Below are 72,089 nucleotides of genomic sequence, written 5' to 3'. Positions count from 1 at the left end.
TCAAGCATCAAGCATCAAGCATCAAGCATCAAGCATCAAGCATCAAGCATCAAGCATCAAGCATCAAGCATCAAGCATCAAGCATCAAGCATCAAGCATCAAGCATCAAGCATCAAGCATCAAGCATCAAGCATCAAGCATCAAGCATCAAGCATCAAGCATCAAGCATCAAGCATGTGATCCAATTTATTTTTCATTGTTTATATTCTATTTTTATAATTTAAAGAGAGAATAATGGTGCTTATACCCAATAGTAAACAACATGTGATCCAATTTTGTATTAATGGTATTCATGACGTTTTCTACCACGAAGATGATTTCAGTAGCAGCGAATATGATTTCAGTAGCAGCGACAGTGATTTCAATATAAGCGACGAAGAAGACACAATTAAGACTAATGAAAATAACATTGCTCCCCATTTCAAAGATATGGCTCTAGCAATTAAGAAACGAGATGTTAATGGACTTCAAATTGCCTTAGGTGTGTTGTAAATTTTTTTATATGCTTTTATTATATAATCTTTTGGATTTTAGTTGTGAAAACCCTAACCTATAAAATTTTAATTGAATACATATTTTTTAAATTTTTTAAAATTTATGAAATTTTGAATACTTTTCTTTATTGAAGCGAAAATTTGTTAGTTTCATGTAAAAGTTTATTAATATGAGAATATATAGTTTTAGAGAATAAAGTTTATTAAGATATTAATTTTATAATAAACTTAAATTAATTTTATTGTTATTATTATTTCTTTATTTGTTGTTATAGATAATTTTACTGGAGATATAGATGAATATTCAATAGATGGAGAAACTGCTCTTCACTATGCATGTAAATGTTATAGTCGAAAATCTTTTGAGGTATGTTTTTAATAATTAATAATTAAATATATTCAACAAATTAATATGAATATTAAAAGCTAATGTATTCATTTATAATACAGTTACTAGTTGGAAGGGGTGCTAATATGGAGGCTAAAAATAAAGTTGGAGACATTCCTCTCCATACTGCTTGTGATATTGGTTTGTTTAATATTGTTAAATTTATATTCAATAATATTAGTGATGGAGATATTAGAAAGAGAATGTTAAACTCAATTGATAGCGATGGTTCAACGGTAATTGAATTCATCTTCTAAATTAATTATATTTTTTTAAATTAAATAAATGTTTTTAACCTTCAATTTATTTAATTTTTGTTTTGAATAGCCTATGCATAAAGCAGCTAGTGAAAATATCAAAATTGTTGAACTATTGTTAGATATTATTATTGAGACCGATAATTCAACTGGTATAAGTAAAATGATACAAGCAGTTAATACATACGGTGATACGGTAATTTTTAATATTAAATATTTTCTTTTATATTTAAATTATATTATATTATATTTTTTTTTTGGTATAGCCTTTACATGAAGCAGCATTATATGGAAAAGTTAAAATTGTAAAATTATTACTAGAATTGGGTGCTTCTACTCAAACACGTAATAATGATGGAATGGTTAGTTTTTAAATATTTTTTTATTTGTTTTTTTATTCCAAATATTTATATAATATTTTTTATAGGTTCCGTATCAATTTGCTAAACGTAACTCAGAAGTTTGGAGAATACTTAAGGGAATTCATTGAAACTAATATGATTTTTTTTTCTAGAATTATTTTATAATTTAGTTGTGTGTTTTTCTAGTTTATATATCGATATAGTTCTGTTAATCTATTTTGTGAGAAAATTCTTAATTTATTTGATTTTTGATAGTTGATTTTATTTGTTTATCTATTTTGTGCGAAGACATGTTTATTTTTTATTTTTATTGTTAATTATATATTATTTTGGTTTTTATTTTGAACTTGGGCCATCTAGAAAATATTGAATTGAATTAGTTGTAACAATCACCTTTAAAAGACATGAATACTAAATTTGCAACGCTTATACATTCAACTGATACAAATACTCATTTATTCTCTTTAGCTCGTCCATTTAATGTTGAGAAATAAGTAAGCAAATACTATACAAATATTTCTAGTGAAAATTGAACACATTAAAATTTTGTGAATTTAAAATTATTAAGTATCACTAATATGTAGAGTCTTGTGGAGTTCAATTTTTCTAAAATATTCATAAATTAAACTTGGATAATGGAGTTTGCTTGTTTTAAGACACTATTGTTTAAATGTTATTGAAATTTAGTAGCTGTATAGATTATATATGATATAAATTGTACATCATAATATAATTTTATAGGTTATTATTTTTTAGTTTGTAAGGTTGAAAAATTCGGTATTAAGATGGGCGCTTAAGATTCTATCGTATACATCTAGAATTTAGGTTGTCTAAAATGTGATTATGAGTCTCAATCAATACTTTTTATTGAAAAAATAAAATAAAATTAATTGTTTGAATATAATATAATATATATGTAAAATATTATCACAATATTAACATTTTAATGTCACTAAAATTAAATTTTGGCCTCTAATCTTATGACTTAATTTTGAGTATTTTGACCAAACATCTCATCATTATTGACATCTTCTCATTTCGGTCAGCAACAATCTCGTCTCGTGATTATCATTAACGATATCTTACTCTCACATTTTTCTTATGACTTCATTTTATAATTTGACATGACAGTGTTGTTTTATTAAACTGATATTTATTACTCATACATGTTGAGCATTTGTATATTAGTGAAATGATATTTATACCTCTACTTCATTCACTTCCCACTCACTTCACTTCTTCATTTTTTTCTTATGTAAAAAGAGGAAAAAAACAAATAAATTATAGAAAGATTACGAAATGAATAACAAAAGGGAAATGAAGGCTTATTTAGAATTTTGATAGGATAATAAACTGGTGTAATTGATTAAAAAAAGTTTATGGATATCGATAAAATGAGTTTTTATACAAAATTATTTTGTTATAAAATGGTGTTAATCTGTAAATTATAGAGATCCAGAATACATGTGTAATTTTAATATGATTTTAAAAAATGATATATATTTATAAATTTATATTATATATGGTAAAAAACAATTAGAAGAGATATTATATTTTCATAATTTTTATATTCTAAATGATTTATTGAAAATTAGAAAGATTCTCGTGCGATCCATATGTACAAAAATATAAATAAAAATATTAATAAAAAAATAATTATATGTATTTAATGTTTAAAATTCTTAATAAATCACGAATTATATATTTTCAAAAAAATATAACAATCTAATTCCATATTTTATTCACTTCGGTACAACAATTTATCTTCTCACAAATTTCATACTATATTTTTTTCGAATGAACCTCTCATTTCGTAACCTTACACTTTTACTTTAGTCAATCAAATATTTAATTCATATTTTTTAATATTTATTTTAGTAACCTTACATTTTGGTCAATCAAATATTTGATTCATATTTTTTAATCACTTTCAATTGACACCAGCCAATTATCATTCGGCAAACCACATCTCAATCACACATGTTAAAGGGTTGTTGCATTTATAATTTATTTTTAACCGTTTTATGTTTATGGGCGGGTATACACACAATCTAACCCAAATATCCATTTACTCTCACATATATATCCAAATTAATCACAACTCTCGACCCGACATTCTAGACACTTTAAAAATTAAGTATCATTATAAATATGGCCCAATTACCATTTGGGGCTCGAACTTTGAGCGTTTTTACCATATTGGGCTCGAACTTTGATTTGAACCATATGAGGCTCCAACTATCAAACTTATGGCCATTTAGGGCTTTTTTACTAACGTATGTCTATTCCGTTAATTTTATTTAACATTTCATTTTCTTTTTTAATTTAGGCTACAGTTATTATTTTTAAAGAAATATGTGTAAAAAAGAAAAAAATTTACATGCACCCTCTCTCTCTTTATCTTCTCTACTCTTCTCGCCCAAACCTATTCTCGGCCGATGTAACCTCTTCATCTTCTCCGTTAATAATTTGTGTAGTGACTTGCTTAATCCTGTCCGTCTCCAAAATCGCACAAGTTTTCCGATGCGATGGAGGTTACCGGACCGCCAAAATAGGTAATTCATCTCCTAGTTCAAATCGAGTTGTCTTCTTCTTATTCAGCGAGAGAGATCGTCTTTGATCAGAAAGTGGAAGCTCCAAAGTTCGAATCCGAACATGATGATATAATTTCACAAATTTCCTATAAGAAGATAACGAGGGAAATGAATTTTTTGAAATGAAAATAGACTATATAGAAGTTGGTCTCCGTAACCACAGATTGATATGGATTCCTTCCAGTTTGAGATGAAAAATGATAAGAACAACAGTGTAGAAGTCACCGACGATTTACACGACAAGGAAAAAGACGATGATAACGATATTGGATTTGGAGGACTGAACATATGAAAACGGAGCTTAAATGGAATCAGAGCAATTTGCTTGTTCGGAGTCGCTGTTGCAACCTTTTGCTTGATGACAAAGATTTTATCTCATTTCTTACATTTCTATCTCATAATCATTCTTCAAATTCATAATAGGAATGACTCACCATGGTTAGTCGGCGAGAAGAGGAGATGAAAAGAGGAGTGCGTGTAAATTTATTTTTTTAGACCTGTATCATTTTTAAAAAATGCCAACTGTAAAAAAAACAAAAACTTGTAAAAAAAATTTCATGTCAAATAAAATAAACGAAGCAGACGGACGTTTAGTAAAAAGCCTCAAATGGCGAAAAGTTTGATAGTTCGAGCCTCATATGGCTCAAATCAAAGTTCGAGCCTCATATGGTCAAAACGACTCAAGTTCGAGCCTCAAATGGTAATTGGGCCTCACTTTATAAATATATATATTAGTTAGTTAAAAAGTTGAACTTATATTGTTTAAATGTCCCGCTTTCATCAAATTTGGTGATGAATTTTAAAAAAACATTTTATTTTGTGAATTATTGTTATACAATAATAAAAGCAAATTCATAATCGAAGAATGATAACATTACTCTTCATTTTACGAACTTCATAAAAATCGAAATGAAAATTCATTAAATAATAAAAACTAACATAATTCAATAGTCAATACCCGATTTGAACTTAAGAACATGAATAAATATAAATAAATTATATTGGCTTAAAACTTAATTTATCTTTTGAAAATGAGAATTGAAAAAAAAGGATTGTTATTAAACTTCTAAAACATTTTATTAAATATATTTTTTATTTTTATATATTTCTAATTGTAATTAGAAAATTAGAATCCTTTTATATAAGGCTAGTTTTCGTTAGAGAATTTTTCATTACAGAAAGAACGAAGTAATTTGATAGGATGAATGATATGATAGTACTTTATAACACATTTTACCTATCATTGATAGGGTTTGATATTATAGTTGAGCATGTAAATAACTATTTATAACTAATTTTTTTAAAATCTCTTTTTTCTAAGACGGACCTAGTTCAAAAAATTTGAAAGTAGATCATGGAAAATTTGGATTAATAAAACTCCTTCACTAAATTATAAAAAATATCTCTTAAATAGTATCTTGAAAAAAAGAAGATTAATTAAATGATACAAACTCTATATTTATTTGTGAGGAATGAGGAAAACTCTAGAGATTTCACGGAACGATCGGCACAATCAGCACGAACGACACGATCTGCACGATCAGTATGAACGAAAAGAACAACACGATCGGCACGGTATCAAGGTCGTGGTTGCTAGTCGCTTAGAGTCGCTTGTCAAATCAAGAACGTGTGCACAATTGGCACAATCGGCACAATCGACACAATAGACACGAACGACACGGTATCGACTCTAATAAGTAGGTCATTCATTCATCTGTGAAGCTTAGTTAGAAAGTTAGGGTTTCTAGTTTACCATATTCTGTAATAGTTAGGGTTTCTAGTGTAGCCTATTCTGTTTTTGCTCTATTTTGTTGTTGTGTTCTGCTATTCATCAAAATTGGAAGAATGAAAAGCAATAAGAACAAGGAAGTCTGAGAATTTGTGATGGAAGGTTTAAGGGAGGTAGCTGAAAAAGAAATCGTTGAATTACTGAAAAAATTATCCATGAAAAACAAGAATTCAGCAAATGTAAAGAACCAATTAATGATATAAATTCTAAAGAAAGTGTAGCAAGAAAACAGGAAAAAATGAAGGAATATGGAAGGTTTAGTATAATGAAAGAGAAAACCTCTTTGGACTTAAAAATCAAATCAAAAAACTACTGATGCATGAAAAGAAAGGAGAGATTGTGCTCACCAAAAATAAAATACAACAAATAACCGTCCAATTGAATATACATTATCTTCAAGATTGGAACCTACTAAAGAAGGAAGAATACGAAAAGATAATAAATTGCTCAGTGAAAACAATGAGGGAGCTAATGAAGTCCCCAAAATCAAAGACCTATACTATCAGGAGAAATTCCAACTGCAAGGTAAATGAAGTCTGGAAAAATAATGCAGAAAAGAAAGCAAAAGATCATGCAAACAAATGTCAAATATACTTGGGTGAGTTTAAAACAAAAGTTTAGATTCACAAATCTCCTTTTGAATTTAAATTTCCCACTGAAGTAGTGGAGAAATGCGTCAAAGAATAGGAAAATATAATTGTTGTGAACTACATAGGAAAGAACAGTGTATCTTTCCCAGACACTAAGGAATCACTAATGAAACAATGGGAGCAGAAGAGACTGGAGAAGGTTTCTGCAAACATCCATGATCTCTATTTTCTACAATTCAAAAAGGGAACGAACTTGGATGATATTCTGAAAATTGGCATACTTATATTGGATCCAACTGTATGAAGTTGAAAAGATGGTCTGAAGAATTGAGCCTTCTAAGCAAGCCAAAGGAAACAACCCAATTATGGTTCAAACTTAGGAACATCCCAACAGACATGTGTAATATAGAAGCTCTAAGTCATTTTGCTAGTCTATTGAAGAAACCATTATATATGGACCCAATTACAGAGGGAGGAGAGCACCTTACTTTTGCTAGAATAAGCATTGAAGTGCATCCTCAAAGTACAATGCCAAAGAATATGACAGTTGTTGATATGAAGGGAAAGCCCACAGTCATGGAAAATCTTATATGAATGGAGGCCAAATAAGTGTGATTTCTGCAATACTTTCCAACATGTTAGTACTAAATGTACAAAAACAATTGAGAAAAAACAAAAAAATCATGAAAGCTCATGAAGCAAAAAAGAAGGAAAATGAAACGGAAGAATCAAGAATGAAATATCATATTGTGGAAGTAAAGGATAGTGATAAAAAAGACAAAAATAAGGAAAATGCAGAGAAAGAAAGCAAGAAGGATTTTGAGAAAAAGAAAAGCAACAAAAGAAAGAAAGTAAAAGAAATTAAGGTGAAGAGGAAAAGAAAATTTTCTGTAATGCAAAGGATTAGGATGAATATGGAAGATGAACCTCAAGTTATTGTTGAAGAAACTCAAGAGGAAACACCCAAAATTTCAAAACTGAAATAGAGAATTCTTAAGCCGATTAAGAAGATTTCAAAAACTGATGTGGAGTCTGAAGCTGAAGCTAAAGATAAGGAAGACAATAATACATAAATTCAAGTTGAAGATAACAAATGTAAAAGCCTGAAATTCTCAGAAATAATTATTTCTATCAAATCAGAACAGACTCGTACAAAGAGAGAATTCAAAATAAGAAACAACAATACTCATCATCCCTTTCAATACAATCTCATTTTATCGTTAGAGGAAGATGAAGAAGAAGGGGAAGGGGAAGAGGAAGGAAATAATGCATCTCAATTAAAATAAATGGCATGCGAAAATCCTAGGTTGGGATGGTTAGGTTTAAAAGTAGTCTTTTCAGTTTATAATCTCTGTTTTTTAGAATGTATGAATGCTACTAATTAGTTTTTTAGTGTCTTCTGATTATTATAACTAGGGTTTGTCTAGCTTTGATCTCTAACCCTCCCACTTTTGAGATTTTAATGAAATGTCTTTAACCGTTTTCCAAAAAAAAAACTCTATATTTATAATGAAAGACTATGTGAGTATTAATATATGTTGTTCAATAAAAAATATATCATTAATAGTAACTTAATTCTAATAATAATATTAACTTAAAAGTAAGATATATGTTATATAATATAAAATATGTTTCGATCATATGTATATTAATTATTTTTAGTTGTTAATGCTGACTATATCAATTTTTGCAATAAACTTCAATAAATTTAGTAGAAGAATTATTGAGACATTTATATTTTTCATAAAGTGAGATAGTGTAGATATACAAGAGTTAAAGACAAAAAAAAATATTTTAGAGATAGAACTTTGTTTGAATGTTTACATCACACTCGGTCATTGTAGAAATGAAACCACCCTGTAGTAGAGTGATTACCAGTATTGATAACATTCAAGAAAATTGCAAAAAATTATCAAATAATAAATCTGTGATATAAAAAAAAATATGTTCCACAAATAAATGGTTTCTTGAAAAACCAAATTATGAAAATTCTCTTAAAATAATTAAAACAAAAAAATAGTATTATTTAAATAAAAAATTAGTTGTCTCAATCAAATTCTCGTTTACAACCACTACTAACATTTTAATCTTATATTACCATACATCTTTCTTTAAATGACCATTATCATTTTAGTCTTATACCAACGTATATTTAATCCTTCAATTTTAGTCTTATATCACCATATCTTCTCCTTCTCAATCGTCATATTCATTTTAGTCTTATATACAACCATAATAACAATTTTCATTTTAGTCTTATATCAATATATTTTAATCTCATATATACCATCACCATTGTCAAACTCGCATTAGGAGAGATTCGAACCAAAGGACACATACATGAAATGTAAACACTTTAACCGCTACACAACTTATGATGGTTGATTTCAATTTAAAATTTTGTGTATGCATATATATATAATTATATTTTAAGTAAGTTTTTGACCATTTATTTTAAATAGGTGTTTATACTAATATATATTCATATTATGACTTGAAAACTTTGGGAGGCTTACCAAGAGAGACAAGATCATCAAGTTCATGAATATTCGGTTGGAATTTTAAACTCCATTAGTTAAATGAAAATTAGAATTTGGATAAATAAATTAAATGTAATTTAATCTAAATAAATAAAAATTTACACTAAATTCAAATTTAATTTTTTGATAAAATTTAATGTTAATGAATAAAATCGAATGTCAATGGATAAGATTAAATGTTAAATATAGTTCTGTGAATCTATTTTGTGAAAAAATTCATAATTTATTTGATATTTGATATTCTCAGTTTATTTGTTTATCTATTTTGTGAGAAGACATATTTATTTTTTATTTTTATTGTTAATTATATATTATTTGGGTTTTTATTTTGAATTTGGGTCGTTTAGAAAATATTGAATTGAATTAGTTGTAACAACCACCTCTAAAAGATATAAACACTAAATTTGCAACTCTTATACATTCAAATGATACAAATAATCATTTATTCTCTTTTGTGTCGTCCATTTAATGTTGAGAAATAAGTAAACAAATGTTATACAGATATTCCTAGTGAAAATTTAACACATTTAAAATTTACGAATTTAAAATTATTAAGTATCACTAATATGTAGAGTCGTGTAGAGTTCAGTTTTCCTAAAAAATTCATAAATTAAACTTGAATAATGGAGTATGCGTGTTTTAAGACACTATTATTTAGTGGAGGAAAGACTATAGTGCGAAATCGACTAGCAAGTCTACTATCGGCCCTAAACAAGAAAACACTTCTAGCTGGGTAACTTCTTCCAAAGGAGCTAATCCCTATGTGCTCGAATCGACTGTCAGCTCTACCAGCAATAATAGGCATGATGAAACTGGGGAGATAAACTCCACCAAGAAGAAAACTCGGTTCGAGGTAAACATCCCTTCTTCCACTTTCTCTTATTATTGCCTCGGTGTCGGTAGCATCTCCAGCTCAAGGGAAAGAAGTAGCACCTTCTGAAGAACCGGTTGGGCCACCAATCGGTTAGATGTCTCTCAAATCGACCGGATAAATGTTGGCTCTCAAACCGACCAGTTACTTCTTGCTGAAATCGATCGGTCCGATATTCTGAAAACTAGCCAGCCGAAATTCCAACTACCGGTCAAACCAACACTGCTCCCACTGTTCAAAAGGAGGCCTCTACCACAGTCATGGTCCCCTCCTCTGTTGCCAATGAGGTAGCGGTAGAAACCGCGAATGATAACTTTATTCATGTTCCATCTTTTCCCTATGGAATTCTGCACACCTTGCTTGCTTCAAATAATAATGCCAGTGTTTAGGTCGAATCACTCTCACTAGGATTCTCATTCTTCGCTGAAATGAGAACTTCAAGGAAGCTTCAATTCATAGAACCGATTCAAGCACCAAAACAGACTGTAGTTGTTGGGCCAGGAAAAGGTCCCGCTTCTCCAACCCCTGAATCGCCCTTAGATGTCACCCTAGAGGCTCATACAACTATTAAATTGATTCTCGAACAAGATAAGGCTGACGCCAAATTAAAGATCGATGTATTCAATACTTGGGTGAACATCAAATTGAAAATAGGCTTCGGTGAGGCACTTCTAGGTGTGGCGGATGGTGAAAAATGGTCGAAAATATTAGACTTGGATGAGGTATTCTTCTCCATTGCAAAAACGAAGTCTGTCCTTGAGGCTCTCTGATGAAGTGAGTTCGTGGAGGCCTATGCAAAAGTCCGAGCCATCTTTCCATTTTACAAAGCATGCCAGCTAAACTTCTAGTTTCCTCCTTCTCCTGAACGTCCGGTCACCCGAGAGACAAGTGGAAAGGGTCGTGGACGTAAGACTAGCGGTTCAACCAATAGCAGTTTCATGGACGGACTGAGACGAGATATTGAAAAGAGAACTTCAAAGGAGGTACACTAAAAACTCTATGTACGTCTTTATTTTTTTATGAACTTCTTAAATTATTTATGTTGAACATCTAATTTTTAACTAACGGAATTCCTCATTTTATTTATCAAATAGAGAAGTTAAATGATGCATATTAAATATTGTTTTTGATAAAATGTAGGTTTTGATAATTTTAGGATAAAACTATCAAAAAGGGAGAATTTGCTAAGAAATAGATCAATGACTTTGAAAATTTATTATAAACCATCAAAGAAGGAGAAATTGTTAGATTAAATAACACAATTAACTTAGGATAATTATAAAATTACCATATTTTAAATATTTAGCTTAAATAATGAAGAAGGGAGAAATTGTTAAGATAAAATGTTCAATCAATTATTGGTAAATAAAAACTGAATTGTGTTTATCTAATCTTGTGCAGATTAAAGAAAACCGAAAAAGAAAAAATGTTTGTCCTTATGATCATTTTTATGACAAGGAATATCCGGCAAATTGCAACTTCAATTTTATAATCCGGTAGTTTATAAAGAAGCGCCGCTAACTTTTAAACTTCGGTATTATGTAAAGATGGAGCGCGTCCGATTTTATAAATATCAGTATTATGTAAAGGAACACGCGTTCGGTATTTTGTGAGTGCCGTCAGTAGTTTATACTTCAGTATTATATGCTACATGCCTCCGGTTTTATCACAAGCTGAGACACGTCAGGTATTATATAATCTGTTTTATATAATAAGATACGTCCGGTTATTTCTTTCGATAGTTTGTTAATATGCGCCCGGTAATTTGTGAAGTCCGGTTATTTGTTATCTGGTTATCGCTTCCGGTATTTTATACAAAAGCGCCCGATTCTCTCTTCCGGTATTTTATACAGAAGCGTCCGGTTCTCGCTTCCGGTATTTTATACAGAAGCACCCGGTTCTCGCTTCTAGTATTTTTTACAGAGCGCCTCTGGTTATTTATATTTTCAATATTACATCAAGATGGAGCGCGTCCAATATTTTTTATCATCTACTACATTAGGACGCTTCCAGTATTATCAGAGGTCAGCTTTATATGTCTTCAGTACCAGTTTCCTTTTTAGTGAAAGTCTGATGAAGATCTCTTAGCAATATGTCTTAGCAGCACTCCTCTATCAACCTAGTATAGACTGCAAATCACCAAAAGAAAAATACTCTGAGCTGTACTTTCCTCGTACATCGTAATTCCATTAATGTGATTTTGGCATACTATCATACAAGTACAGACAAGATCAAATGAGGATCTTCTCCAATGTACTAAAATGGAGTTCAGCCAACCAAAATACAACTGGTATTCTCTATAGCAAATATAATCGTTGAAAAGAAAATATATTCGTTGATATCTTTGCCTACAAAAAGAGAAGCGGAACTACAACTTTATATACTGTTACATATACAAGAGAGTTTTCAAGTTCTAAGCGCTCAAAAAGGAATCTTAAGTGCTAATTACAATCTTTCAAGATCTCATATTCAAAAAGCTCTCTATGTACTAAGTGTTTACATTGTATTACATACTACCTATTATGTGTGAGTGGTTAGCATTGTAAGTTGACAGAATTTGTTTTGGTTCAACAAGAGTGTGTATTAGGAGTTCAAAAACAGGGAATATCTAAGTCATGATTGTTCGACTGGGTTTTGTACAAGTGTTGTATTCAACCAAATCTTCTAGTGAATATCCTTCTCAAGGTTGAGAAGGGGTGACGTAAGAACTTCTACTCCGAACATCCATAAACATCTTCTCTGTCATGTGTTCTTTTTCATTGCATCATTATAATCTTATTGTGTTGCTTCAAGTGGAAACAAACATTTCCGCACTTGAACTCGATTAAAAAGTTTGTGACAACTTGCGAAGAATAGAAACCGATATTAAATTCTAACATAATTAATATCAAACGAAGAGTGCGTAAGCATTCAATATTAGCCAAACTCCATCTCTATTATTGATCCCGATCCTAACAAAATATAAAAAAAAATATATTACAGTGAACATGAAGATGATGTTATTAAATTTGTTAATATACACCTAATTAATAAATTTTTAAAACATTATTTCTATTAAATCAACACTCATTTTAAAGAATAAATATTTATATATATAATTAAATAAAAATATTGAGAATATATATATATATATATTTATTATATTGAATTTTAAAAATATTTAATTATAAAAAAAATGAATATTTATATAAACTGGGAGATAATCCCTCTGTGCTCGAATCGACTGTCAGCTCTACCAGCAAGAATAGGCATGATGAAACTGGGGAGATAAACTCCACCAAGAAGAAAACTCGGTTCGAGGTAAATATCCCTTCTTCCACTTTCTCTTATTATTGCCTCGGTGTCGGTAGCATCTCCAACTCAAGGGAAAGAAGTAGCACCTTCTGAAGAACCGATTGGGCCACCGATCGGTTAGATGTCTCTCAAACCGAGCGGATAAATGTTGGCTCTCAAAACCGACTAGTTACTTGTTGCTGAAATAGATCGGTCTGATATTCTGAAAACTGGCCAGCCGAAATTCGCGACTACCGGTCAAACCAACACTGCTCCCACTAGAGATGCTACCGACATCTTCCTAGCAATGGAGTCAGCAAATTCTTGACGTTCATTGTCGTTCCTTCTCATGCAACCCTGAATTTCTAACATCTGATTCTTCACCAGACTGAATTCTTCCAAGGTTTCCTTGTGGCGTTCATCGTTGAAATGCCTTTCAATATCCAATAATTCACTTTGACGGTTGAAGAGATCCTTTTCAAACTTTGAAAAGTTTACATTCGCGATGTGGGTCTCATATGTGTTCTTCTTCAAAGTGTTATCCAGCTCAGTGAGGATCTTGAAAATATTGCCAAAATTCTCTCTTTCTTCTTCCCTTGAGTTCATTGTCTGACACATGGTCTTCTGAATTGAGGAGAGCATAGACCTCATAGATCTTAACACTTTGTTTCCTCCGGCAGATGACTCTTCATGAGACGACACTTCTTCAGATTCTGCTGCCATACTTTGAATGGGCTCAAAGTTTGCATGAACCTGCAAGGATTGCTCCTGCTGATTCATTTCGACATTCATAGCAGCTTGTCTCGTTCCTCTTCTTCAATTTCTTTTTCAGCCCTCTCAAATCTCTCAAGCAGATTTCCAGAGTAGTGAAGAGGAATGTTGATGTTTTCGTGAACACTTCCCACGACAGCGTCGGGAAATAAACGGGGCTTCACAAAAGTTGCTTGCTGATCTTGTTCCTCCTTAGATGAGTGACCTTGGCCAATTTTTCTTAAACAACCTCTGTTCTCGCAACAGGGGTTATTAACATGTTTTCTTCAATAGGAGCTTTAAAAGCCTCCTCAGTCACATCTTCCACAAGAATCTCTTCTTCATTTATCTCAAAAGCTTGTTCAGGCTCTTGAATAATCACATCTTCTTCTTCTTCTTCATTCAGACATTCTTGGACAGGTTGATCTAGAATGCGTCTCTCTTCGGCAGAAAGATTCCCGAATTTGATCAGGAGAGCAGCATCTGTCTCATCAGCATCATTATCAGCATCTGGAATATCCGTAGCTTCTTCTTCTTCATTGAGAGGTTCTGCACCAGAGCAATCGGCGCCATGAATGTGTCTAGAAGCAACAGAGACATAACTGTCCAGGATATCATTCAGCTTCTTTAATACCTTTACTTCAACATCAGCTCCTCTCTCGTTAGGATTGAAGTTAGCTTTCCTTGTTTCGAAAATTGGAAAAAGAGCTTTTCCAAAAATGTAATCTTCCACCAGTTCTTTTCTCTTTAGGGCCTCACCAACTTCTGAAGTTCTTGCCCATTTCAAGACTTTCTTCTCAATTGCCACCCTCTTCTTCCATTATTTTGCTATGGCAGCGTTTGACAGAGAGTCGTTGTACTTGGAGGACAGCCTCTCCATAGACCAGGACTCATAAATTCCCAGTTTCTTAGCAACGAGAACTTTAACTTGATCTAAAATGAGGTCAACAATTCATGTTGCCTCTGATACCTTCTCAGGAGCTTGAACTGCAATGTTTTTTCCTTTTCTAATAACCTCTACGGGTCTTGGAGCAAGTCTTGATTCACCGATCACAATTCCATCTGCCCGATTTCTGGAACGCAACAGTTCGAAAGCAGATTGTGTTTTCTTATAGAGCTCAGCAGGAAGCTCCATACAAACAACTTTCCCAGCTACCAATGAATCTTTGGAAGCAGGAATATTGGGTTCACCAGCTACAAGGGTAAGAACAACACCTTGTTCTAGTTGCGATGACTCTGTAGCACCGGCGGCTACAAGATCAGATTGAATAATATGAGACTCAGCCCTGTTAACAGTTTCATCATTTGGACCGGCTGACTCAACAGAAGGCCCTTCAGCAGATTCTCTCAATGGAGAGAATATAGACTCATCTTGTTCCACTACGAGAACATCAAATTTAGGCACAGTGGCCAAAGATTTGGAAGACTTTACCTTTGCAGATATAGACGCTCGGGGCGCCCTTGCCTTCTTCTCCTTTGAGGCACAAGACCTCGAAGGTTTCCTCAAATAGGTTGAGGGAGTGGATAATGATGACATTGGAGTTGCAACAAGTACGCCTGGACCTTGCTTCAACCTTGAATCAACAGATTCAGAGTCCTTCTGGTTTGGACTTTTTAGACTGGAGGAACTGGCCTCCGATTCGTTCACTGTTTTGGTTCTCTTTTCCCCTGTTGACATAACAGAAGTAGAAGGCTTGGATCGGGTGGAAGGTTTTCCACCAGTCTTGAAGCTGGAAGCACCAGATGCAGATTCAAGGTTGCTCTTCAACCTCGTCAGTGTACTAGCCACTGTAAGAGCAGTAAAAACTCGTAGAGAATTGATCTGCACTGGTTCACCAACGGGAACACCCAAATGCATCAACAAGTGGCTCAATTGAGCCGCATATGTAATACTTTCCTTGTTCGTCTGACTGATAGAGTAGCATAAGTTCTGGAAAAGGGTATGAGCACAGTTTACCTGGATCCCTTTTGAGATAGCACACATATAGTCAAAACGGTCTTGACTATAGAGATTGAAGGAACCAGCATTCCCTTGAAGCGCCTTCACCACCACGTTGTTCAGAAGAATGAATTACGGTTTGAATACCTTCTTGTATCCATTCACATGGATCTTTGAACCGTCTGCAGTGAAAGTTGTCTTCATCTCCTCCATAATTTCTGAAGAGAGAACCAAGTCGAAAAGATGACCCTCCGTCGGAAGTTCAAAGAACTCCGCATAGACAGCTTCGTCGAAAGAGATCTCCGTTCCGTTGACGGTTGCTACGATGGAATCATCCACCATAACTGTCGTTTTGAAGAACTCGCGAACTTCGTCTTCGTAGAAAAGTCCACCTGAAAAGTACAGTGACCGAGAGTGATTTTCTTCACCATTTTTGAGAGAATATGAATCTACACGAGATTTCAAAGAAATTTAGTGAGAGAACTGCAAAGAAATCTAGGGTTCTTAGAGATTTCGAGAGATTGGAAGCTTTCAAATTCATGTAGTAATGTCCTTATATAGATGAAAGATGGAAATACATAATAACCGTCTACTCTAGGGGTATGGCCCATTAATAAATGTTAGACGTGCTTTTTCAAGAAGTCATCATTAAAAATGAGGGTATATCAGTCATTTTATTTATCTTGATAGACACGTGTCTTCATGTTATTAAGAGATGACTGTTTGATATTTTGAGCGGGAAAAGCAGATAGATCTTAGCGTGGGACAGTTGCCCTTGATCAGTCTAATCAGCACGTAGTTAGACGTTTTTCTTACTCCACAAATCACATGCAACACAGCGTCTATTAGACGGGTGAGTGTATTAGATGCATACGTCTAATTCCGTGTTTATAAAAATCCGTCTAATGTTTATTAGATGTGTACGTCTAATTCCACAAAAACACCACGTGTTAGACGTGTGTTTATTAGACGTGAGCATCCTTTTGCTCATAACGTAAAAACGTCTAACGTCTATTAGACTAGTCCGTCTAACTGCGTAGGTATAACACCTCAACATATAAACTTAGATGTATAGATTATGAGCAAAAATACGTCTAAGTACACACTGTTTCTTTTAGACACCCTTGTCTAATTAGACCGATTAAAGATATTCGTCCAGAGAGTATCTTTACTTCCAAAGTAATTTTTCCCTCTCATTATGAATATAGACATTAGAGTTTAATAAACAATTTTGTGGTTCAAGGACCAAAACATTTTTAACAAATAAAAAACATTTATTCTTCCAAAATGGCAAATGCCATTGTTGATCTTCCAAGCCGTGTACTCAGAGGAGTACTCTTCTAGTTTCCTTCCTGCTATCCTCCTGCATCACCTAGAAAATAAACTATTTACAAATATTGGTACCCATACTCAATTGGGTCCTCGATCAATTAGTCCCTTAGGAATTCATATTTGAGTTATTCTGATGGATTTCCCATTTTGTGTTGTGATTAATGCATAAGATTTTGACTTAGCAGATGACTTCCTGCTAGCCACTGATCCTTTAACTTTTGAATAAGATTTTCTTTTAAAACTCCTTGACTTAGAGTTAGGTTTTAAATTACCAGATTTATTAGCTTTTTGTAGCATATTCTTAAGCCAACTAACAGTTGGTGGAACATAAACTATTTCATTTTTGAAAGCAACTTCTTCATGAATAGGATCAGATTCAATGTCAGTCATACTCCCTTTGACAAAACTTATTGGCTTAAGTTTGTCATTTGGTTTTGACTTTTTGCATGACAGGTTAGGGTCATTGCTATCAAATCCCAATCCGGATCTAGATCTAGCAGGTTTCAACATGCTGATCTGATATTTGACAGCATCACCAGACTTTGTCCATGTACAGACAACATAGTTAAGCCTTTTGTTTTCAGATGAAAGAGTTTGAATATGTACCTTGAGCATCTCATTCTCAGATGAAATCTCTTCAATCTTCTTTTCAAAATCATTTGACTCTTCCCCTTTAGACAGATTTGGTTTATTTAAATCTGATGAAGATTTAGTTTCATTTAGAGATTCTGCTAGCTTTCTATACTCGATGACCATGTCATCTAGTGCAGCTACCAGTTGTTCCGTTGAAAACCTTTCTGAAGAGAAATCAAATACCTCAACTCCTGAGTTTCTTCCTCATCTTCAGAATAAGGAAGTTAGAGAATTTGTGATGGAAGATTTAAGGGAGGTAGCTGAAAAAGAAATAGTTGGATTTCTGAAGAAATTATCCATGAAAAATAGGAATTCAGCAAATTTAAAGAACCAATTAATGATATAAATTATAAGAAAGTGTAGCAAGAAAACAGGAAAAAATGAAGGAATATGGAAGGTTTACTATAGTGAAAGAGAAAACCACTTTGGACTTAAAAATCAAATCACAAAACTACTAATGCATGAAAAGAAAGGAGAGATTGTGCTCACAAAAGATAAAATACAGCAAATAACCGTCCAATTGAATATACATTATCTTCAAGATTGAAACCTACTAAAGAAGGAAGAATACGAAAAGATAATAAACTTCTCTGTGAAAACAATGAGGGAGCTAACGAAGTCCCAAAAATCAAAGACCTATACTATCAGGAGAAATTCCAACTGGAAGGTAAATGAAGTCTGGAAAAATAATGCAGAAAAGAAAGCAAAAGATCATGCAAACAAATGTTAAATATACATGGGTGAGTTTAAAACAATAGTTTAGATTCTCAACTCTCCTTTTGAATTTAAATTTCCCACTGAAGTAGTGGAGAAATGCGTCAAAGAATAGGAAAATGTAGTTGTTGTGAACTACATAGGAAATAACCGTCTATCTTTCCCAGACACTAAGAAATCACTAATGAAACAATGGGAGCAGAAGAGACTAGAGAAGGTTTCTGCAAACATACATGATCTCTATTTTCTACAGTTCAAAAAGGGAACGAACTTGAATGATATTCTAAAAATTGGGCATACTTATATTTGATCCAACTATATGAAGTTGAAAAGATGGTCTGAAGAATTTAGCCTTCTAAGCAAGCCAAAGGAAACAACCGAACTATGGTTCAAACTTAGGAACATCCCAGCACACATGTATAATATAGAACCTCTAAGTCATTTTTCTAGTCTATTGAAGAAACTATTATATATGGACCCAATTATAGAGGGAGGATAGCACCTTACTTTTGCTAGAATAAGCATTAAAGTGCATCCTCAAAGTACAATGCCAAAGAACATGACAGTTGTTGATATGAAGGGAAGCCCACTGTCATGGAAAATCTCATATGAATGGAGTCCAAATAAGTGTGATTTATGTAATACTTTCCAACATGTTAGTACTAAATGTGCAAAAGAAATTGTGAAAAAATAAAAATATCATGAAATCCCATGAAGCAAAAAAGTAGGAAAATGAAGCGGAAGAATCGATAATGGAAGATCATATTGTGGAAGTAAAGGATAGTGATAAAAAAGACAAAAATAAGGAAAATGCAGAGGAAGAAAGCAAGAAGGATTCTGAGAAAAAGAAAAGCAACAAAAGAATGAAAGTAAAAGAAATTAAGGTGAAGAGGAAAAAAAAATTTTCTGTAATGCAAAGGATTAGGATGAATATGGAAGATGAACCTCAAGTTATTGTTGAAGAAACTAAAGAGGAAAACACCCAAAATTTCAAAACTGAAACAGAGAATTCTTAAGTCGATTAAGAAGATTTCAAAACTGATGTGGAGTCTGATGCTCAAGCTAAAGAGAAGGAAGACAAGAATAAATAAATTCAAGTTGAAGATAACAAATGTAAAAGCCTTGAAATTCTCAGAAACAATTCTTTCTATCAAATCAGAACGGGCTCGTACAAAGAGAGAAATCAAAATGAGAAATAACAATACTCATCATCCCCTTCAATACAATCTCATTTTATCGTTAGAGGAAGATGAAGAGGAAGGGGAAGGGGAAGGGAATAATGCATCTTAATGAAAATAAATGGCATGCGAAAATCCTAGGTTGGGATGGTTAGGTTTAAAATTAGTCTTTTCAGTTTATAATCTCTGTTTTTTAGAATGTATGAATTCTACTAATCAGTTTTTTAGGGTCTTCTGATTATCATCCTTAATCATAGCTAGGGTTCGTCTAGCATTGATTTCTAACCCTCCCACTTTTGAGATTTTAATGAAATGGCTTTAACCGTTTTCCCAAAAAAAACTCTATATTTATAATGAAAGACTATTTAAGTATTAATATATTTTGTTCAATAAAAAATATATCACTAATAGTCACTTAATTCTAATAATAATATTAACTTAAAAGTAAGATATATGTTATAAAATATAAAATATGTTTCGATCATATGTATATTAATTATTTTTAGTTGTTAATGTTAACTATATCAATTTTTGCAATGAACTTCAATAAATTTAGTAGAAGAATTATTGAGACATTTATATTTTTCATAAAGTGAGATAGTGTAGATATACAAGAGTTTAGACAAAAAAAATGAATATTTTAGAGATAGAACTTTGTTTGAATGTTTACATCACACTTGGTCATTGTAGAAATAAAACCACCCTATAGTAGAGTGATTACCAGTATTGATAACATTCAAGAAAAATACAAAAAACTATCAAATAATAAAACTGTGATATAAAAAAAAATATGTTCCACAAATAAATGGTTTCTTGAACAACGAAATTATGAAAATTCACTTAAAATAATTAAAATAAAAAAATAGTATTATTTAAATAAAAAATTAGTTGTCTCAATCAAATTCTTTTTTACAACCACTATTAACATTTTAATCTTATATCACCATACATCTTTCTTTAATATACGACCACCAATGACCATTATCATTTTAGTCTTACACCAACGTATATTTAATACTTCAATTTTAGTCTTATATCACCATATCTTCTCCTTCTCAATTGTCATATTCATTTTAGTCTTATTTACAACCATAATAACCATTGCCATTTTAGTCTTATGTAAATACTTTAACCGCTACACCACTTATGATGGTTGATTTCAATTTAAAATTAAATGAATGCATATATATATAATTATATTTTAAGTAAGTGTTTGACCATTTATTTTAAATAGGTGTTTATACTTATATATATTCATATTATGACTTGGAAACTTTGGGAGGCTTACAAAGAGAGACAAGATCATCAAGTTCATGAATATTCGGTTGGAATTTTAAACTCCATTAGTTAAATAAAAATTAGAATTTGGATAAATAAATTAAATGTGTTGGGTCAAATTATTTTGACTAAGTGTTGAAATAATTTAACCACTGATATTTTGATGATGAAATAATTATGAGTTTTGATACAGGTGTATTGAGACAATATATTATAAGACTTGGATCTGTTAGAAATAATGTCTTGAAATAACAGAAATATATATACATACGATGTTACAAATAAATAAAAATGAAATAAGATATACGAAGAACAATATAACCGTATTTGATGGTTGATTCGAGGCATGTGTTAGACACATTTCCCTTAAAACAGTTCCACCGTCTCTCCGTGTGCTAGAGCTTATCACAGATGGCTGTCTCCCAGGGTACAACGAATCTAGTAGTGATTCAGCACCGGAATCACTACACAACGAGATTGACAAAGTACCTGAACTATCACCGGGTTTCAATGGAAAATATCGAGCGAAGAACTCGAAGAACACTCACAAAACAAGAAGAAGACTTTTGGAATTCTAGAGTGAGAAAGAATTAAAATGATGAGGTGATGTGGTTTTTTGTCCATCGAATGGTGTTTGATAGAATGCCTATTTAGATTATTGAAATAATAAACTGTTAATTAAATCATCAATTGATCCAACGGTTGGCATTGCTTGCCTCTTTATTTGCCTTAATATTTCTTCTTAATGAAGGATAATTGTTTGCCAAAATCAATGAAGACATTTATTTTGCAATACTCACGTTACATGGTTTTTTAATCTGTTAATAATAATATTAAATTATCATAACAATTAATAATAATAACAAACTCATGTAAGTCACGCTACAAATTAACAACATTTTGTTAATTGGTCATCAAGGCATTTTGATTAATTAATTTAAATTAATTAATTCAAACATTTGGATCTAATTTCATCATATATTTCACATTTGAATTTCACATGAAATTGATTTAATTTTATTACCCATATTCTAATTTCCATTCATCAATAGAATTTATAGAATTAGTTTAATAATTCCAACAATCCCCCACATTAATGGAAATTGAAAGATTAACCCGGTGAAAGGTTCAACAGTTGAATTCTACATAGGATAGGTAGGTGTAACCCTTTGAACCTTCCCTTATGAAAGTATAAAACTTTACTAGCCGATTAGTAGACTCGATGTCCTTGAACTATTCTGCCATTTGTGTAAACGATTACACACTTTCACATAGAATTCTCCCTAATACATGCCAAGCTCTCATGGTTGTATCCGTTTTGGCCATGGAACACGCGCCTGGTTCTGTGAGAGGGTCTAGAATTGAGCCATGCAATTCTTTCGAAGCGGCCCCACTTCTCCCTCACATAGGTGATCTCTTTGCTCACAAAGAATCATTAAAAGCAATATACTTATCCTCGTCAAAATATATATTGTTTTGTTATAGGATTAATCCTCAACAATAACTTTCCAAGTTAGAACAATTAGGTTGTCCCATTGAACCTAGTTCTTGGGATCTCTAGTCTGCATAGGTTGGGTTTTCCTTCATTCCAACTTATAGTAGGCTAATGTCTCAAAAGACCTATTCAATAATCTGATTAGTGGATCCACAATGTTATCTTTGACTTACATAGTCAAATTTGATAACTCCATTAGAGAGTATAGTATAATGACATTATGTCTAAGACGTGTATGTCTAGACTTGTCACTGACTCTAAGCTTGTCTAATTTCTAATTACTATCATAATAATTAGAAATTTATGTTGGTACATTCTTAGTTAACCTTGGAACATCTTCTAATAAGAAGCATAGTCATTCGTACATGCTTATCATTTAAAATTTTATGAAAATATTGTTTACTTGGCTAACTAGTAGACAAAATGCCTTTGAACTATTCTGCCTTCGTGTAAACGATTATATATTTTACATAAAAATATTTTATTTTTCGACATAAGTCAAAAATATAGATTATATCGTTTAATCTATCCATCATAAATAACTTAGAAGATTTCCCTACGTAGATTGCACTTCTAAGTGTAAACATATTCACTTTAAGACGTAAAGTCTTTTATTTAATAATATCAATATATCATTTGATAACAACATGATATTTCGTTCAGTGCAATTCATATCCTTTATGGATTTAATCATTTTTATCGTAATTTTCAACGATAAAAATATCATACAAAAGACACGTAATGAAATAATTTTCATTGTCTTCATGATATATATAATTGTCACATCCACTTTTTAATAAAAATATGATCAAATTTTCATATCATTATTATAAAATTTGTTATAAGTCATATCAAGACTTTATAAACTTTCCTTTTCATTTATTTCATAAAATTCTTTTGAAGACATTGGTTCTTCAAAGTTTTATGAAAATAATGTCAAAATATGACACGTTTCTTGATTTCAAATTCCTCAAATCTAAAATATCGATTTAAACACCAACTCAGCAAATATAAACAAAACATTTTCTTGTTATTTTCTTTCTTTTTTGTAAAGTTGCGCAACTTTATCTTTTATAGAGAACATATTTCTCTAACAATAAATTATCTTTTTATTTATTATAATATACACAATTATTTTTGTGTTATAATCAATAAAAATATTTGCCCCCACATTCGTGTTGGTACCATTTTTTAAATCACACACTTATATGATTTAAATCAATGATTTTTTAATCAAGAAATTGTCATACAATTCTTTTACAAATTTCTTTTGTTATACTTATCATACAATGAATAAGATAACTATATCATAAATATTTAATTGAATAAAATATAATTTCTATACAAGAGATTAGAATGTTTATTCATATATAAATCATTCTTCACATAATCTCTACATAAGAAATTAAAATATTTAATCAATTAAAATATTTATTTCAACACTTAATTTCTATAAAAGAAATTAGAATATTTAATCAAATAAATATTCACCATATCACATGATTTATACAAAATAAATCATAATGTTTCAAGCATCTTTGACCGAAGTCGCTTAAACATTTATTTCCGGTTGCACATTTGCATCCCGTAATATCTGCACGTTTGCCACATTATTCTCAAATCAAACAATACTTTGCTTATAATTATTTGATTTCAAAATTATCAAATATATTTAAACCAAAATTAATATATCTATATATATGATATTATATATTCTTCTTCTTTCATTTTAGTCACCACGATGACAAAACAACTATAATATATATAGTCAATAACATAGAAACGTAATCAGATAAATAATATGTCATATATATTCTTAAACAAATATATATACAACTTCATTTATCATTAAAAATACCGTTTAAAAAATACATAATAATTAATTAGAATATTAATTATTACACTTAATTAGAATGTTGATCATTTATCTTTAATCGAATATAAAACTAACTAATTATAAAAATAAATATTCATGTCATCAATTATTCGTTTCTTAATTAATTAGATGACCTTTAACATTCTATAACAAATATTTGTCAATCAAAAAATACATAGTTTTGTGACAAAATTCAAAATTATCTATTAAAATAACATAGATTAAAAATAAATCTTTATTTATATATGTATATAAATTTTTAGATAATCATACTTATTATGAATGAACATGAATCATCATATTATTAGCTAATATGCATGATATATATAAATAATCACTTAGCAATATAATCAAATAAAACATAACTACAAACGTACCTCATGTCTTAATCGAAGTAATTACATTATCGTGTTATGAACGATAATCCACGTGAAACGACAATGCTCAAAACAAATCTAGGTGGATCATTCTCACCGAGATAATTTTTGCAAAAATATTTCGACTTACATAATTGTCTCTTTCAATGTATGATTAGAATAAGTTCTAACACAAACAACTTATTTAATCTTAAGAAATTATAATGATTTCAACATTCATAATTATATATTTATATATATATATTATAAAAATCATCATCAACCTATTAATCTCATAATTTTTACACAAGAAAATTATAATGATTTTCACATCAAGACTCAAGTCTGAATTTTATAAAGAAATCATTAACTACACCATTCATCTCCAACATCAATGGATAAAGTCATTTTAAGGAGTCTGATTTCTACTCAGAAATCATTGACTATCCATTCATCTCGTAATTTCTACAAGAAATTGGAATGGTTTCAACATCAATACCTTTAACAAGTCTAATTTCTACAAAGAAATCATTGACTATCCCATTCATCTCATAATTTTTACACAAGAAATTTGAATGGTTTCAATATCAATGACGACTAAAGTCATTTTAGATAGTCCGATTTCTATACAGAAATCATTGACTACCCCCATTCAACTCATAATTTCTACACAAGAAATTGGAATGGTTTTTAACATCAATGACCACTGTCATTTTAACAAATCTGATTTCTAGAAAAGAAATCATCTCATCAGCTAGATTCGAACACATGACCTCTTTTCCTTCATGCATCATTGCGTCTAAACTTTGAACCACTGCGCCAATGCACCCTTTCAATGTTATATTACTGTTTACGACCTTTTGTCTTCTTTTTAGAGAAACTTAATTTTAACTTCTTTTTTACTTAAACTCTGTCAAACAATGAATATATACACATTTAAAACCATAACTTATTACCATAATAAAATGTAATATATAAAACAATGTATAAATAAAGATATCATCTCTCTTTATTTATTAAATCATCCTACCATATTCTTATTAATTATATTGTTTAATTAAAAAGAAGGTATAAATTATAATTAATTTTAACACCAAAATTTTATAAAAATTGAAAGCTAACATATTAGTTACTTTCTTATTTTCATTCATTATTATTTGTTGATTCCTTAAGATGAATCTTTTTCATTTTTTCGAAATGAACATCATCTCTTCCGCAACACCGCGACTCGTATTTCTGAAACATCAAAGACAAAAAATAAATTCGATGGTGCAAGCTCTTAAATAGCTTAGCACAAAGAAACTGTTTTAAGATTGTTAGAAATAATGTCTTGAAATAACAAAAATATATATACATACGATGTTACAAATAAATAAAAATGAAATAAGATATACGAAGAACAATATAACCATATTTGATGGTTGATTCGAGGCATGTGTTAGACACATTTCCCTTAAAACAGTTCCACCGTCTCCCCGTGTGCTAGAGCTTATCACAGATGGCTGTCTCCCAGGGTACAACGAATCTAGTAGTGATTCAGCACCGGAATCACTACACAACGAGCTTGACAAAGTACCTGAACTATCACCGGGTTTCAATGGAAAATATCGAGCGAAGAACTCGAAGAACACTCACAAAACAAGAAGAAGACTTTTGGAATTCTAGAGTGAGAAAGAATTAAAATGATGAGGTGATGTGGTTTTTTGTCCATCGAATGGTGTGTGATAGAATGCCTATTTAGATTGTTGAAATAATAAACTGTTAATTAAATCATCAATTGATCCAACGGTTGGCATTGCTTGCCTCTTCATTTGCCTTAATATTTCTTCTTAATGAAAGATAATTGTTTGCCAAAATCAATGAAGACATTTATTTTGCAATACTCACGTTACATGGTTTTTTAATCTGTTAATAATAATATTAAATTATCATAACAATTAATAATAATAACAAACTCATGTAAGTCACACTACAAATTAACAACATTTTGTTAATTGGTCATCAAGGCATTTTGATTAATTAATTTAAATTAATTAATTCAAACATTTGGATCTAATTTCATCCTATATTTCACATTTGAATTTCATATGAAATTGATTTAATTTTATTACCCATATTCTAATTTCCATTCATTAATAGAATTTATAGAATTAGTTTAAAAATTCCAACAGGATCTAATGAGGTGCATTAGACCGATTTTGATTTTCATTTGAATAAAATTAGACGTAAGTCTAATGGAATTAGACGTAAGTCTAATGGAATTTTTTTTTTTTTTGAGAACGCTGGGTTCCGCTACTCCTATGGAGTGCGACTAATCCCCGCGGGTTAAGTACATAGCCCGCAAACATACTTAACCAATTAACCAGGCGCAGAACATGCCGCCTGACGGGCTCGAACCCAGGACCTCATGGAGGCCTGGGGGATATCCACCTCTTGTTACCACTAGGCTAGAAGAGGGGATAAGTCTAATGGAATTAGACGTAAGTCTAATAGAATTAGACGTACAGTCTAACTCATCGAGTTAGACGTGTAGTCTAATAGATGTGTAAAAAAATTAGATGGATGGTCTAATGAATACACAGAATTAGACGTAAGTCTAATATATTTGGAATTAGACGTACAGTCTAACTCATCGGAGTTAGACGTGTAGTCTAATAGACGTGTAAAGAATTAGACGGATGGTCTAATGAATACACGGAATTAGATGTAAGTCTAACATATTCGGAATTAGACGTACAGTCTAACTCATCGGAGATAGACGTGTAGTCTAATATATTTGTAATTAGACGGGCAGTCTAATTGATGCGGAATTAGACGTGTAGTCTAACTCAGTGGAGTTAGACGTATCGATCTAATAGTTATTGAATAATTAGACGGGTAGTCTAATTAGTGAAAGTTAGACGTGAGTCTAACTCCTTCAGACAAGTCTGAGGTAGAACCGGAATTAGACGTGCCAGTCTAATGGTTATTGAATAATTAGATGGGTAGTCTAATTAGTGAAAGTTAGACGTGAGTCTAACTCATTCAGACAAGTCTAAGGTAGAACCGGAATTAGACGTGCCAGTCTAACTCAGTGGAGTTAGACGTACCAGTCTAATGGTTATCGAATAATTAGACGGGTAGTCTAATTAGTAAAAGTTAGACGTGAGTCTAACTCCTTCAGACAAGTCTGAGGTAGAACCGGAATTAGACGTGTCAGTCTAACTCAGTGGAGTTAGACATATCGATCTAATAGTTATTGAATAATTAGACGGGTAGTCTAATTAGTGAAAGTTAGACGTGAGTCTAACTCCTTCAGACAAGTCTGAGGTAGAACCGGAATTAGACGTGCCAGTCTAATTCAGTGGAGTTAGACGTGCCAGTCTAATGGTTATTGAATAATTAGACTGGTAGTCTAATTAGTGAAAGTTAGACGTGAGTCTAACTCCTTCAGACAAGTCTGAGGTAGAACCAGAATTAGACGTGCAGTCTAACTCAGTGGAGTTAGACGTGCATTCTAATGGTTATTGTAATTAGACGTGAGTCTAATTCTATTAGACCAGGCGGTCTAATAGACGTTTTTCTGTTAGAAGGAGATGACTTATTTCATTAGACTGATTTTCACAATCCGTCTAACTGAAATACGTCTAATGCTCAGTTTAAGTAGTATGCTTAGATCTAGCATTTCTCCTACCCACGTGTTATAGCTGTACCCTACTCCTGCTCCACTTTCCAGTGAAGATTAGTACAACAGCTATACGCATCCAATCAAGGAATGCCACGTAAGCGAATTTTCCTCACATTACCCGTTTTGCAGGTACATCACTGATGGAATATTCTGTGCACTACTAGTTCTGTACGGCCACGATCCTTGTGCTCAGAACCTGCTGTATACAATGGAGGCTTTCCAATGGAAGGGTGCCACGTATCATTCTTGAAGTTTCGACGTTTAGCTCCTGCTCTGTATTTAACAAATCCTAAGGACAACGGACGAAGCACCGGTTACTTGAAAATCTTGCTTACTGAAACTACAGAGAATTCAAGCCTTTGAATATTGTGAAGCTTCTTTCTGATTGTACTGTGTGTGAATCGAGAGAGAGAGCTAGAATCAAAACACCTTTAGTTGAGTGATATTCTTCATCTTGTAATTGAACAGAAAGTGTTATGTTCAATAGTGAGCTAAGTGTGTGTGTAAACTGTATTTGATTCTAATCATATTATAGTGAATCCTTTCGGTGGTTGGAAGAAGAGGTGACGTAGGAGAGTTTCTCCGAACATCCATAAACAAACTCTTGTGTTCTTCATTTCTGTCATCTTTTAATATTTCATCTTGTGCTTCAAACCCAAATAAACAATTCCGCCTTGAATCTGTTTCAAGTGTTTACACAAGTTTGCGTAGAATAGAAAGCGAATTAAATCCCTAACATGATTTCTTTCAAACTATTTTTCATAAGCCTTCATCCTTAGCCACACCCCCGTCTCTATCGATAAAGCCGATCCTATCAAAATGTAATTTAATCTAAATAAATAAAAATTTACACTAAATTCAAATTTAATTTTTTGATAAAATTTAATGTTAATGGATAAAATACAATGTCAATGGATAAGATTAAATGTTAACGGATATAGTTCTGTGAATCTATTTTGTGAGAAAATTCTTAATTTATTTGATATTTGATATTCTAAGTTTATTTGTTTATCTATTTTGTGAGAAGACATATTTTTTTTTATTGTTAATTATATATTATTTTGGTTTTTATTTTGAACTTAGGTCATTTAGAAAATATTGAATTGAATTAGTTGTAACAACCACCTCTAAAAGATATAAATACTAAATTTGCAACTCTTATACATTCAACTGATACAAATAATCATTTATTCTCTTTAGCGTCGTCCATTTAATGTTGAGAAATAAGTAAACAAATATTATTCAAACATTCCTAGTGAAAATTTAACACATTAAAAATTTACGAATTTAAAATTATTAAGTATCACTAATATGTAGAGTCGAGTAGAGTTCAGTTTTCCTAAAAAATTCATAAATTAAACTTGAATAATGGAGTATGCGTGTTTTAAGACACTATTATTTAAATGTTATTGGAATTCAGCAACTATATAGATTATATATGATATAAATTGTACATCATAATGTAAATTTTATAGGTTATTATTGTTTAGTTTGAAAGGCTGAAAAAATCGGTATTAAGTTGTGCGCTTAAGATTCTATCGTATACAGCTAGAATTTAGGTTGTCCAAAATGTGATTATGAGTCTCAAACAAGACGTCTTATTGAAAAAATAAAATAAAATAATTGTTAGAATATAAGATAATATATATGTAAAATATTATCACAATATTAATATTTTTATGTCACCTAAATTAAATTTTAACTTCTAATCTTATGACTTAATATTGAGTATTTTGCACCAAACATCTCATCATTATTAACATCTTCTAATTTTGTTCAGCAACAATCTCATCTCGTGATTATCATTATCCACATCTTACACCCACATGTTTCTTATGACTTTATTTTAACATTTTACATGAGAGAGTTGTTTTATTAAACTAACACTTATTACCTATATATGTTGAGCATTTATATATTAGTGAAATGATATTTCTACCTCTACTTCATTCATTTCCCACTTACTTCACTTCTTCCTCTTTTTCTTATGTGAAAAAGAGGAAAAATAAATCAATTATAGAAACATTAAAAGATTAATAAAAAAGGAAAATAAGGTTTATATGTAATTTTAAAAGAATAATAAACTTGTGTAATTGATAAAAAATTTATGGATGTTGAAAAAATGAGTTTTTATACAAGATTATTTTTTGTTATAAAATGGTGATAATTTAATGATAAAGATAAAGAATAAATATTTAATTTTAAGATGATTTGAAAAAATAATATATTGAGAAATAAATAAGATATGAAAGACATAAATTAGAAAAATTATTATATTTTTCAGCATTGCGCCTCGTAATCTTTTCTCTCCAATTCACTTCTCAATCATTTTTTTAATATATATAAAATGTTATAAATATAGAATTATATGAGAGAATATTTATAAATTTATAATATATATGGTAAAGAACAATTAGAAAAGATTTTATATTTTCTAAAATTTTCTATTCTACCTTATTTATTGAAAATTTGATGAAAAAATGATATGAGAGAGATAATGATAAATTTAAAGAATTTAGAACTGTTATTATAAATATTATATATTCATAAATAATAAGTGAGATAATATATTTTTTAAATTTTTTTATAATTTTTGTGAGATATATATATAAATTGATATTATATAAATATAATATATTCATATATAAATGAGAATATAAAACATATTTCAAATTTTTTATTATATACAATGATATATATATATATATAAATTTATATTATATATTGTAAAATCAATTAGAGAAGATATTATATTTTCTTAAATTTCTTTATTCTAGGTGATTTATTAGATAATAATATAAAATACTTTATAAAAGTTTCATAATTAAGAAATAAAAAATGAGATAGATATATAAAAGATATATTTTGATTATATATATATATATATATTATATTGAGAAACAAATTAGGGGAGATAATATATATATATATATATATATATATATATATATATATATATATATATATATATATATATATATATAAAGGAGTGATAAAGAGAGGGAATTTGGTGAGAGAATGACTTTGCATCATTTCATTGGTTGGAAATGTAGAAGTGGGAGGAAAGAGAGAAAAGAGAGAAATTATTTGATTTTTTCAATGAATAAAATTATGTCAAGTCAATCCCTCACCAAATTCGCTCACCTAAATAAATGAGGGAAGGTAAAATATTTTTTATTTTTTTCTAGTTAAGGTTAATTGTTTTTATAATATATGGTAGATTAAATTAGTTAATTAAATTAGGATAATTAGTCAATTATTATAAAATTACCATATTTTGAATATTTAATTTAAATAATCAAAAAGGGAGAAAATGTTAAGTAAAAATGTTCAATTAATTATTGATAATTAAAAACTGAATTGTGTTTATTTAATTTTGTGCAGATTAAAGAAAACTAAAAAAGAAAATTGTTCGGCTTTATGCTTAGTTTTATGACAAGGAGTATCCGGCAAATTGCAACTTTGGTTTTTATGTTAAAGATGACCTGGTAGTTTATAAAGAAGCGCTGCCAGCTTTTTAAACATCGGTATTTTGTAAAGATGTGCGTCCGGTTTTATTAAAGAAATACGCGTCCGGTATTTTGTGAGCGCCGCCAGCAGTTTATACTTCGGTATTATATGTTACACGCTTCCGGTTTTATCTAAAGCTGGGACGTGTCCGGTATTATATAACCGATTTTATATAATAAGACGCGTCTGATATTTTGTGAATTCTGGTTATTTGTTATCCGTTCCCCGCTTCCAGTATTTTAAACCGAAGCGCATCCGGTTCTCGCTTCCGGTATTTTATAAAGAAGCGCATCCGGTTCTCGCTTCTGGTATATTATACAGAAGAGCCTCCGGTTATTTATATCTTCGGTATTAAATTCGAGGAGTCATTTTCTCATGTTACTAGACTTGAAGCTATTAGAATCTTTTTAGCATTTGTTGCTTTTAAATATTTCAAAGTTTTTCAAATGGACGTTAAGAGTGCCTTTATTAACGAAATTATAAATGAGGAGGTCTATGTTGAACAACCTCCTAGTTTTAAAAACCCTGCTTTGATAAGTCATGTCTTTAGATTGGATAAAGCTTTATACGGTCTTAAACAAGATCCTAGAGCATGGTATGATACTCTTACTAAGTTTTTATTTGATCATGATTTTACCATGGGATATGTGGATAAGACATTATTTAAGTTTACAAAAGATTCTCATATTTTGCTTTTTCAAATATATGTTGATGATATTGTCTTTGGGTCAACTAACCCCAAGCTGTGTGAGAAATTTTCTAAGATGATGACAGATAAGTTGGAGATGAGCATGATGGGAGAGTTAAGCTTCTTTCTAGGCCTTCAAGTTCGTCAACTTAAAGGAGATACCTTCATCAATCAAGCAAAGTATACAAAAGAGCTGCTAAAAAAGTTCGGCATGGAGAGCTGCTCTGCTGCCTCAACTCCTATGAGTACATCAATCAAGCTTGACAAGGATGAAGATAGCCAGACTGTTGACATCACAGCCTACCCGGGAATTATTGGATCATTGCTCTACCTCAAAGCCATCCGACCGAACATTCTGTTTGCAGTTGGAGTTTGCAGAAGATTATAGGCCAATCCTAAATAATCTCATTATGTAGCTGCTAAGAGAATATTAAAATATCTTAATGGCACACAAAATGTGGGACTGTGGTATCCGAAAGATTCCAGTTTCAATTTGATAAGTTACTTTGATGCAGATTATACAGGTTTTAAGCTGGACATGAAAAGCACCAACGGAATATGTCTATTCCTTGGTGACCGGCTTGTCTCCTAGTACAACAAGAAGCAAACTTCCATTTCAACATCAACGACTGAAGTAGAGTATCTTTCTACTGGAAGTGACATTATCTAAACTTTTCTAAAACACGACATTCACTTAGGGAGAACCTCCCTCTTTTTCAAAATATTTATATTGCATATATTTTCATACAAAACCGGGTATGCATTGAGGGAGAAGCTGGTGCTTCTAAAAATTATTAAGGTTGAAATTATTTTCATAAAAACACCATGCACGGATTTAGGGAGAAGCTGTCGCTTCTCAAACATATTTTCATTACATGATTTCATAAAATATGTGTTTAAATAAATTTAGAAGGAAAATACATTGATCAGATAGATAAAACTGGACGGTTTTCTCCTTTTGAAACCAACCAGATAACTCTACCGACATAATAGTAGATAAAACCGAATAGCTTAAGAAAATTAAAAGTCAAAACGGTCGGTTATAAGTTGAGAAAATACCGCTCGAATAGATTTTTGTTTTATGCGGAAGCGGTTTTTCCTCAGAAATAAATAATCGGTCTATTAAATTCAGGATATGTAGACAATTTATTTGGTTATCTACATAAAAATTTCGGTAGTTTTATCTTTGAATCAAAATAGGACAGTTGTCTATTTTTGTCATTATCTGTCTGAATATATTCACTCTCAGAAATCAAAACAGTCATATCTCCAATAACGTGAAGACCCGTGTCTCTCAACATTCAAAAGAATGACTAACAAATCTGTAACGATCATTTTTCTTTTCCCAAAAGACGCTAGGATGAACCTTAAGAAATAACTTCCCCTTATATGACTAACATACAAGTAACGTTTATCATTCTTTGCCCAATAGAATTTAGGATGAATCTTATATAATTTCCTCATATTTAATGATGTCTTCTTTAAGAGTAACCCACACATCTAAAGCTTTCCAAATTCTTCTAAGAAAATCTAAGCTCTATACTCTTCCGATCTCGAACTCCTTCTCATAAAAAAAAGTCCCTCTCCTTCTCCTAAGATCAAAAGAAATGGATCCAGCCTTTGCCCGTAATACATTGATCATAAATTTCGACTCTATATTATCCATTAGAGATGAGGAAATCACTTCAATTTTCAGATCTTTGGAAAACTCAGGTTTGAGAAAATTCCTCGAAGGTTCACAGGTGATTCGCGAAGATATCATTTTTGAATTCTTCAAAAACACAAGGGTAATTGATGAATCAATTATCATATCAAAGATAGATGGAAAAGAATTATTCTTTTCCGAAGAAGATTTTGCCCGTACTTAAGACCTTCCTTCGGAAGGGTTCTCTGATTTCTCTCCTTTCCTAAATGACATCATCTATGAAATGTCACTCCTCTTTTCAAACTCTTCCACTCGTGTTGAGACTCATGGAGTTAAATCCTCTCTAAAGATATAATTCCCTCTTCTAAATGACATCATCAACAAATCTATTCTGGCAAAAGACTCCACACACATATATTCCAAGAAGGTTTTCGAGATGATGGTTGCCATAACCACAGGCATTCCAATCAACTGGTCGAAGATCATATTCGACAACCTGAAGAGGATGATATGTTCTCCAAAAATTATGGCTGGATATGTCTCTCAACTTGTCTTTTTCTTCTTCGATATCGATGTCTATATTGGACCAGGAACTAGTCCCAAATCGTCCCATGTCTTGATCAAAGACAAAATCTATAGCTACATCGATAAGATAGAAACAACGAAGGCTAAGAGAGAAATGTATTTAAGGTCCTCAAGTCACTAGATCCAGTCTTTTGTTAAAAATTATCAAATATGGACAATCGTGATTTAATTTAAAACATAATTAAATTTCTTGGGAAAGTACTTTGCTTTTTCAAAATGGCGCTTTTTTAGCCTATTATAATAGCATATGGGTACACGCGCCAAGTAAAATGACGGTTCAGTTTCCTCTTATCTCGATTTAAAAAAAACAGCCTGTCATATAACCTAAGTCAATGCCGAAATTTTGGGTTCACGTCTTCTGCAAACCCTAAATTCATCTTACGCTCTGCCTTCTCTCTAAAACTTTTCATCTTCGTCTACTCTTCTAAAATTACCAATATGGCTAAGGATAATGCATTTTCTAATAATATTATGCATGTAGATTTCGAATCTATATATGAATCAGGTACACCGGAGATGGTGAGTGTGTTCCGGCATATTGAGGCTTCCGACCTCAGAAAGTCCCTAAGAGGCCCACTCATAAGCTACGATGATGTAGTCAAAACTTTCTTTAAATCAACAAAGATCATTGACAACCTAATATGTGCCACGGTGAACATCACGGAGTTCACTATTTCAAAAGAGCTGCTCGCCAAAGTTTTAGGGCTACCAACAAAAGGCATAGATTTTTCCATGGCGTATTCTCCTACTATAATATCTCATATGCAAGAGATTCTTTCCAACATCGACGTCCCAATAAGTTGCAGTGGAAAGAAGAATGAACTAAAATGCGAGTATCGCATCTTGTGTGATATTGTTGCTAAGGCACTACAGGGAAGAGGAGGAGCTTTCAACTCCATTACTTTACCTAAGTTTGAAATGATGTCCGCCATTATTAGGGGTGATACTATTAACTGGGATTCCGTTTTATTCAACACTCTATGTGACATGGTATCTCCCCACACCAAAAGAAGCCTAGGCTTTTCAGTCCAGATATGATGGATCTTAGGCACCTGTATGTGCCTACCGGTCCAGGTAATTCTCTGAACCCAAACAAGATCATGTCTACTATTACTATTAGAAGATACATTACCAGAACCAATAAAACCAAGGAGTCTAACTCCGAGGCTTCAGGAATGCAATCTAGTGGAGGAAAGACTATAGTGCGAAATCGACTAGCAAGTCTACTATCGGCCCTAAACAAGCAAACACTTCTAGCCTAGTAACTTCTGCCAAAGAAGCTAATCCCTCTATGCTCGAATCGACTTCCAGCTCTACCAGCAAGAATAGGCATGATGAAACTGGGGAGATAAACTCCACAAAGAAGAAAACTTGGTTCGAGGTAAACATCCCTTCTTCCCCCTTATTTTATTATTGCATCTGTGTCGGTAGCATCTCCAGCTCAAGGGAAAAAAGTAGCACCTTCGTAAGAACCGGTTGGGACACCGATCGGTTAGATGTCTCAAACCGACCGGATAAATGTTGGCTCTCAAACCGACCAATTACTTGTTGCTGAAATCGATCGGTCCGATATTCTGAAAACTGGCCAGCCGAAATTCGCAACTATCGGTCAAACCAACAATGCTCCCACTGTTCAAAAGGAGGCCTCTACCACAGTCATGGTCCCCTCCTCTGTTGCAATGAGGTAGCGGTAGAAACCGCGAATGATAACTTTATTCCTGTTCCATCTTTTCCCTATGGAATTCTGCACACCATGCTTGCTCCAAACAATAATGCCAGTTTTTAGGTCGAATCACTCCCACTAGGATTCTCATTCATCGCTGAAATGAGAACTTCAAGGAAGCTTGAATTCATAGAACCGATTCAAGCACCAAAGAAGACTGTAGTTGTTGGGCCAGGTAATGATCCCGCTTCTCCAACCCCTGAATCGTCCTTGGATGTCACCCTAGAGTCTCATACAACTATTAAATTGATTCTCGAACAAGATAAGGCTAACGCCAAATTAAAGATCGATGTATTTAATACTTGGGTGAACATCAAATTGGAAATAGGCTTCGGTGAGGCACTTCTAGGTGTGGCGGATGGTGAAAAATGGTCGAAACTATTAGACCTGGAGGAGATGATCTTCTCCATTACTAAAACGAAGTCTGTCCTTGAGGCTCTCTAACGAAGTGAGTTCGTGGAGGCCTATGCAAAAGGCTGAGCCATCTTTCCATTTTACAAAGCATGCCAGCTGAACTTCAATCCGACTGCAGTAACTGCAATGGCAGATGCATAAGTAATCAACCACTTAAATGGGCTGCTGGAGGAGCATATTTCCACTACTCTTTGGTATGTGGAGGGGGTGAAACCTCAGAAGACTCAGGTATTCCTCTTCCTCGAACCGACTTGAACTATCATAAGGAGGAAGAGTCGTTGGATTTTGTTGAAGATATGACGTTCTCCCAAGGCCGGACTCAAACGATAAGATCCGAGTAGTTGCTCGAAGAGGAGGATCATCTGGAAGTTCAAGAGAAGTCTCTCGAAGTCGAAGATGATATGTCCCAACACTATGAATTGAGGGGACCGTGCGCTAAGGAGGCCCAATGTATCCTAAGGCATGATTGGGAGCGTATTGAAAAACGCTTTGAAATAACCTCCGTTGACAAAACTGATTCGGGTCTTCTTTGTTCAGCGTCTGAAAGTGATGAAGATAAAGATGGGCAAGATGAAGCTCACTCGAATCCTTCGATCGCAGTCAACACGGGACATTCCTCCTCTCATCTTATTGAAAATCCTGAACCGACCGGTAATGATGTTCCTCATTCGAATTAGGCTGAAGACTAGAACCTCAAGCAACCAACCCCGACTCAACCCATTTCAGAACCGATCGGTCAGCGAGCTGAAATAGAACCGAAGCTATCCATTTAGGTAAGTTCCCGACGCGCTATACCTATCCGATCTGCTCCTCTCGGTTCTCATCTATCAAACTTCGAGGATGAAACTCCAAGACGAGTAGATGTCAAAAAGCTTGTAATGGATGCTTTGGCTCCATGGAAAGAGGTCTTTAAATCCTTGAGCTCTCGTCTGGAACGACTGGAAGAAAATCAAGCGTCCTCCTCGAAAGAGAACAAACAAGAGTTTAATAAACTACGAAAGAGCTCAAACAGGTGAAACCATTCTTCAACAAAACTTTTTCTCTTCATGGCGAAACCAAATATTCCATTGAAGTCCTTTCATACAAAATTCTGGAAATGGCTAAATCCCAAAATGCGGCCGATGCTGAAAGACTAAGAGAACATGAGGTGGTTGCTCAGCGCTTTCAGGACGAAGAAAATGCATCCTCTAAAGCTGCTAAACGAGATAAGGAAGCTAGAGAGGACAACCTTACTATTGAATAAATGTCCAGAAAACTAGATATTTCTATTCCCGTTCCTCGCAGCTCCCATTCAAACAAGAGGCTTTGTCGGGATGATGGATTTGTTGTTAGCTCTGCTCCTACTATCCATCTTCCAAGCGGAAGATCAAATCAAAATCCCTTCAAGTTTCCTCCTTCTCCTGAACGTCCGGTCGCACGAGAGACAAGTGGAAAGGGTCGTGGACGTAAGACTTGCGGTTCAACCAATAGCAGTTTCATGGACGAACTGAGATGGGATATTGAAAAGAGAACTTCAAAGGAGGTACACTAAAAAGTCTATGTACGTCTTTATTTTTTTATGAACTTCTTAAATTATATATGTTGAACATCTAATTTTTAACTAACGGAATTCCTCATTTTATTTATCAAATAGAAAAGTTAAATGATGCATATTAAATATTGTTTTTGATAAAATATAGGTTTTGATAATTTTAGGATAAAACTATGAAAAATGGAGAAATTACTAAGAAATAGATCAATGGCTTTGATAATTTATTCTAAACAATCAAAGAGGGAGAAATTGTTAGATTAAATAAGACAATTAACTTAGGATAATTATAAAATTACCATATTTTGAATATTTAGCTTAAATAATCAAAAAGAGGGAAATTGTTAAGATAAAATGTTCAATCAATTATTAGTAAATAAAAACTGAATTGTGTTTATCTAATCTTGTGCAGATTAAAAAAACCTGGAAAAGAAAAAATGTTCGGCCTTATGATCAGTTTTATGACAAGGAATATCCGGCAAATTGCAACTTTAGTTTTATAATTCGGTAGTTTATAAAGAAGCGCCGCCAACTTTTAAACTTCGGTATTATGTAAAAATGGAGCGCGTTCGATTTTATAAATATCAGTATTATGTAAAGGAGGAACACGCGTCCGGTATTTTGTGAGCGCCGCCAGCAGTTTATACTTCGGTATTATATGCTGCACGCCTCCGGTTTTATCTCAAGATGAGATGCGTCAGGTATTATATAATTTGTTTTATATAATAAGACGCGTCCGATTATTTCTTCCGATAGTTTGCTAATACACGTCCGGTAATTTGTGAAGTTCGGTTATTTGTTATCCGGTTCTCGCTTCCTGTATTTTATACAGAAACGCACGTTTCTCGCTTCCGGTATTTTATATAGAAGCGTCCGGTTCTCGCTTCCGGTATTTTATACAGAAGCACCCGGTTCTCGCTTCCAGTATTTTTTACATAGCGCCTCTAGTTATTTATATTTTCAATATTACATCAAGATGGAGCGCGTCCAATATTTTTTATCATCTACTACATTAGGACGCTTCCAGTATTATTAGAGGTTAGCTTTATGTGTCTTCATTATCAGTTTCATTTTTAGGGCAAGTCTGATGAAGACCTCTTGGCAATATGTCTCAGCAGCACTCCTCTATCAACCTAGTATAGACTGCAAATCACCAAAAGACAAATACTCTGAGTTGTATTTTCCTCGTACATCATAATTCCATTAATGTGATTTTGGCATACTATCATAGAAGTATAGACAAGATCAAATGAGGATCTTCTCCAATGTACTAAAATAGAGTTCAGCCAACCAAAATATAACTTGTATTCTCTATAGCAAATATAACCGTTGAAAAAAAAATATATCCGTTGATATCTTTGCCTACAAAAAGAGAAGCGGAATTACAACTTTATATATTGTTACATATACAAGAGAGTTTTCAAGTTCTAAGCGCCCAAAAAGGAATCTTAAGTGCTAATTACAATCTTTCAAGCTCTCATATTCAAAAAGCTCTCTATGTACTAAGTGTTTACATTATATTACATACTACCTATTATGTGTGAGTGGTTAGCATTGTAAGTTGACATAATTTGTTTTGGTTCAATAACAGTGTGTGTTAGGAGTTCAAAAACAGAGAATATCTAAGTCATGGTTGTTCGATTGGGTTTTGTACAAGTGTTGTATTCAACCAAATCTTCTAGTGAATATCCTTCTCAAGGTTGAGAAGGGGTGACGTAAGAGCTTCTACTCCGAATATCCATATACATCTTCTTTGTCATGTGTTCTTTTTCATTGCATCATTATAATTTTGTTGTGTTACTTGAAGTGGAAATAAACATTTCCGCACTTGAACTCGATTAAAAAGTTTATGACAACTTGCGAAGAATAGAAACTGATATTAACTTCTAATATAATTAATATCAAATGAAGAGTGCGTAAGCATTCAATAATAGCCAAACCCCATCTCTATTGTTGATCTCGATCCTAACAAAATATATAAAAAAATATATTACAGTGAAGATGAAGATGATGTTATTAAAATTGTTAATATACACCTAATTAATAAAATTTTAAAACATTATTTATATTAAATCAACACTCATTTTAAAAAACAAATAGTTATATATATAATTAAATAAAAATATTGAGAATATATATATATATATATATATTTATTATATTGAATTTTAAAAATATATAATTATAAAAAAAGTGAATATTTATATAAACATTTAATTTTAGAAATAAATAAGGAGAAAATATTTTTTAAATACGGGGAGAAATATACTACTTTTATTATATAAGAAATATTATATATACAATTATAAAGAATAAATATATATATATATAAATCTTTTTTATATCTAGATTTAGTTTTATAACTTTATAAATACCAAACAAATAGACCTATATTATTTATTTTTTTCATTGTTTATATTTTACTTTTATAATTTTAAGATAGAATAATAGTGTTTATACTCAAAAAAGTAAACAACATGTGATCCAATCAGTTATTAATGTTATTCATGACGTTTTCTACAGCGAAGATGATTTCAGTAGTAGCGAAGATGATTTCAATAGAAGCAACAGTATTTCAATATAAGCGACGAAAAAGACACAATGAATATTATTGAAAATAATATTTCTCCTCATTACAAAGATATGTCTCTAGCCATGAAAAACGAGATGTTAATGGACTTTAAATTACTATAAGTAGCATATAAAAAAATTTATATGCTTTTCTTTTGGATTTCAGTTGTGAAAACTCTAACCTATAAAAGTTTAATTGAATACATATTTTTTTATAAATCTATGAAATTTTAAATACTTTTTTTTATTGAATTGAATACTTGTTATTTTTATGTAAAAGTTTATTAAGAAATAAATTTTATAATAAATTTAAATAAATTTTATTGTTATTATTATTATCTTTATTTGTTGTTATAGATAATTTTACAGGAAATATAGACGAATATTCAATAGATGGAGAAACTATTCTTCACTATACATGTAAATATTATTGTAAAAAATCTTTTGAGATAAGTTTTTAATAATTAATAATTAAATATATTCAACAAATTAATATCAATATTGAAGCTAATGTATTCATTTATAATATAGTTATTAGTTGGAAGGGGTGCTAATATGGAGGCTAAAAATAAAGATGGAGACATTCCTCTCTATATTGTTTGTGATAATGGTTTATTTAATATTATTGAATTTATATTCAATAATATTAGTGATGGAGATATTAGAAAGAGAATGTTAAACTCAATTGATATCGATGGGAATTCATCTTCAAAATTAATTATATTTTTTTTAAATTAAAAAAATATTTTTAACCGTCAATTTTTTTTTTTTTTTATAGCCTATGCATAAAGCAGCTAGTAAAAATATTAAAATTGTTAAACTATTGTTAGATATTGTTATTGAAACTGTTAATTCGGCTGACATAAGTAAAATGATACAAGCAGTTAATACATACGGTCATACGGTAATTTTTAATATTAAATATTTTCTTTTATATTTAAATTATATTTCAATAATTTTTTAATTTTTTGTATTGCCTTTACATGAAGCATCTAGCATTATATGGAAAAGTTAAAATTGTAGGGTGCTTCTATTTAAACACGTAACAATAATGGACTAGTTAGTTTTTAAATATTTTTTTATTTGTTTTTTATTTCAAATATTTATATAATATTTTTTATAGGTTCCGTATCAATTTGCTAAACGTAATTTAGAAGTTTGGAGAATAATAAAGGGAATTCATTGAAACTATTATAGCTTCTTTTTCTAGAATTATTTTATAATTTAATTGTGTGTTTTTCTCGTTTATATATCAATATAGTTTTGTTAATCTGTTTTGGAAGAAAATTCTTAATATATTATATTTTTGATATTTCAATTTATTTGTTTATCTATTTTGTGAGAAGACATATTTATTTTTTATTTTTATAGTTAATTATATATTATTTGGGATTTTATTTTGACTTGGGTCATCTATACAAAAATTGAATTTAATTAGTTGTAACAACCACATCTAAAAGACATGAATACTAAATTTTCAACGCTTATACATTCAACTGATACAAATAATCATTTATTCTCTTTAGCGTCGTCTATTTTATGTTGAGAAATAAGTAAGCAAATGCTATATAAATATTTCTAGTGAAAATTTAACAAATTAAAATTTTATAAATTTAAAATCATTAAGTATCACTAATATATAAAGTCGTGTGGAGTTTAATTTTTCTAAAATGTTTATAAATTAAACATGGATAATGGAGTATGCGTGTTTTAAGACACTATTATTAAATGTTATTGGAATTTAGTAACTATATAGATTATATATGATATAAATTATATATCATAATGTAAATTTTATAGGTTATTATTGTTTAGTTTGAAAGGCTGAAAATTCGGTATTAATTTGGGTGCTTAAGATTCTATCGTGTACAACTATAATTTTGGTTGTCTAAAATGTGATTATGAGTCTCAAACAAGACATTTTATTGCAAAAATGAAATAAAATAATTGTTATAATATAAGATAATATATATGTAAAATATTATCACAATATTACCATTTTTATGTCACCTAAATTAAATTTCAACTTCTAATCTTTTGACTTAATTTTGAGTATTTTGTACTAAACATCTCATAAATATTAATATCTTCTAATTGTTGAGCATTTATATATTGGTGAAATAATATTTTTACCTCTACTTCATTCTTTTCCCACTTACTTCACTTCTTCCTCTTTTATCCTCTTTTTATTATGTTAAAAAGAGGAAAAATAAATAAATTATAGAAACATTAAAAGAAGAATAATAAAAAGAAAATGAAAGTTTATTTAGAACTTTGAAAGAATAATAAACTGGTGTAATTGATAAAAACTTTATGAATGTTGAAAAAATGAGTTTTTATAAAAAATTATTTTGTTATAAAATAGTGTTACTTTGAAAATGATAAAGATAAAGAATAGATGTTTAATTTTAAGATGATTTAAAAAAAATGATAAATTGAGAAATAAATGAGATAGGAAAGAGAAATATTAGAGAAAATAATTTTCTAACTAATCAGATTGTGTCACGTAATCCTTTCTCCCAAATTCACTCCACAATAATTTTTAATATATATATATAAAATGTTATAAATATAGAATTATACGAGAGAATATTTATAAATTTATAATATATATGGCAAAAAAAACAATTAGAAAATACTTTATATTTTCTAAAATTTTCTATTCTACCTTATTTATTGAAAATTTGACGAAAAATAATATGAGAGATAATGATAAATTTAAAGAATTTAGAACTGTTATTATAAATATTATATATTTAGAAATAAATGAGGGAGATAATATATTTGTATATTTTTTTATTAATTTTTGTGATAAATATATATAAATATAATATATAGAGAAAGAAATGAGAATATAAAATATATTTTAAATTTTTTATTATATACAATGAGAGATAATATATATATATATATATATATATATAAATTTATATTATATATTGTAAGAAGATATTATATTTTCTTAAATTTCTTTATTATAAGTGATTTATTAGATAATAATATAAAATAGTTTATATATATATATTTTGAATATATATTATATTATATTATATTATATTATATTATATTATATAATATTATATTATATTATATTATATTATATTATGTTATATTATATTATGTTATATTATATTATACTATATTATATTATATTATACTATATTATATCATATTATATTGAGAAATAAATTAGGGGAGATAATATATATATATAAATAAATTTATATTATATATTGAGAAATAAATGAGAGAAGATAGTATATTTTTTTTTCTAGTTATGGTTAATTGTTTTTATAATATATGAAATATTATATATATTATAATTATAAAAAGAGAATATTTATAAATATATAAAAAAATTTATTATAGTGAAGGCTAAGATGATGCTATTAAATTGTTAACATCTAATTAATAAAATTTTAATTAAATTGTTAACATCTAATTAATAAAATTTGAAAACATTATTTCTATTAAATCAACACCCACCTTAAAAAACAAATACTTAAATATATAAATAATTAAAAATATTGAGAATATATATATATATATATATAATTTAATTTTAAAAATATATAATTATAAAAAAGTGAATATTTATATAAACATTTACTTTTAGAAATAAATAAAGAGAAAAAATATTTTTTAAATATGGTGTGAAATAGTGTGAAATATAATATTTTTATTATATTAGAAATATTATATATGCATTTATAAAGAATAAATATATATATATAAATATATATATATATATAAATCTTTTTTTATAGTGTTTGTTTTATAACTTTATAAATACCACATAATAGACCATATTTATTTATTAATTTATTTTTCATTGTTTATATTCTATTTTTATAATTTAAAGAGAGAATTATGGTGCTTATACCCAATAGTAAACAACATGTGATCCAATTTTGTATTAATGGTATTCATGACGTTTTCTACCACGAAGATGATTTCAGTAGCAGCGAATGTGATTTCAGTAGCAGCGACTTTCAGTAGCAGCGACAGTGATTTCAATATAAGCGACGAAGAAGACACAATGAAGACTAATGAAAATAATATTGCTCCTCATTTCAAAGATATGGCTCTAACAATTAAGAAACGAGATGTTAATGGACTTCAAATTGCCTTAGGTGTGTTGTAAATTTTTTTATATGCTTTTATTATATATTCTTTTGGATTTTAGTTGTGAAAACTCTAACCTATAAAATTTTAATTGAATACATATGTTTTAAATTTTTTAAAATTTATGAAATTTTGAATACTTTTCTTTATTGAAGCGAATATTTGTTAGTTTCATATAAAAGTTTATTAATATGAGAATATATAGTTTTAGAGAATAAAGTTTATTAAGATATTAATTTATAATAAACTTAAATAAATTTTATTGTTATTATTATTTCTTTATTTGTTGTTATAGATAATTTTACTGGAGATATAGATGAATATTCAATAGATGGAGAAACTGCTCTTCACTATGCATGTAAATGTTATAGTCGAAAATCTTTTGAGGTATGTTTTAATAATTAATAATTAAATATATTCAACAAATTAATATGAATATTAAAGCTAATGTATTCATTTATAATACAGTTACTAGTTGGAAGGGTTGCTAATTTGGAGGCTAAAAATAAAGTTGGAGACATTACTCTCCATACTGCTTGTGATATTGGTTTGTTTAATATTGTTAAATTTATATTCAATAATATTAGTGATGGAGATATTAGAAAGAGAATGTTAAACTCAATTGATAGCGATGGTTCGACGGTAATTGAATTCATCTTCTAAATTAATTATATTTTTTTAAATTAAATAAATGTTTTTAACCTTCAATTTATTTAATTTTAGTTTTGAATAGCCTATGCATAAAGAAGCTAGTGAAAATATCAAAATTGTTGAACTATTGTTAGATATTATTATTGAGACCGATAATTCAACTGGTATAAGTAAAATGATACAAGCAGTTAATACATACGGTGATACGGTAATTTTTAATATTAAATATTTTCTTTTATATTTAAATTATATTATATTATTATTTTTTTTTTTTTTGGTATAGCCTTTACATGAAGCAGCATTATATGGAAAAGTTAAAATTGTAAAATTATTACTAGAATTGGGTGCTTCTACTCAAACACGTAATAATGATGGAATGGTTAGTTTTTAAATATTTTTTTATTTGTTTTTTTTATTCCAAATATTTATATAATATTTTTTACAGGTTCCGTATCAATTTGCTAAACGTAACTCAGAAGTTTGGAGAATACTTAAGGGAATTCATTGAAACTAATATGATTTTTTTTCTAGAATTATTTTATAATTTAGTTGTGTGTTTTTCTAGTTTATATATCTATATAGTTCTGTTAATCTATTTTGTGAAAAAAATTTTAATTTATTTGATTTTTGATAGTTGATTTTATTTGTTTATCTATTTTGTGCGAAGACATGTTTATTTTTTATTTTTATTGTTAATTATATATTATTTTGGTTTTTATTTTCAACTTGGGCCATCTAGAAAATATTGAATTGAATTAGTTGTAACAATCACCTTTAAAAGACATGAATACTAAATTTGTAACGCTTATACATTCAACTGATACAAATACTCATTTATTCTCTTTAGCTCGACCATTTAATGTTGAGAAATAAGTAAGCAAATACTATACAAATATTTCTAGTGAAAATTGAACACATTAAAATTTTGTGAATTTAAAATTATTAAGTATCACTAATATGTAGAGTCTTGTGGAGTTCAATTTTTTTAAAATATTCATAAATTAAACTTGGATAATGGAGTTTGCTTGTTTTAAGACACTACTGTTTAAATGTTATTGAAATTTAGTAGCTGTATATATTATATATGATATAAATTGTACATCATAATGTAATTTTATAGGTTATTATTTTTTAGTTTGTAAGGTTGAAAAATTCGATATTAAGATGGGCGCTTAAGATTCTATCGTATACATCTAGAATTTAGGTTGTCTAAAATGTGATTATGAGTCTCAATCAATACTTTTTATTGAAAAAATAAAATAAAATTAATTGTTTGAATATAATATAATATATATGTAAAATATTATCACAATATTAACATTTTTATGTCACTAAAATTAAATTTTGGCCTCTAATCTTATGACTTAATTTTGAGTATTTTGACCAAACATCTCATCATTATTGACATCTTCTCATTTTGGTCAGCAACAATCTCGTCTCGTGATTATCATTAACGATATCTTACTCTCACATTTTTCTTATGACTTCATTTTATAATTTGACATGACAGTGTTGTTTTATTAAACTGACATTTATTACTCATACATGTTGAGCATTTGTATATTAGTGAAATGATATTTATACCTCTACTTCATTCACTTCCCACTCACTTCACTTCATTTTTTTCTTATGTAAAAAGAAGAAAAAACAAATAAATTATAAAAAGATTAAGAAATGAATAACAAAAGGGAAATGAAGGCTTATTTAGAATTTTGATAGGATAATAAACTGGTGTAATTGATTAAAAAAAGTTTATGGATATCGATAAAATGAGTTTTTATACAAAATTATTTTGTTATAAAATGGTGTTAATCTGTAAATTATAGAGATCCAGAATACATGTTTAATTTTAATATGATTTTAAAAAATGATATATAGAGAAATAAATGAGATATGAAAGATAGAAAATAGAGAAATTATTATATTTTCAGCCAATTAGGTTGCGTCGTCACGTACACCCTTCACTCAAATTCACTCCATCAATCATTTTTTTATTATATATAAAATGTTATAAATATAGAATTATATGAGAGAATATTTATAAATATATATTTATAAATTTATATTATTTATGGTAAAAAATAATTAGAAGAGATATTATATTTTCTTAATTTTTATATTCTACATGATTTATTGAAAACTAGAAAGATTCTCATGCGATGCACATGTATAAAAATATAAATAAAAAAATTAATAAAAAAATAATTATATGTATTTAATGTTTAAAATTCTTAATAAATCACGAATAATATATTAAAAAAAATATAACAATCTAATTTCATATTTTATTCACTTCGGTACAACAATTTATTTTTTCACAAATTTCATACTTTATTTTTTTCGAATGAACCTCTCATTTCGTAACCTTACACTTTTACTTTAGTCAATCAAATATTTAATTCATATTTTTTAATATTTATTTTAGTAACCTTACATTTTGGTCAATCAAATATTTGATTCATATTTTTTTAATCACTTTCAATTGACACCAGCCAATTATCATTCGGCAAACCACATCTCAATCACACTTGTTAAAGGGTTGTTGCATTTTTAATTTATTTTTAACCGTTTTATGTTTATGGGCGGGTATACACACAATCCAACCCAAATATCCATTTACTCTCACATATATATCCAAATTAATCACAACTCTCGACCCGGCAATCTAGACACTTTAAAAATTAAGTATCATTATAAATATGGCCCAATTACCATTTAGGGCTCGAACTTTGAGCGTTTTTACCATATGGGGCTCGAACTTTGATTTGAACCATATGAGGATCCAACTATCAAACTTATGGCCATTTAGGGCTTTTTTACTAACGTATGTCTATTCCGTTAATTTTATTGAACATTTCATTTTCTTTTTTAATTTAAGCTACAGTTATTATTTTTAAAGAAATATTTGTAAAAAAGAAAAAAATTTACATGCACCCTCTCTCTGTTTATCTTCTCTACTCTTCTCGCCCAAACCTATTCTCGGCCGATGTAACCTCTTCATCTTTTCCGTTCATAATTTGTGTAGTGACTTGCTTAATCCTGTCCGTCTCCGAAATCGCACAAGTTTTCCGATGCGATGGAGGTTACCGGACCGCTAAAATAGGTAATTCATCTCCTAGTTCAAATCGAGTTGTCTTCTTCTTATTCAGCGAGAGAGATCGTCTTTGATCAGAAAGTGGAAGCTCCAAAGTTCAAATCCGAACATGATGATATAATTTCACAAATTTCCTATAAGAAGATAACGAGGGAAATGAATTTTTTGAAATGAAAATAGACTATATAGAAGTTGGTCTCCGTAACCACAGATTGATATGGATTCCTTCCAGTTTGTGATAAAAACAACAGTGTAGAAGTCACCGACGATTTACACGACAAGGCAAAAGACGATGATAACAATATTAGATTTAGAGGACTGAACATATGAAAACGGAGCTTAAATGGAATCAGAGCAATTTGATTGTTCGGAGTCGCTGTTGCAACCTTTTGCTTGATGACAAAGATTTTATCTCATTTCTTACATTTCTATCTCATAATCATTCTTCAAATTCATAATAGGAATGACTCACCATGGTTAGTCGGCGAGAAGAGGAGATGAAAAGAGGAGTGCGTGTAAATTTATTATTTTTAAAAAATGCCAACTGTAAAAAAACAAAAACTTGTAAAAAAATGTCATGTCAAATAAAATAAACGAAGCAGACGGACGTTTAGTAAAAAGCCTCAAATGGAGAAAAGTTTGATAGTTCGAGCCTCATATGGCTCAAATCAAAGTTCGAGCCTCATATGATCAAAACGACTCAAGTTCGAGCCTCAAATGGTAATTGGGCCTCACTCTATAAATATATATATTAGTTAGTTAAAAAGTTTAACTTATATTGTTTAAATGTCCCGCGTTCATCAAATTTGGTGATGAATTTTTAAAAAAAACATTTTATTTTGTGAATTATTATTATACAATAATAAAAGCAAATTCATAATCGAAGGATGATAACATTACTCTTCATTTTACGAACTTCATAAAAATCGAAATGAAAATTCATTAAATAATAAAAACTAACATAATTCAATAGTCAATACCCGATTTGAACTTAAGAACATGAATAAATATAAATAAATTATATTGGCTTAAAACTTAATTTATCTTTTGAAAATGAGAATTGAAAAAAAAGGATTGTTATTAAACTTCTAAAACATTTTATTAAATATATTTTTTATTTTTATATATTTCTAATTGTAATTAGAAAATTAGAATCCTTTTATATAAGGCTAGTTTTCCTTAGAGAATTTTTCATTACAGAAAGAACGAAGTAATTGGATAGGATAATGATATGATAGTACTTTATAACACATTTTACCTATCATTGATAGGGTTTGATATTATAGTTGAGCATGTAAATAACTATTTATAACTAATTTTTTTAAAATCTCTTTTTTCTAAGACGGACCTAGTTCAAAAAATTTGAAAGTAGATCATGGAAAATTTGGATTAATAAAACTCCTTCACTAAATTATAAAAAATATCTCTTAAATAGTATCTTGAAAAAAAGAAGATTAATTAAATGATACAAACTCTATATTTATTTGGGAGGAATGAGTAAAACTCTAGAGGTTTCACGGAACGATCGGCACAATCAGAACGAACGACACGATCTGCACGATCAGTATGAACGGAAAGAACAACACGATCGGCACAGTATCAAGGTCGTGGTTGCTAGTCGCTTAGAGTCGCTTGTCAAATCAAGAACGTGTGCACAATTGGCACAATCGGCACAATCGACACAATAGACACGAACGACACGGTATCGACTCTAATAAGTAGGTCATTCATTCATCTGTGAAGCTTAGTTAGAAAGTTAGGGTTTCTAGTTTACCATATTCTGTAATAGTTAGGGTTTCTAGTGTAGCCTATTCTGTTTTTGCTCTATTTTGTTGTTGTGTTCTTCTATTCATCAAAATTGGAAGAATGAAAAGCAATAAGAACAAGGAAGTCTGAGAATTCGTGATGGATGGTTTAAGGGAGGTGGCTGAAAAAGAAATCGTTGAATTACTGAAAAAATTATCCATGAAAAACAAGAATTCAGCAAATGTAAAGAACCAATTAATGATATAAATTCTAAAGAAAGTGTAGTAAGAAAACAAGAAAAAATGAAGGAATATGGAAGGTTTTGTATAATGAAAGAGAAAACCTCTTTGGACTTAAAAATCAAATCAAAAAACTACTGATGCATGAAAAGAAAGGAGAGATTGTGCTCACCAAAAATAAAATACAACAAATAACCGTCCAATTGAATATACATTATCTTCAAGATTGGAACCTACTAAAGAAGGAAGAATACGAAAAGATAATAAATTGCTCGGTGAAAACAATGAGGGAGCTAATGAAGTCCCCAAAATCAAAGACCTATACTATCAGGAAAAATTCCAACTGCAAGGTAAATGAAGTCTGGAAAAATAATGCAGAAAAGAAAGCAAAAGATCATTCAAACAAATGTCAAATATACTTGGGTGAGTTGAAAACAAAAGTTTAGATTCACAAATCTCCTTTTGAATTTAAATTTCCCACTGAAGTAGTGGAGAAATGCGTCAAAGAATAGGAAAATATAATTGTTGTGAACTACATAGAAAGAACGGTGTATCTTTCCAAGACACTAAGGAATCACTAATGAAACAATGGGAGCAGAAGAGACTGGAGAAGGTTTCTGCAAACATCCATGATCTCTATTTTCTACAATTCAAAAAGGGAACAAACATGGATGATATTCTGAAAATTGGCATACTTATATTGGATCCAACTGTATAAAGTTGAAAAGATGGTCTGAAGAATTGAGCCTTTTAAGCAAGCCAAAGGAAACAACCCAATTATGGTTCAAACTTAGGATCATCCCAACAAACATGTGTAATATAGAAGCTCTAAGTCATTTTGCTAGTCTATTGAAGAAACCATTATATATGGACCCAATTACAGAGGGAGGAGAGCACCTTACTTTTGCTAGAATAAGTATTGAAGTGCATCCTCAAAGTACAATGCCAAAGAACATGATAGTTGTTGATATGAAGGGAAAGCCCACAGTCATGGAAAATCTTATATGAATGGAGGCCAAATAAGTGTGATTTCTGCAATACTTTCCAACATGTTAGTACTAAATGTACAAAAGCAATTGAGAAAAAACAAAAAAATAATGAAAGCTCATGAAGCAAAAAAGCAGGAAAATGAAACGGAAGAATCAAGAATGAAATATCATATTGTGAAAGTAAAGGATAGTGATAAAAAAGACAAAAATAAGGAAAATGCAGAGAAATAAAGCAAGAACGATTTTGAGAAAAAGAAAAACAACAAAAGAAAGAAAGTAAGAGAAATTGAGATGAAGAGGAAAAGAAAATTTTCTGTAATTCAAAGGATTAGGATGAATATGGAAGATGAACCTCAAGTTATTGTTGAAGAAACTCAAGAGGAAACACCCAAAATTTCAAAACTATAATAGAGAATTCTTAAGACGATTAAGAAGATTTCAAAAACTGATGTGGAGTCTGAAGCTGAAGCTAAAGATAAGGAAGACAAGAATACATAAATTCACGTTGAAGATAACAAATGTAAAAGCCCTGAAATTCTCAGAAATAATTCTTTTTATCAAATCAGAACAGACTCGTACAAAGAGAGAATTCAAAATAAGAAACAACAATACTCATCATCCCTTTCAATACAATCTCATTTTATCGTTAGAGGAAGATGAAGAGGAAAGGGAAAGGGAAGGGAATAATGCATCTCAATGAAAATAAATGGCATGCGAAAATCCTAGGTTGGGATGGTTAGGTTTAAAAGTAGTCTTTTCAGTTTATAATCTCTGTTTTTTAGAATGTATGAATTCTACTAATCAGTTTTGTAGGGTCTTCTGATTATTATAACTAGGGTTTGTCTAGCTTTGATCTCTAACCCTCCCACATTTGAGATTTTAATGAAATGTCTTTAACCGTTTTCCAAAAAGAAAACTCTATATTTATAATGAAAGACTATGTGAGTATTAATATATTTTGTTCAATAAAAAATATATCATTAATAGTAACTTAATTCTAATAATAATATTAACTTAAAAGTAAGATATATGTTATATAATATAAAATATGTTTCGATCATATGTATATTAATTATTTTTAGTTGTTAATGCTGACTATATCAATTTTTGCAATAAAATTTAGTAGAAGAATTATTGAGACATTTATATTTTTCATAAAGTGAGATAGTGTAGATATACAAGAGTTAAGACAAAAAAAAATAAATATTTTAGAGATAGAACTTTGTTTGAATGTTTACATCACACTCGGTCATTGTAGAAATGAAACCACCCTGTAGTAGAGTGATTACCGGTATTGATAACATTCAAGAAAAATGCAAAAAATTATCAAATAATAAATCTGTGATATAAAAAAAATATGTTCCACAAATAAATGGTTTCTTGAAAAACCAAATTATGAAAATTCTCTTAAAATAATTAAAATAAAAAATAGTATTATTTAAATAAAAAATTAGTTGTCTCAATCAAATTCTCGTTTACAACCACTACTAACATTTTAATCTTATATTAAACTACTAACATTTTAATCTTATATTACCATACATATTTCTTTAATATACCACCACCAATGACCATTATCATTTTAGTCTTATACCAACGTATATTTAATCCTTCAATTTTAGTCTTATATCACCATATCTTCTCCTTCTCAATTGTCATATTCATTTTAGTCTTATATACAACCATAATAACAATTTTCATTTTAGTCTTATATCAATATATTTTAATCTCATATATACCATCACCATTGTCAAACTCGCATTAGGAGAGATTCGAACCAAAGGACACATACATGAAATGTAAACACTTTAACCGCTACACCACTTATGATGGTTGATTTCAATTTGAAATTTTGTGTATGCATATATATATATATATAATTATATTTTAAGTAAGTTTTTTACCATTTATTTTAAATAGGTGTTTATACTAATATATATTCATATTATGACTTGAAAACTTTGGGAGGCTTACGAAGAGAGACAAGATCATCATATTCATGAATATTCGGTTGAAATTTTAAACTCCATTAGTTAAATGAAAATTAGAATTTGGATAAATAAATTAAATGTAATTTAATCTAAAAAATAAAAATTTACACTAAATTTAAATTTAATTTTTTGATAAAATTTAATGTTAATGAATAAAATCGAATGTCAATGGATAAGATTAAATGTTAAATATAGTTCTGTGAATCTATTTTGTGAAAAAATTCATAATTTATTTGATATTTGATATTCTCAGTTTATTTGTTTATCTATTTTGTGAGAAGACATATTTATTTTTTATTTTTATTGTTAATTATATAATATTTGGGTTTTATTTTGAATTTGGGTCGTTTAGAAAATATTGAATTGAATTAGTTGTAACAACCACCTCTAAAAGATATAAACACTAAATTTGCAACTTTTATACATTCAAATGATACAAATAATCATTTATTCTCTTTTGTGTCGTCCATTTAATGTTGAGAAATAAGTAAACAAATGTTATACAGATATTCCTAGTGAAAATTTAACACATTTAAAATTTACGAATTTAAAATTATTAAGTATCACTAATATGTAGAGTCGTGTAGAGTTCAGTTTTCCTAAAAAATTCATAAATTAAACTTGAATAATGGAGTATGCATGTTTTAAGACACTATTATTTAAATGTTATTGGAATTCAACAACTATATAGATTATATATGATATAAATTGTACATCATAAAGTAAATTTTATAGGTTATTATTGTTTATTTTGAAAGGCTGAAAAAATCGGTATTAAGTTATGCGCTTAAGATTCTATCATTACAGGTAGAATTTAGGTTGTCCAAAATGTGATTATGAGTCTCAAAAGAGACGTTTTATTGCAAAAATAAAATAAAATAATTGTTAGAATATAAGATAATATATATATAAAATATTATCACAATATCAATATTTTTATGTCACCTAAATTAAATTTTAACTTCTAATCTTATGACTTAATATTGAGTATTTTACACCAAACATCTAATCATTATTAACATCTTCTAATTTCGTTCGACAACAATCTCATCTCGTGATTATCATTATCCACATCTTACTCCCACATGTTTCTTATGACTTTATTTTAACATTTTATATGAGAGTGTTGTTTTAATAAATTGACACTTATTATCCATACATGTTGAGAATTTATATATTAGTGAAATGATATTTCTACCTCTACTTCATTCATTTCCCACTTACTTCACTTCTTCCTCTTTTTCTTATGTGAAAAATAGGAAAAACAAATCAATTATAAAAACATTAAAAGAATAATAAAAAGGGAAAATGAGGTTTATATGGAATTTTAAAAGAATAATAAAGTTGTGTAATTGATAAAAAAATTATGAATGTTGAAAAAATGAGTTTTTATACAAAATTATTTTTTGTTATAAAATGGTGATAATTTAATGATAAAGATAAAGAATAAATGTTTAATTTTAAGATGATTTGAAAAAATAATATATTGAGAAATAAATGAGTTATGAAAGACATAAATTAGAAAAATTATTATATTTTTCAGCTAATCAGATTGCGCCACGTAATCTTTTCTCTCAAATTCACTTCTCAATCATTTTTTTAATATATATAAAATGTTGTAAATATAGAATTATATGAGAATATTTATAAATTTATAATATATAGAAAAGATTTTATATTTTCTAAAATTTTCTATTCTACCTTATTTATTGAAAATTTGACGAAAAATAATATGAGAGAGATAATGATAAATTTAAAGAATTTAGAACTGTTATTATAAATATTATATATTTAGAAATAAATGAGGGAGATAATATAATTTTTTATTTCTTTAATAATTTTTGTGACAAATATATATAAATTTATATTATATAAATATAATATATAGAGAAAAAAATGATAATATAAAATATATTTTAAATTTTTTATTATATACAATGAGAGATAATATATATATATATATATATATATAATTTATATTATATATTGTAAGAAGATATTATATTTTCTTAAATTTCTTTATTATAAGTGATTTATTAGATAATAATATAAAATAGTTTATATAAATATATTTTGAATATATATATTATATTATATTATATTATATTATATTATATTATATTATATTATATTATATTATATTATATTATATTATATTACATTACATTACATTACATTACATTACATTACATTACATTACATTACATTACATTACATTACATTACATTACATTACATTACATTACATTACATTATAATATAAAATAGTTTATATATATATATATAGAATATATATATTATATTATATTATATTATATTATATTATATTATATTATATTATATTATATTATATTATATTATATTATATTATATTATATTATATTATATTATATTACATTACATTACATTACATTACATTACATTACATTACATTACATTACATCACATTACATCACATTACATTACATTACATCACATTACATCACATTACATCACATTACATCACATTACATCACATTACATCACATTACATCACATTACATCACATTACATCACATTACATCACATTACATCACATTACATCACATTACATTACATTAAATTAAATTACATTACATTACATTACATTACATTACATTACATTACATTGAGAAATAAATTAGGAGAGATAATATATATATATAAATAAATTTATATTATATATTGAGAAATAAATGAGAGAAGATAGTATATTTTTTTTTCTAGTTATGGTTAATTATTTTTATAATATATGAAATATTATATATATTATAATTATAAAAATAGAATATTTATAAATATATAAAAAAAATTTATTATAGTGAAGGCTAAGATGATGCTATTAAATTTTTATCATCTAATTAATAAAATTTTAAAACATTATTTCTATTAAATCAATACCCACCTTAAAAAACAAATATTTAAATATATAAATAATTAAAAATATTGAGAATATATATATATATATATATATAATTTAATTTGAAAAATATATAATTATAAAAAAGTGAATATTTATATAAACATTTACTTTTAGAAATAAATAAAGATAAAAAATATTTTTTAAATATGGTGAGAAATATAATATTTTTATTATATTAGAAATATTATATATGCATTTGTAAAGAATAAATAAATATATATATATATATATATATAAATCTTTTTATATATAGTGTTTGTTTTATAACTTTATAAATACCACATAAATAGACCATATTTAATTATTAATTTATTTTTCATTGTTTATATTCTATTTTTATAATTTAAAAAGAGAATAATGGTGCTTATACCCAATAGTAAACAACATGTGATCCAATTTTGTATTAATGGTATTCATGACGTTTTCTACCACGAAGATGATTTTAGTAGCAGCGAATATGATTTCAGTAGCAGCGACAGTGATTTCAATATAAGCGACCAAGAAGACACAATGAAGACTAATGAAAATAATATTGCTCCCCATTTCAAAGATATGGCTCTAGCAATTAAGAAACGAGATGTTAATGGACTTCAAATTGCCTTAGGTGTGTTGTAAATTTTTTTATATGCTTTTATTATATTATCTTTTGGATTTTAGTTGTGAAAACCCTAACCTACAAAATTTTAATTGAATACATATTTTTTAAATTTTTTAAAATATATGAAATTTTGAATACTTTTCTTTATTGAAGCGAATATTTGTTAGTTTCATGTAAAAGTTTATTAATACGAGAATATATAGTTTTAGAGAATAAAGTTTATTAAGATATTAATTTTATAATAAACTTAAATTAATTTTATTGTTATTATTATTTCTTTATTTGTTGTTATAGATAATTTTACTGGAGATATAGATGAATATTCAATAGATGGAGAAACTGCTCTTCACTATGCATGTAAATGTTATACCTCAAAATCTTTTGAGGTATGTTTTTAATAATTAATAATTAAATATATTCAACAAATTAATATAAATATTAAAAGCTAATGTATTCATTTATAATACAGTTACTGGTTGGAAGGGGTGCTAATATGGAGGCTAAAAATAAAGTTTGAGACATTCCTCTCCATACTGCTTGTGATATTGGTTTGTTTAATATTGTTAAATTTATATTCAATAATATAGTGATGGAGATATTAGAAAGAGAATGTTAAACTCAATTGATAGCGATGGTTCAATGGTAATTGAATTCATCTTCTAAATTAATTATATTTTTTTTAAATTAAATAAATGTTTTTAACCTTCAATTTATTTAATTTTTGTTTTGAATAGCCTATGCATAAAGCAGCTAGTGAAAATATCAAAATTGTTGAACTATTGTTAGATATTATTATTGAGACCGATAATTCAATTAGTATAAGTAAAATGATACAAGCAGTTAATACATACGGTGATACGGTAATTTTTAATATTAAATATTTTATTTTATATTTAAATTATATTATATTATATTTTTTTATTTTTTTTGGTATAGCCTATACATGAAGCAGCATTATATGGAAAAGTTAAAATTGTAAAATTATTACTAGAATTGGGTGCTTCTACTCAAACACGTAATAATGATGGAATGGTTAGTTTTTAAATATTTTTTTATTTGTTTTTTTTATTCCAAATATTTATATAATATTTTTTATAGGTTCCGTATTGATTTGCTAAATGTAACTCAGAAGTTTGGAGAATACTTAAGGGAATTCATTGAAACTAATATGATTTTTTTTTTCTAGAATTATTTTATAATTTAGTTGTGTGTTTTTCTAGTTTATATATCGATATAGTTCTATTAATCTATTTTGTGAGAAAATTCTTAATTTATTTGATTTTTGATAGTTGATTTTATTTGTTTATCTATTTTGTGCGAAAACATGATTATTTTTTATTTTTATTGTTAATTATATATTATTTTGGTTTTTATTTTGAACTTGGGCCATCTAGAAAATATTGAATTGAATTAGTTGTAACAATCACCTTTAAAAGACATGAATACTAAATTTTCAACGCTTATACATTCAACTGATACAAATACTCATTTATTCTCTTTAGCTCGTCCATTTAATGTTGAGAAATAAGTAAGCAAATACTATACAAATATTTCTAGTGAAAATTGAACACATTAAAATTTTGTGAATTTAAAATTATTAAGTATCACTAATATGTAGAGTCTTGTGGAGTTCAATTTTTCTAAAATATTCATAAATTAAACTTGGAAAATGGAGTTTGCTTGTTTTAAGACACTATTGTTTAAATGTTATTGAAATTTAGTAGCTGTATAGATTATATATGATAAAAATTGTACATCATAATATAATTTTATAGGTTATTATTTTTTAGTTTGTAAGGTTGAAAAATTCGGTATTAAGATGGGCGCTTAAGATTCTATCGTATACATCTAGAAATTAGGTTGTCTAAAATGTGATTATGAGTCTCAATAAATACTTTTTATTGAAAAATAAAATAAAATTAATTGTTTGAATATAATATAATATATATGTAAAATATTATCACAATATTAACATTTTAATGTCACTAAAATTAAATTTTGGCCTCTAATCTTATGACTTAATTTTGAGTATTTTGACCAAACATCTCATCATTATTGACATCTTCTCATTTCGGTCAGCAACAATCTCGTCTCGTAATTATCATTAACGATATCTTACTCTCACATTTTTCTTATGACTTCATTTTATAATTTGACATGATAGTGTTGTTTTATTAAACTGATATTTATTACTCATACATGTTGAGCATTTGTATATTAGTGAAATGATATTTATACATCTACTTCATTCACTTCCCACTCACTTCACTTCTTCATTTTTTTCTTATGTAAAAAGAGGAAAAAACAAATAAATTATAGAAAGATTAAGAAATGAATAACACAAGGGAAATGAAGGCTTATTTAGAATTTTGATAGGATAATAAACTGGTGTAATTGAATAAAAAAAGTTTATGGATATCGATAAAATGAGTTTTTATACAAAATTATTTTGTTATAAAATGGTGTTAATCTGTAAATTATAGAGATCCAGAATACATGTTTAATTTTAATATGATTTTAAAAAATGATATATAGAGAAATAAATGAGATATGAAAGATAGAAAATAGAGAAATTATTATATTTTTTCAGCCAATTAGGTTGCATCGTCACGTACACCCTTCACTCAAATTCACTCCCTCGATCATTTTTTTTATTATATATAAAATGTTATAAATATAGAATTATATGAGAGAATATTTATAAATATATATTTATAAATTTATATTATATATGGTAAAAAATAATTAGAAGAGATATTATATTTTCATAATTTTTATATTCTACATGATTTATTGAAAATTAGAAAGATTTTCGTGCGATGCACATGTATAAAAATATAAATAAAAAAATTAATAAAAAAATAATTATATGTATTTAATGTTTAAAATTCTTAATAAATCACGAATAATATATTCAAAAAAATATAACAATCTAATTCCATATTTTATTCACTTCGGTACAACAATTTATCTTCTCACAAATTTCATACTATAATTTTTTCGAATGAACCTCTCATTTCGTAACCTTACACTTTTACTTTAGTCACCCAAATATTTAATTCATATTTTTTAATATTTATTTTAGTAACCTTACATTTTGGTCAATCAAATATTTGATTCATATTTTTTAATCACTTTCAATTGACACCAGCCAATTATCATTCGGCAAACCACATCTCAATCACACATGTTAAAGGGTTGTTGCATTTATAATTTATTTTTAACCGATTTATGTTTATGGACGGGTATACACACAATCCAACCCAAATATCAATTTACTCTCATATATATATCCAAATTAATCACAACTCTCGACCCGACATTCTAGACACTTTAAAAATTAAGTATTATAAATATGGTCCAATTACCATTTGGGGCTCAAACTTTGAGCGTTTTTACTATATGGGGCTCGAACTTTGATTTGAACCATATGAGGCTCCAACTATCAAACTTATGGCCATTTAGGGCTTTTTAACTAACGTATGTCTATTCCGTTAATTTTATTTAACATTTCATTTTCTTTTTAAATTTAGGCTACAGTTATTATTTTTAAAGGAATATGTGTAAAAAAGAAAAAAATTTACATGCACCCTCTCTCTCTTTATCTTCTCTACTCTTCTCGCCCAAACCTATTCTCGGCCGATGTAACCTCTTCATCTTCTCCGTTAATAATTTGTGTAGTGACTTGCTTAATCCTGTCCGTCTCCGAAATTGAACAAGTTTTCCGATGCGATGGAGGTTACCGGACCGCCAAAATAGGTAATTCATCTCCTAGTTCAAATCGAGTTGTCTTCTTCTTATTCAGCGAGAGAGATTGTCTTTGATCAGAAAGTGGAAGCTCCAAAGTTCGAATCCGAACATGATGATATAATTTCACAAATTTCCTATAAGAAGATAACGAGGGAAATGAATTTTTTGAAATGAAAATAGACTATATAGAAGTTGGTCTCCGTAACCACAAATTGATATGGATTCTTTCCAGTTTGAGATGAAAAATGATAAGAACAACAGTGTAGAAGTCACCGACGATTTACACGACAAGGCAAAAGACGATGATAACGATATTAGATTTGGAGGACTGAACATATGAAAACGGAGCTTAAATGGAATCAGAGCAATTTACTTGTTCGGAGTCGCTGTTGCAACCTTTTGCTTGATGACAAAGATTTTATCTCATTTCTTACATTTCTATCTCATAATCATTCTTCAAATTCATAATAGGAATGACTCACCATGGTTAGTCGGCGAGAAGAGGAGATGAAAAGAGGAGTGCATGTAAATTAATTTTTTTAGACCTGTATCATTTTTAAAAAATGCCAACTGTAAAAAAAACAAAAACTTGTAAAAAAAATTTCATGTCAAATAAAATAAACGAAGCAGACGGACGTTTAGTAAAACTCCTCAAATGGCGAAAAGTTTGATAGTTCGAGCCTCATATGGCTCAAATCAAAGTTCGAGCCTCATATGGTCAAAACGACTCAAGTTCGAGCCTCAAATGGTAATTGGGCCTCACTTTATAAACATATATATTAGTTAGTTAAAAAGTTGAACTTATATTGTTTAAATGTCCCGCGTTCATCAAATTTGGTGATGAATTTTAAAAAAACATTTTATTTTGTTAATTATTGTTATACAATAATAAAAGCAAATTCATAATCGAAGGATGATAACATTACTCTTCATTTTACGAACTTCATAAAAATCGAAATGAAAATTCATTAAATAATAAAAACTAATATAATTCAATAGTCAATACCCGATTTGAACTTAAGAACATGAATAAATATAAATAAATTATATTGGCTTAAAACTTAATTTATCTTTTGAAAATGAGAATTGAAAAAAAAAGGATTGTTATTAAACTTCTAAAACATTTTATTAAATATAATTTTTATTTTTATATATTTCTAATTGTAATTAGAAAATTAGAATCCTTTTATATAAGGCTAGTTTTCGTTAGAGAATTTTTCATTACAGAAAGAACGAAGTAATTTGATAGGATGAATGATATGATAGTACTTTATAACACATTTTACCTATCATTGATAGGGCTTGATATTATAGTTGAGCATGTAAATAACTATTTATAACTAATTTTTTTAAAATCTCTTTTTTCTAAGACGGACCTAGTTCAAAAAATTTGAAAGTAGATCATGGAAAATTTGGATTAATAAAACTCCTTCACTAAATTATAAAAAATATCTCTTAAATAGTATCTTGAAAAAAAGAAGATTAATTAAATGATACAAACTCTATATTTATTTGGGAGGAATGAGGAAAACTCTAGATATTTCACGGAACGATCGGCACAATCAGCACGAAAGACACGATCTGCACGATCAGTATGAACGAAAAGAACAACACGATCGGCACGGTATCAAGGTCGTGGTTGCTAGTCGCTTAGAGTCGCTTGTCAAATCAATAACGTGTACACAATTGGCACAATCGGCACAATCGACACAATAGACACGAACGACACAGTATCGACTCTAATAAGTAGGTCATTCATTCATCTGTGAAGCTTAGTTAGAAAGTTAGGGTTTCTAGTTTACCATATTCTGTAATAGTTAGGGTTTCTAGTGTAGCCTATTCTGTTTTTGCTCTATTTTGTTGTTGTGTTATGCTATTCATCAAAATTGGAAGAATGAAAAGCAATAAGAACAAGGAAGTCTGAGAATTTGTGATGGAAGATTTAAGGGAGGTAGCTAAAAAAGAAATTGTTGAATTACTGAAAAAATTATCCATGAAAAACAAGAATTCAGCAAATATAAAGAACCAATTAATGATATAAATTCTAAAGAAAGTGTAGCAAGAAAACAGGAAAAAATGAAGGAATATGGAAGGTTTAGTATAATGAAAGAGAAAACCTCTCTGGACTTAAAAATCAAATCAAAAATCTACTGATGCATGAAAAGAAAGGAGAGATTGTGCTCACCAAAAATAAAATACAACAAATAACCGTCCAATTGAATATACATTATCTTCAAGATTGGAACCTACTAAAGAAGGAAGAATACGAAAAGATAATAAATTGCTCAGTGAAACAATGAGGGAGCTAATGAAGTCCCCAAAATCAAACACCTATACTAGCAGGAGAAATTCCAACTGTAAGGTAAATGAAGTCTGGAAAAATAATGCAGAAAAGAAAGCAAAAGATCATGCAAACAAATGTCAAATATACTTGGGTGAGTTTAAAACAAAAGTTTAGAATCACAAATCTCCTTTTGAATTTAAATTTCCCACTGAAGTAGTGGAGAAATGCGTCAAAAAATAGGAAAATATATTTGTTGTGAACTACATAGGAAAGAACAATGTATCTTTCCCAGACACTAAGGAATCACTAATGAAACAATGGGAGCAGAAGAGACTGGAGAAGGTTTCTGCAAACATCCATGATCTCTATTTTCTACAATTCAAAAAGGGAACGAACTTGGATGATATTCTGAAAATTGGATCCAATTGTATGAAGTTGAAAAGATGGTCTGAAGAATTGAGTCTTCTAAGCAAGCCAAAGGAAACAACCCAATTATGGTTCAAACTTAGGAACATCCCAACACACATGTGTAATATAGAAGCTCTAAGTCATTTTGCTAGTCTATTGAAGAAACCATTATATATGGACCCAATTACAGAGGGAGCAGAGCACCTTACTTTTGCTAGAATAAGCATTGAAGTGCATCCTCAAAGGACAATGCCAAAGAACATGACAGTTGTTGATATGAAGGGAAAGCCCACAGTCATGGAAAATCTTATATGAATGGAGGCCAAATAAGTGTGATTTCTGCAATACTTTCCAACATGTTAGTACTAAATGTACAAAAGCAATTGACAAAAAACAAAAAAATCATGAAAGCTCATGAAGCAAAAAAGCAGGAAAATGAAACGGAAGAATCAAGAATGAAATATCATATTGTGGAAGTAAAGGATAGTGATAAAAAAAGACAAAAAGGACAGTGATAAAATGTAGAGAAAGAAAGCAAGAAGGATTTTGAGAAAAAGAAAAGCAACAAAAGAAAGAAAGTAAAAGAAATTAAGGTGAAGAGGAAAAGAAAATTTTCTGTAATGCAAAGGATTAGGATGAATATGGAAGATGAACCTCAAGTTATTATTGAAGAAACTCAAGAGGAAACACCCAAAATTTCAAAACTGAAATAGAGAATTCTTAAGCCGATTAAGAAGATTTCAAAAACTGATGTGGAGTCTGAAGCTGAAGCTAAAGATAAGGAAGACAATAATACATAAATTCAAGTTGAAGATAACAAATGTAAAAGCCTGAATTTCTAAGAAATAATGATTTCTATCAAATCAGAACAGACTCGTACAAAGAGAGAATTCAAAATAAGAAACAACAATACTCATCATCCCTTTCAATAAAATCTTATTTTATCGTTAGAGGAAGATGAAGAGGAAGGGGAAGGGGAAGGGAATAATGCATCTCAATGAAAATAAATGGCATCAAAAAATCCTAGGTTGGGATGGTTAGGTTTAAAAGTAGTCTTTTAAGTTTATAATCTCTGTTTTTCAGAATGTATGAATGCTACTAATTAGTTTTTTAGTGTCATCTGATTAATATTAACTTAAAAGTAAGATATATGTTATATAATATAAAATATGTTTCGATCATATGTATATTAATTATTTTTAGTTGTTAATGCTGACTATATCAATTTTTGCAATAAACTTCAATAAATTTAGTAGAAGAATTATTGAGACATTTATATTTTTCATAAAGTGAGATATTGTAGATATACAAGAGTTAAGACAAAAAAAAAATATTTTAGAGATAGAACTTTGTTTGAATGTTTACATCACACTCGGTCATTGTAGAAATGAGACCACCCTGTAGTAGAGTGATTACCAGTATTGATAACATTCAAGAAAAATGCAAAAATTTATCAAATAATAAATCTGTGATATAAAAAAAATATGTTCCACAAATAAATGGTTTCTTGAAAAACCAAATTATGAAAATTCTCTTAAAATAATTAAAACAAAAAAATAGTATTATTTAAATAAAAAATTATTTGTCTCAATTAAATTCTCATTTACAACCACTACTAACATTTTAATCTTATATTACCATATCTTTCTTTAAATGACCATTATCATTTTAGTCTTATACCAACGTATATTTAATCCTTCAATTTTAGTCTTATATCACCATGTCTTCTCCTTCTCAATCGTCATATTCATTTTAGTCTTATATACAACCATAATAACAATTTTCATTTTAGTCTTATATCAATATATTTTAATCTCATATATACCATCACCATTGTCAAACTCGCATTAGGAGAGATTCGAACCAAAGGACACATACATGAAATGTAAACACTTTAACCGCTACACAACTTATGATGGTTGATTTCAATTTAAAATTTTGTGTATGCATATATATATAATTATATTTTAAGTAAGTTTTTGACCATTTATTTTAAATAGGTGTTTATACTAATATATATTCATATTATGACTTGAAAACTTTGGGAGGCTTACCAAGAGAGACAAGATCATCAAGTTCATGAATATTCTGTTGGAATTTTAAACTCCATTAGTTAAATAAAAATTAGAATTTGAATAAATAAATTAAATGTAATTTAATCTAAATAAATAAAAATTTACACTAAATTCAAATTTAATTTTTTGATAAAATTTAATGTTAATGAATAAAATCGAATGTCAATGGATAAGATTAAATGTTAAATATAGTTCTGTGAATCTATTTTGTGAAAAAATTCATAATTTATTTGATATTTGATATTCTCAGTTTATTTGTTTATCTATTTTGTGAGAAGACATATTTATTTTTTATTTTTATTGTTAATTATATATTATTTGGGTTTTTATTTTGAATTTGGGTCGTTTAGAAAATATTGAATTGAATTAGTTGTAACAACCACCTCTAAAAGATATAAACACTAAATTTGCAACTCTTATACATTCAAATGATACAAATAATCATTTATTCTCTTTTGTGTCGTCCATTTAATGTTGAGAAATAAGTAAACAAATGTTATACAGATATTCCTAGTGAAAATTTAACACATTTAAAATTTACGAATTAAAAATTTACGAATTTAAAATTATTAAGTATCACTAATATGTAGAGTCGTGTAGAGTTCAATTTTCCTAAAAAATTCTTAAATTAAACTTGAATAATGGAGTATGCGTGTTTTAAGACACTATTATTTAAATGTTATTGGAATTCAACAACTATATAGATTATATATGATATAAATTGTACATCATAATGTAAATTTTATAGGTTATTATTGTTTAGTTTGAAAGGTTGAAAAAATCGGTATTAAGTTATGCGCTTAAGATTCTATCATATACAGCTAGAATTTAGGTTGTCCAAAATGTGATTATGAGTCTCAAAAGAGACGTCTTATTGCAAAAATAAAATAAAATAATTGTTAGAATATAAGATAATATATATGTAAAATATTATCACAATATTAATATTTTTATGTCACCTAAATTAAATTTCAACTTCTAATCTTATGACTTAATATTGAGTATTTTACACCAAACATCTAATCATTATTAACATCTTCTAATTTCGTTCGGCAACAATCTCATCTCGTGATTATCATTATCCACATCTTACTCCCACATGTTTCTTATGACTTTATTTTAACATTTTATATGAGAGTGTTGTTTTATTAAATTGACACTTATTACCCATACATGTTGAGAATTTATATATTAGTGAAATGATATTTCTACCTCTACTTCATTCATTTCCCACTTACTTCACTTCTTCCTCTTTTTCTTATGTAAAAAATAGGAAAAACAAATCAATTATAGAAACATTAAAAGAATAATAAAAAAGGAAAATGAGGTTTATATGGAATTTTAAAAGAATAATAAACTTGTGTAATTGATAAAAAATTTATAAATGTTGAAAAAATGAGTTTTTATACAAAATTATTTTTTGTTATAAAATGGTGTTAGATAAAATTAGACCGGTTCACAGAACTTAACATAAATATACCTTCCATGCAGGAACAAAGAACCGGACCAGTCAAAATACCCAACCGGATTTGTAGACACCCCATTTTTACACCCTAGATAGGGGTGAGCAAACGGGTAAACCCAACCCGTATTACCCAACCCATATTCAACCCAAATTAAATTTACCCAACCCATAATTCAACCCATATTATTTACTAATATGGGTTGGGTATGGGTTGGGTTGAGTATGGGTTGGGTAACCCAAATTATTTTATTTTTATTTTTTTATTTAACATGTATTTGACTCGTTTAATATATTTTTATTCGTTTAACACGTTTTTCACGTTTTTGACATTTTTAATACGTTTTTCTCACGTTTAACACGTTTTTGACACGTTTAACATGTTTTTGGCACGTTTAACACATTTTTGATACGTTGAACACGTTTTTCATATTTTTGGCATGTTTAACACGTTTGACACGTTTTTGACACGTTTGACACGTTTTTCCACGTTTTCGACACGTTTAACACATTTTGACGCATTTTTGGCATGTTAAACACGTTTAACACGTTTTGACACGTTTAACATATTTTTCACATTTTTGACTCATTTTCATGTTTTTGGCACGTTTTGACACGTTTAACACGTTTTCCACAATTTTGACACGTTTAACACGTTTTCGACACGTTTAATACGTTTTTAACATTATTAACACGTTTTACATGTTTTTCACATTTTTGGCACGTTTAACACGTTTTGACACGTTTAACACGTTTTCCACGTTTTGAGACGTTTAACATGTTTTTGACACGTTTTTCACGTTTTTGACACGTTTAATACGTTTTTCACACATTCAACACGTTTAACACATTTGACACGTTGGACACTATTTTCATGTTTTGACATGTTTATCACGTTTTTAACACGTTTGACACATTTTTCACGATTACGACACATTTAACACATTTTGACACATTTTCACGTTTTTGGTACGTTTAACACGTTTTGACATGTTTAACATGTTTTTCACGTTTTTCACATTATTAACACGTTTAACACGTTTGTAACATGTTTAATATATTTTCACACGTTTTTCACGTTTTTGGCACGTTTAACACGTTTTGACACATATTCCACGTTTTTGGCACGTTTAACACGTTTTCCTCGTTTTGGGCACATTTTGATACGTTTAACACGTTTTTGACACGTTTAACATGTTTTTCACATTTTTGACACGTTTAATACGTTTTCACACGTTTAATGTCAAACGTGTGAAAAACATATTAAACGTGTCAAAAAAGCCAAAAACGTGTTAAACGTGACAAAAACGTGTTAAAACTTATCAAGACGTGTTAACGTGCAAAAAAATATGTTAAATATATCAAAAACTATGTTTAATTTGTAAAACGTGTTAAACGTGCCAAAAACATGAAAAATGTGTTAAACATGTTACAAACGTATTAAACATGTTACAAACATATTAAACGTGTTAAGAAAGTGAAAAACGTGAAAAACATGTTAAACATGTCAAAAACGTATTAAACGTACCAAAATGTGAAAAACGTGTTAATGTGTGAAAAACGTATCAAATATGTCAAAAACGTGTTTAACATGCCAAAACGTGAAAACATATTAAGTGTGTGAAACACGTGTTAAATGTGTGAAACGCGTGTTAAACGTGTGAAAACGTGTTAAACATATAAAAAACGTGTTAAACGTGCCAAAAACGTGAAAACCGTGTTAAACTTATCAAAAATGTGTTAACATGTTAGTTATGTTAAAAACGTGTTAAACGTGCCAAAAACGTAAAAAAAAACGTGTTAAATTTGTCAAAAACGTGTTAAACGTGACAAAAACGTGTTATTAGTATGAAAACGTGTTAAACATGTCAAAAACTTGTTAAACGTGCCAAAAACGTAAAAACGTGTTAAACGTGTGAAAAACATGTTTTAAGTGTGAAAACGTGATAAAAATATTAAAAACGTGTTAAACGTGTTAAACATATCAAAAACGTGTTAAAATGTCAAAAACGTGTTAAACGTGCCAAAAACGTGAAAATCGTGTTAAACTTATCAAAAACGTGTTAAACGTGCCAAAAACGTGAAAATCATGTTAAACTTATCAAAAACGTGTTAACATGTTAAAAACGTGTTATACGTGTCAAAAACGTAAAAAAAAACGTATTAAACTTGTCAAAAACGCGTTAAACGTATTAAAGATGTCAAAAACGTGGTCAACGTGACAAAAACGTAAAAAACGTGTTATTAGTGTGAAAATGTGTTAAACATGTTAAAAACGTGTTAAACGTGTCAAAAACGTGAAAACGTGTTAAACGTGTCAAAAACGTGAAAACGTGTTAAACGTGTCAAAAACGTGAAAACGTGTCAAAATGTGAAAACGTGTGAAAAACGTGTTAAACGTATGAAAAACGTGTTAAAAATATTAAAAACGTGTTAGATGTGTGCAAAACGTGTTAAATGTATGAAAAATATGTTAAACATGTCAAAAACGTGTTCGACTTAAAGTTGGAAGATGAAATAGTTTATATTGGATTAATAATAGAGAATTAAACTAAATTTATATAATTTGGGTAATTTGGGTAACCCTAACCCAACCCAAATTAAACTCAACCCATATTCAACCCAACCCATACTCAACCCAACCCATATTAACCAACCCAAATTAATATTTTGGGTTTGGGTTAGGGTTGGGTTTGGGTAAACCCATATTATGCTCACCCCTAACCCTAGATACCTAATAGAAAAACCCGGCCCGAAATAATACTCATGTTTGTTTATTGAACCGGGAAAACAAAAATAGAATCACCTCGTAGAAAACTGACTCGGTAAAGCTTAAAAGATAACGATCCAAAGGTTGAATTTCATAACAACTATGTTTTCCCAACCCGTGACACGTTCATGTTGTACGTTTTGAAAAATCTTGAATTTTGAGTATAATGTTATTGTTTGCAAATTTGTGCAGAAAATGCTCAAAAAGAAGGAAAAACTACCAATTCAAATCTTGGGAGCTAGCTGAAGCTATGTTGCACTTCTAAAAATCATATCTTTTGCACCAATGATCCATCTTCAGTGTATGAGCTACCGTTAGAAAGCCCTTTGAATTACCTTTCCAACGACACTAAATACTTCTCCCAGTTCTCACTGAAGCTCAGTCCAAGTCGCCCGCAGCGAAGGTGATGCGTAAACTGACACGTTTTTGTGAGGCTAGTCTCCTGACCAACACGGACCATTTCGTAAGCAAAGGAGAACAAGGGAATGTAGGCAAGAGTCTTTCCTTTCCAATGGTATCAACCTTATTATGGGAAAAGCTCTGTGCACAAAGTTATGAGCTATTAAAGTTATGAAAGTGAAAACCGCAGGATTGAAAAGATTGAAATAGAGGGGTGACTTTAAAATATCATAACTTTGGATAGGAAGGTCCGTTTGGGTTGATTAAAAAAGGAGGTTCATCCTTATTATGTTGGGAATTTGTCATTTAGTGTGAAGGTGCAAAAAAAAAGAAAAGCTGGAAAAGGAAAAACGAAAAAAAAAAGAAAAAAATATATATTTTCTTTATTCCGAGCGTGCCCTTGAATTTTTTCGAAAATTCCAAATAGGTCCCTGTGCTGAAGAAAAAGAAAGGAGATCAGTTAAGGGGACCCGATCAGTTTGTCAGAGAGGGGTTTTTTTTCTTTTTTTCAGTTTGAAGAAGATTAGAGACGGTTTTCTTTTTGGAGTTTGAAGAAGATTGGGCGTTTTAGATCCAGTTCTTGAGAGAGAGAGAATCACAAGGGGGAATCCTCTACACTTGGACGGAAATCATTGCTCCGGCAAGAACATTCACCTCTACACTCGTTCAACGGAGAAAACCCATGCTCCGGTTTGCTCTCACAGCCGGGATGGCGATTGTTTTCTTCGCTTCCATTAATTGGAGAAGACCCAAACTCCGATCTGCTCTTGCAGTCGGAGGGGCGATTGACTTCTTCATAGCCATTAATTGGTGAAGACCCAAACTCCAATCTGCTCTTACAGTCGGAGGGGCGATTGACTTCTTCATAGCCATTCATTGGAGAAAACCCCTGCTCCGATCTGCTCTCGCAGTTGGGGAGGCGATTGTTTTCTTCATTGCCGTTCAACGGAGAAAACCCATGCTCCAGTTTTCTCTCGCAGCCGGGGTGGCGATTGTTTTCTTCGCTTCCATAAATTGGAGAAAACCCAAACTCCGATCTCCTCTTGCAGTCGGAGGAGCGATTGACTTCTTCATAGCCGTTCATTGGAGAAAACCCCTGCTCCGATCTGCTCTCGCAGTTGGGGAGGCGATTGTTTTCTTCATTGTCGTTCAACGGAGAAAACTCATGCTCCGGTTTTCTCTCGCAGCCGGGGTGGCGATTGTTTTCTTCGCTTCCATAAATTGGAGAAAACCCAAACTCCGATCTCTTCTTGCAGTCGGAGGAGCGATTGACTTCTTCATAGCCGTTCATTGGAGAAAACCCCTGCTCCGATCTGCTCTCGCGGTTGGGGAGGCGATTGTTTTCTTCATTGTCGTTCAACGGAGAAAACTCATGCTCCGGTTTGCTCTCGCAGCCGGGGTGGCGATTGTTTTCTTCGCTTCCATTAATTGGAGAAGACCTAAACTCCGATCTGCTCTTGCAGTCGGAGGGGCGATTAACTTCTTCATAGCCGTTCATTGGAGAAAACCCTGCTCCGATTTGCTCTCG

The 72,089-nt window shown here is 29.3% G+C and overlaps 2 protein-coding genes across 2 annotated transcripts; both read left to right on the top strand.

Moving 5' to 3' along the window:
- The first annotated feature begins 234 nt into the window (after positions 1-234).
- Positions 235-4,387, top strand: LOC124943448 (putative ankyrin repeat protein RF_0381). Its single transcript, XM_047483950.1, has 6 exons — positions 235-481; positions 770-861; positions 945-1,118; positions 1,210-1,335; positions 1,406-1,501; positions 4,259-4,387. Exons 1-6 carry the CDS (start codon positions 235-237, stop codon positions 4,385-4,387), a joined length of 864 nt encoding a protein of 287 aa, XP_047339906.1.
- Positions 4,388-38,184: 33,797 nt separating this feature from the next.
- On the top strand, positions 38,185-46,324 carry LOC124943447 (putative ankyrin repeat protein RF_0381). The gene is made up of 7 exons (XM_047483949.1): positions 38,185-38,463; positions 44,990-45,173; positions 45,461-45,552; positions 45,634-45,807; positions 45,899-46,024; positions 46,100-46,195; positions 46,262-46,324. Exons 1-7 carry the CDS (start codon positions 38,185-38,187, stop codon positions 46,322-46,324), a joined length of 1,014 nt encoding a protein of 337 aa, XP_047339905.1.
- The last annotated feature ends 25,765 nt before the right edge of the window (positions 46,325-72,089 follow it).

Source organism: Impatiens glandulifera, chromosome 6 (genome assembly GCF_907164915.1).
Source record: "Impatiens glandulifera chromosome 6, dImpGla2.1, whole genome shotgun sequence".
NCBI lineage: Eukaryota > Viridiplantae > Streptophyta > Magnoliopsida > Ericales > Balsaminaceae > Impatiens > Impatiens glandulifera.
This window is presented reverse-complemented; position numbering and strand designations above follow the sequence as displayed.

Coding starts and splice junctions, on each gene's coding strand:
- LOC124943447 (XM_047483949.1), top strand. CDS start 38,185: ATGTCCAGAAAACTAGATATTTCTATTCCCGTTCCTCGCAGCTCCCAT. Junction 45,174..45,460: donor TGGACTTCAAATTGCCTTAG/GTGTGTTGTAAA, acceptor TTGTTGTTATAG/ATAATTTTACTGGAGATATA. Junction 45,808..45,898: donor TTGATAGCGATGGTTCGACG/GTAATTGAATTC, acceptor AGTTTTGAATAG/CCTATGCATAAAGAAGCTAG.
- LOC124943448 (XM_047483950.1), top strand. CDS start 235: ATGGTGCTTATACCCAATAGTAAACAACATGTGATCCAATTTTGTATT. Junction 482..769: donor TGGACTTCAAATTGCCTTAG/GTGTGTTGTAAA, acceptor TTGTTGTTATAG/ATAATTTTACTGGAGATATA. Junction 1,336..1,405: donor TTAATACATACGGTGATACG/GTAATTTTTAAT, acceptor TTTTTGGTATAG/CCTTTACATGAAGCAGCATT.